The sequence below is a fragment of the Microtus ochrogaster genome, chromosome 15, assembly GCF_000317375.1.
Source record: "Microtus ochrogaster isolate Prairie Vole_2 chromosome 15, MicOch1.0, whole genome shotgun sequence".
Classification (NCBI taxonomy): Eukaryota; Metazoa; Chordata; class Mammalia; order Rodentia; family Cricetidae; genus Microtus; species Microtus ochrogaster.
Window position 1 is genome coordinate 43321282 of NC_022017.1, and position 52380 is coordinate 43373661.

The 52380-nt window shown below is 46.0% G+C and overlaps 1 protein-coding gene across 1 annotated transcript; it reads left to right on the forward strand.

Moving 5' to 3' along the window:
- The first annotated feature begins 11930 nt into the window (after nt 1-11930).
- Nucleotides 11931-42217, forward strand: Anxa13 (annexin A13). The gene is made up of 11 exons (XM_005354618.3): nt 11931-12047; nt 14169-14244; nt 22008-22102; nt 24933-25103; nt 27815-27848; nt 27970-28049; nt 29438-29506; nt 30462-30563; nt 35300-35375; nt 39095-39207; nt 41814-42217. Exons 1-11 carry the CDS (start codon nt 11931-11933, stop codon nt 41931-41933), a joined length of 1053 nt encoding a protein of 350 aa, XP_005354675.1. The 3' UTR covers nt 41934-42217.
- Nucleotides 42218-52380: the final 10163 nt, after the last annotated feature.

Consider the following 52380-nt stretch of genomic DNA (forward strand, 5'->3'; position numbering starts at 1 on the left):
TATTCCTAAAGCTAGCTACCAAGGTCTAGTTTCTTATTTGACACACTTCCTCCTCCTGATGCTGACTACCAAAGTTTGCCTATCGAAGTATTAAAGTTCAGCAATCAAAATCCCCCTTTGGCTTATCAAATCAATATATCCAATCAAAATTAAATACCTCATCCTAACACAGGGTTTCCCCTTTCCCTTTATAAACTGCCATTTCCCTGTGTGCCACATCTGTCTCCTCTCTGAACAGAGGCAGTCCGTTGTCCCTCTGGAGCAAATACCCCTGCCCCTCTCCCTTGGTCCTTTCCCCTTCTCACTAATCCTCTATCTCCTGCCTTCGTCTCTTATTCTCTTCCCTTTGTTTCTCTGGGCAAAAATGAATCTCACTTGTGCTGAGAACTTTGTCTAGGGGTATCTTGTGCCAACTTCATACACACATGTGGCCACAAGTTCTGCAGTATTTAAGCCTGTGTTTGCCACCCAGATAGATGGTCTGCTAGAGCCCTTCACACTTTACTGCCATAGCCCTGGTCAAAGCATAAACCTCTCTCAGGCCCAGGGAAGCTAGTCTCGGCTTTCTCTATGGACCATTCTCACCACGAAGCCTCTAGAGATGCCAGATAACGGCCCTGAACGTGTGCATAGCTCCAAACTTCCTCCTTGCTTTAGGCAATAGGGAACCCGAGTCAAGCTCACTTTATGAGGTGACACATGTGGGCTGCCTTTAGATGGGCCATGCTAAGATGCGGGAAAGAAAGACTGGGAGAGGAACGCTCATCACAAGTGCAGCCCAGGGCAGCAATGGTCCTGGAGACAGTGGAAAGCCTCTACCCCTTCCAGCAACCAAAACAGTGGCACTGGCTTTGAGAGAGTAGGGCAGCTGAGAGGTTCAAATCACTGTGTGGTTTGTTGACTGTGCATGAAGAAAAGGAGAAGCCGACAACTTCGGTGCCTGGCTTGGGGACCCAGATAGACGGCCTTCTGTCTCACAGATGGAAGGCAGCGTGGAGGGTTGCAGAATCAGAGTGAGTTCGATGCTGGTGTCTGTTGAGTTGAAGATGTCTTCCATACACCCAGCATCACCTGCATCAACATCTCAGAAAACAGGGAGCTTGTTGTATTTTAATTCAGCCAAGAAAACATAAGTCCCAGGTTCCAGGAGGAACTCCACCTCAAAAGAACAGTCAAAGGGTGATAGACACACACACACACAGAGAGAGAGAGAGAGAGAGAGAGAGAGAGAGAGAGAGAGAGAGAGAGAGAGAGAGAGAAATAGCCGTATTTTTTGATCTTGTAACTTTGGGTCTTCAGGACCAACCCCTTTACGCGCTCCAGCACATCATAGATGGGGTAGATGATTGGATGGGCCAACTCATAGCTCTGGTTCTGGTTCTGGGTGGTTGCTGGGTTGGTCAGTCCCACAGCTCTCCTTCATTCTCAACACCAGGGTAAGCTCTCCAGTACTGCCCCAGAGAGTTCACCCTATGTCAGAGAATTCTGGCTGGCTTGGGTCATGGTGGAAGGTCTCCATGGCCAAGGCTGAGTTTACCTTTGGGAGTGGGAGCATTGCCTTACCACTGCCGATTTCTTCAAAAGTGTGGTTTTTACTAATACCATGTCTCATGTCCCCACCACTCACACTAACTTTCAGATGCCTAAGAGATAATAAAGACTCAAAAAACAGATAGGGAGTAAAGCAACTCCCTCTTCTCACGATGGGGGATTTGAGTAGTTATAGCGGGGTGTAGAGGGGGAGAGAAAAACACAAAAAGACATTTTAAAGAAAAGAATTACTAGGCCTGAAGCCAATGCACATTCAAAGTCTCTTACTGGGGGAAAGAATAACATTCATTGTTTTGATAGAGACTGAGATAGGAATTTGCTAAAGTGAACTCAGCTGTTTCACCTTGCTTCTTGCTCAGCAAATCAGAACTTGTCCACACCGTTGTTTAGAGCTCTCTCTGTCCAGCATATGTAATACCACAACAGCCTACCTGTTGGCCCCGAATATTTTCTCTCTTCAATCCCAACTGCCAACTTCTCTTTGACTCTTGAGGCTTCTAGAACACGCCAGTTATTTTTTATCTTATAGGAAACAAATCCCAAGTTTTCGCTCTGGGTGAATTGGCTAAAGACAGTCTTTGGCAATATAAGAAGGAAGCGGATCATTCCTTTCTAATGAAAACCATGTTTCATTTGCCATAACCCCTGGAGACATGACTCCTGTCACCATTGAGAAACAGCCTTCGTCCCCCAGCGGCCACCCTACCCTCCAAGCTCCCTTTCCTTGGTGCAGTACAGTGGTAGATAATTAGATATCTGGAAATTTAACACCCTTCCAAGGTCTCCAACTCCCAAAACAATCTGTGGACAATCTTTAGGTAGACGGTCACTTTCCCCACGACACAAATCTCATTTCTAGATGGTTAATGTTGCTCTTCTTCTAGTAGACATGCTAAGTTCTTGGGACCAACACTTTACTAAAAGACCTGAAAATGGGCCAACTGAGAGCTGTCACATAGACATGACATCCTGCCGCACAGACCATGGTGCCCTCGAAACCAGGATGCAGAGAACAGAGGAGGTAACAGCAGGCTTCTTGCTGAGGTCGATTCTCAGCTCCATTTCTCTTCCTAGTTACCCTATCCCATTACTCATCTTTCAGATTTATTCTCAGAAAGACACAGCCTGCTTGTAACCTTTCCTTTGATGGAAGCCCAGTTCTTTGCTCCTACTGCCTGGAGATCTTGCCATAGTCAGTCCCCACTTACCACTAGAAGCTCAGCCTCTCAACACCTACTAAAGTGATGTGTTGACAGCGTCATTACAAGCGCAGGCTGTCTAGACCCTGGTCGTGTAGGACCTTGGTACTATTGACATCTGGGCTCAGATAACACTTGGTCATGAGGGGTTCTCTACAGAGAATGTTTAGCAATCATGGCTTCTCTCCTTGGCTGTAAGAGTAGTCATGCCCTATTTGGGATCATTGTAAATGCTTCCAGGTGGTGCCAATATTGCCCAGAAGGCGAAACCACTCCTGGTGAGTTGAGAGCCAATGCTTTTGTTACACACCTTTGAGAGAGCAGGACACAGGGCACAATCTGTCCCCATAATCCTTCAGTTCTCTAGATCTGCATCAGTGGTCATATCTGTGGCCTTTTGCCTTCACAGCGACCCTAGCCCTTATCACAGGGGCAAAGCTCTCTAAGATTGACCCTTGTCCTCCTGAGGAAGACATGGGCAGTTCTGGGAAGCAGTTGTTCTCCGTCAATGATTTATGGTGGTCAGGGGAGGAAGGCTTCCCCACACAGGTAATGAGGAGGCTGACAGAATGCTAAGCTGAACAGAGCGATGCTGTGGGAAAAGACATTGGTGTAATCCCCCACAAGTTCATTTACATACATCTTCTACTGGGTTGGTGTCCACTAAAGTTTTCCGGGCTTCATCTCCCTATAGCCTCACTCAGCACGACAGAGAAATTGGTCACACATTTGCACTTCCGAATGTCCATTGCTGCCCTCAAGATCGATGGTGCCTGCTACTTGAAGTTGCTGGCTATAGAAGAGTCTTAAGTCAGGCTTTCTTGCTTCTGGCCTATACCACAGTCACCTTTGATAGATAAATGTCATATCAACACACATAACCTAAGAATGCTTGTCTTTCTAGAAAATCCCCTAACTATGCTAATTGCCATTAAAGAGTAAGGCAGGCATGGTAATACACACTTTTAATCCCAGCACGTATGAGACAGAGGAAGGAGGATCTCTGTTGAGTTCCAGGCCAGCCTGGTCTGCAATAGTGAGTTCCAGGACAGCCAACTAAATACAGAAGCCTTGCCTAAAAAAAAAAAAAAATCAATTTAAGAAAGTAGCAACATATAGAATAAATGTAGAAGGGAGTTTATTTCTAATCTAAGAATTTTCATTCATTTTTTTCAATACACAGTCAATCTATAAATAAGACATATCAAGTTCTGATCCAAATTGATGTCTTTTTTTGCATATGTCTCTCTTTGTGTGGTATACATGTGTGTATGCATGTCAACATGTGCATGGACACATGGAGTGTGCATGTGTGTGGGGTCTTGAAGTTGAGATCAGTAGTCTTCTTCAAATGTTCTCCCCATTGCAACAGGGGATTAATTGAACCCAGAGCTTGCCAGCTCCAGCTACTCTACCTATTCAGGTTGCTCCAGGAATCCCTTGCATCCTGCTTCTCCACCCTGGAATTACAGGAAGACCACTACACCCACCATACATTTACATGTGTGCTGGGGGGGGGTCTCAACCCCAGGCCTTGCATTTGTGAGTCAAGAGCTTGAATCACTGAGCTGTCCTTCCAGCCCCCTTTGCCTTCTTTCAACCTCGTTTGTCAAATTATCCCAAAAGCTTACTCACGTAGAGTGATGCCCAATCACTTAACAATCATAGTGTCACTTCAAAACTGCGACTCAGAAAGCAGAATGCACGGCAACCCCTGGCTCTGTGACACTCCCAGCACCCCCGTGTGGACAGAGCTCAGGTTTCTATATGTACGTCCTGGCTCTCTGATTTTCCCCAAGATTAGTAGTTGTGGATACCTATGAGAAAGAGACACTGGGACTAGGGAAAGACCCCCTCTTAGCTGGTGTGATCATGGAGGATCCCCTTGGAAATAAAGCAATAACCACATGGCAGAACACCAAATATTCTTGCAAGATTCAAACTGGGTCTGAATGTGCCCAACAGAATACACAGAAAAACAAGGATTTCTGTTTAGTAGTCTTAGTGTTTGCCATACAAGCACTTACGTGCATTTTGATTTAAAAAAAAAAAATGAAACTTTTGATCAGATTGATTACCCAGAGGAAACCATGACTAAGAAAACAATCAACTTAATGAAACCAACATGTCATGCTTAAAACGCAAATGGCCCCTTGATTGTTTCAAGTTGTCTCTCAATCTCTACTGTCTGTGTCTGAGGCTACGTCATGAGGATATTTTCTGGCTCTGAATTCATGAACTTTAACTGTGCAATAATTCGTGTTCAGACTAACTGGCTCAAAATACAAGTGACTAGCCATTTAGAGGTACGAGGTCATTACAGGGACAGGAATCTAGTCCGTGAGCAAGTGGGTGACTGCCGGTAGGTGACTTCATAACCAGACTGTAGTTTCTTTACCTCGAAAAGGACAGGATTAGACACATTCCTCCAGTGTGTCCCAGAGTTCAGGCTTAAATACAGCCTTCGTGATGTGGGCTGTATACACATGTCACTTGATCTACTAACAAGCCTACTAATGACCGCTTTTAAATCTGTTTGCTTTTTTGCATCGGTGAATGTATCTTAAGCGGAAACTCTAGATTAGCACCATGAGTAGTGAACTAGCATCCGTGTATATCTATAAGAGAAAACAAAAGACGATATCAGATTCTAACTAAACTTGGTGTTGCCTGCTGATGGCTCCGATCCCTCCACCTGCTCTCAGATTTTAAAGCGAGGGAGAAAAATGTAGTTTGCATGAAAGAGAATAGTCATTGACACAGCAAATACCTGAGGCCTCGAGGGCAACTGTGTTAGTACTTACATCCTGTTAGCATACAAAAGTAGCCATGGAGACATAACTGGACAGGCTGAATGTTGTGACTTTAGTTTCCCAAACAGATGATGGGTTGGTGATGGCCCTCGGCCTATGATGCCCATCTGCTGGGTTAGAAGAGTGTGAAACCCTAACGTGACCCGGCAAAGACAACCAGAAGAATTGAGAGAGAACCTAAAAAGGAACCCTTTTTCTTTCTCTTAATACATTATTTTTTTGTTTATTTATTCTCTGTGTGTGTGTGTGTGTGTGTGTGTATACATGCACGATCACATGCTGTGGTATACATACAGAGGTCAGAGGCAAATGTGTAGACTTCAGAATTCAACTTGGAGAAGTCAGTTCTACCACGTGGGTCCCAGGAATCCAACTCAAGCCTTTAGGCTTGATGGCAGTCACAGTCACCCACTGGGTCATTTCTCAGGCCTGGGAATTCCTTTTCTAGTGGGCGTTCTAATGACTTCCAGGTCTTGGTATTTTATGTCACCCACTTGAAAAGACTCTAATTATACTCCACTCTAATAGTCTATGATTTACCTCTTCCCTCTGTGTTTAACATTTTGAATAAGCTACAAAGAGAAACTCTGTCTAAAAAACAAACAAAAAAGAAAAAAGAAAGAAAACAGCAACAACAACAAAAATGGCTCACTAGGCTCCACTGTCAGTCCCAGTCAGGAAATTTCAGTTAGGAATCCACTTGAAATAGCTTTCTTCTTCCTCCCTTGCCTTACCAACATGACCCCTCGGGAAATACACAAAGCAACAGTCACTTTACATGGATTCTATCAGACAGACAAGTGATATTTTGCCTGTTGTCAATATTTGACAGCTTGTCGGGCTGGAACACAGTCACTTCCCACCTACCCCCCCCAAAAAAAAAACACATTAGAAGTGGCCTTCTACTGGCCATGCCTTTCCAATCCTCAGAATACCTTTGCTAAAATAACACACACACACACACACACACACACACACACACACACACACACAGCATGCTGTAGTACTTTTCTGTTCTGGAAGGATAGAGAACTTGAAAGTATAGGGCAAGATGGGAAGAGGAGGAAGAAGTGTTCTCAGAGCTTGTGGAAGGATTGAAAAGCTGATTTCTCCTCTGCCAGCTCTGGGTCATCACGCCAAATGGCCAACATTTAATCTTCCTGAGGCTGTTGGGTAAGGCAAATGTTCATCTCAGTTTCCAAATGAGAAGCAGAACACATGGTCCTGCTTGAGTGGAAAGGAACACTGGGAGACAGTTCTGGCCACAGAGACTCTCCTGCATGTCCAGCCCTCCTAAGAAGAGATGGAGGCTCATACTACCTTGTAAAAAAAGTGGTACCCAGGCTTCAGTTTTCATTTCACTTTCTATTTTTTGCTCCATTAAGCATCTCTTGATCCTACAGCTATCTAGACAAGAGGCTCTTGACTTCTCTGGCCAGGGGACAAAGGTCAAATGATGCTTCCGTGAAAGACAAGCTTTCAAAGAGTCAGACTGCAGTTTCCATTCTTAAAACTAATTTTAACAGGGGCCCAAAGCAGCAGTAATAGGAAGTCAATAGCGAAGTGTCTGGACCCAGAGCGTCGTTCCATCACTTGACCTTGGATGGGTCATGGACCTCTCTGCCTCAGTCTTTGAACTCACACAGCCGTACCACCTGTCTCCACAGCTGTTGCAGGGATTAGAAAAGGGTTTTACGTAAATGACCTAGACCGGGGCCTGCCACGTAACAAGCCATCTGTTTTGGGTTGTCATTCTCAGTGCTAAGTTTTCCTCTCCATGGCTTGTAATCCCTAATGCTAATTAAAAGTATAAAGTGGTTTTGGATTTAACAAAATGTACACTTAGTAATTTTTAGTTCACTGTAGTAAAGGTAGGTTTCACCTGTGTGTGTGTGTGTGTGTGTGTGTGTGTGTGTGTGTGGTGTGAGCACTCGAATGTTTGTCAGTGAAGGTTCAAGTGTACACACATTTGTGTAAAGGTCAAAAGACAACCAGACAGCTTCAAATGCCATTCCTAAGGTGCTATCCATATTGTTTTTAGCTTTTGTTTCTTTAAGACAGGATCTCTCTAAGTAGACCAGGCTAGGCTGGCTGGCCAGTGAGGGCTTGGCTGCCTCCCCAGGCCAAGATTACATGTGTGCAATGCCATACCCAGCCTTTTAAACGATTGAACTCAGATCTGTATCCCCGCAAAGAAAGCACTTTAACAAAGAAGCTATCTCAACAACCTAATTTCCAACTTTGAAGCCTCCAGGCTAAGCATCGTGGGAGGAGCTCACTCAACTCAGTGCAGACTAAGTAAAAACAGAAGGAGATGACCGAAATAACAAGTGCCCACCGCATGCCGACCATTGTGCCAAATGCTCTGTGTCTGTGTCCTCATAGCAGGCCACGGGAGGCAGGACTCTTGCTAATGTTCAGAAGGGAAAGCAGACTTGGAAAAGACAAGACAGGAGACAGCTTTGTGTCTCGGTCAAGAGTAAATATCTTCAAGGGCAGAGAGGGAAACTCAAAGGAGTCCTTTTTCAAGCCAGACCTCGGTTTTCTCAACTTCACAACATTCTGAAAATCAATACAAGGCAATTTTACAACTAAATGTGATTTAACATTTAAAAAAAAAACAACAATTGTGCCATTCGTGACAACTCTCATGAGCTCCGGGAGCATCCTGCTAAGTAAAATAAGTCCGTCAGTGAGAGATCAACACTGCGTCCCTCCGCTGACGGGAGGTACCTACAATAGTGGGACTCATAGGGATGGTGCATGGAGCAGCCCCTAGGAGTCAAGGCAGGGAGGAGACTGTTGATCAGCCACTGTAAAGTCTCAGCCATGCAAAACAAGCCAGTTCTGGGGATGCACCCTGCAGCATCCAGCCGCTAGTCAACAAAATTCTAACACACACTTAAAATGAGTCAGGCGTGTAAATCTAGTGCAAAGTGCTCTCCTCACGCACTCAAGGGAACACAGGAAGTTGGGGAGGTGAGGATGTATGTCAACCCTTGATCATGGGAGAGTTCTGTGGGTTTTTGTGTGTAACTGAAGGCATCCTGTTGTATGCAGTGCATTGTGCCAGGTACCCTTCAATCAAATTGTTAATTCTTTTCAAAAATATTGTTTTGTTTTGTTTTGTTTTTTTAAAAAAATAGTACAAGGTAAGTTCTGTCAGAATAGACAACATTGGTTCCTGGTGCCGTAAATGGTGGCAATGGTAATTGCTGCCTCTAAGAAGAATCTAGGCATGCCCAGGGCCATCCCTAACACAACTCTCTCACTCTGCTCCTGTTTCATATATCCAGAAAACACCGTCTTTTAATCCTGGCCCCTGCTTTCAATATCTTCAGCATCATTTACTTCACTGTGGCCCCAGCAGCAGCACCTGGCGGCTCAGCAGCCCTCTGCCCTCTGTGCTTCCTGAGCCCTCCTGGCTCAGAGCCTGGATACCAGGCAACCATTCTCAAATATTTACTAAGCAGAACACCCCAAACCAGGACCTCCAGAGACCTGTGATGGAAATATTAAATCCCAGGGCCGCTCCTATTACATTGCAACAATGCTTCGGAGCCACAAGTGACCCTTACATCCTTACGTCACCAGGCAGCCCACCTTCTACGTGCCACCAACCAAGTGATGATCGTGCTACCCTGTTAGAGATGTGCCTGCATCTGAACACCACACTACACATGAGCAAGTGCAGGTCTGCTTTAGAGATGAGCCGGCCGCTCTCATTAAAAGGATAATAAAGTATTGTTTCTGAGGAATAAGAAAAGCCAAGCTGAAGAGCCAGGCTTTCTAGTCAGGCTGAATTCGAATCCCATTAACTCAGCCGTGCCCGTTCTCAGTCCCAATTCTCTGCTTAGGTAACAACAGGATTGGAAAATAAGAGTATACTGTTATAAATCTGGGCATTTCCAGGACTCCAGAGGCTGAGGCAGGAGAATTGCTCTGACTTTGCGGCCAGTCTGTCCTAGAGAGTGAATTTTGGGCTAGCCTGAGATAGAGTGAGACTCCGTTTCAAAAAAAAAAAAAAAACCCAACAACAATGACAACAAAAGACTAAAAAGGAATAAATAGTATGTAAGAGCCACGTGAACTAATTAAAATATATCAGAGAAAATTAACCTCTCTGAACAGTGCTTCCCTTTCTCTATCCGTTCTCGCCTTTTTATTCCCCCTTCCTTTTTCTTCCTCCCTCCTGCAAACAAGTGTTCAGGACCAATGGTGGCCCGAGCAGGCGTTTGAATATATATATATATGTCTGTGCACCACGTGTGAGCCTGGCGCCTGCCGAGACCAAAAGAGGTGGCCTGATGCTATGAAACTGGAGGCATAGACCATCCTCAGCTGCCATGTAGGTACTGAGGAACAAATCCAGGTCCTCTGGAGGAGCAGCCAGTGCTCTTAACCACTCAGCCATCTCTCCAGCCCAATAAAAACTTTAAAAGCAAGATAACAAGTGCTCTTTTGTAAATAAAAAAAAAAATCCCCTTCCTTAAATGTTAGATGGTATGATAAAGGCAGCAAAGAGTGTGGTAAGTTAGAATGTTTGCCAGCAGGTAGATTATACAGCTAGTAATGGGTAACATTTCACAATCTAGTTACCTTAACTACTGGGTCTTCAGTGGTCAACTGCAATAAAGTTTGGACATTATGATATAGAGATACATATATAGGTATATATCTATATATATGTACAGAGATGTATATTAAATATACATGAATCAAAATATGCAGAATATGAAACTTATGTACATATATATGTATGTGTGTATAAATACACACACACACACACACACACACACATATATACATTCAACTTTCCAAACTTGTTGGTGAAATATGCAAAACTGAGCCAGGCATTTCAGCATGGTGGTGACACCTATAATCCTAGCACTCGGAAGAAACGGTGGAAGTCTCAAGAGTCAAGGTCATTCTTGGCTACATAGTGAGTTCAGGAACATCCTGGGATACATGAGATCCTGCCTCATAAGCGTGTGTAGTCAATATCTCCACAAACATCCATTTCTGGAATATTGTAGACATCACTACAAGACAGAAAGGCAAGGGATGACTGAAGAAGCCAGAATGGGTTGACATGGATGCTCTGTGAGGGCTGACACGGGGGGGCTCTGTGAGAGCGGGATGCTTCACGTTGGTGTGGAGCAAACATGTGGCACAAAACTGGCATTTTAAATGTAGTCTCATGACAGCCTGGGCCTTTCCAGAGAGACATTGTCTGTTGCAGAGAAGGACACCGACTCCCAGGGAACAGCCAAGGAGCAGAATCACAGAATCACAGTTGAAGCATGATTCCCGTGGCTCAGGCCCAGGCCTTTACACTGATTGTTACTGGCATTCGCTCTCCTGTGTCAGCTCTGCTTCCTGAGTGTCCCTGGGTGCCAGGACCGCTCAAAACAAACGCATCAAGACACAAAGGCTGTCACTCCCCCTCCACGTTCAAAGCAGGCAGGGTGTCTCTGTGCTCATTCAAAACCTGGGAACATGCAAACCTGTGCTGGAGTCCCTGCCACCAGCTCTGTAGCTAACCCAGTTCCTCCCCTACATGAAGTTCTGCCCCGTGGCTTTGGTTCCGAGACTAAACTCTCCTGACTGGCAAACAGGACCAGGACCCAAGTCAACTGCCCATTTAACAATGAACAAAGGCTATGGCATGCCTGCTACCTGTGCATTCCAGAGGAAAGCCTGTCCCAGCTTCTCCAAAGGAGCCCCAGGACATCCCGCAGTCAGCCAAGGAGCCACTGAGGGACATAAATACAGTCATTGTGGAGACAGACCCAGCACAAAGAAGAAAAATCCAAACAGGCTAAGATTCCCTCTTTCTCTCCCTCCTCCCCTCTCTCTGTCTGTCTTCCTCCCTCCTTCCTCCCCCTTTGCCTCTCTCTCGCGCTCGCTCTCTTAAATCATGGCATGACACAACATTAACCCTGCTGCTGCAAAGAACAAGACTTCATTCTTTTCTCAAGTAGGTTGGAAAGGAGAGCCACCATGGCTAACAGTGATTCCTACATGGAGCAGGGCCTGGTCCATGTCCTTCCCTGCAATGATGGTGTTTCAGATACAGAGTTCACTCAACTTCCCTGCAATGATGGTGTTTCAGATACAGAGTCCACTCAACTTCCCTGTCAATGATGGTGTTTCAGATACAGAGTCCACTCATCATTATGTGCCAGGCAAATCCATCACACACACACACACACACACACACACACACACACACACACACACACAGGCATACGCATGCACACATCAAAGAAGAAAAGCAGGGTGGGTTCCATGAGTATGTCTGTGTGGCCTCATGGGGTCCCATGTTCAAAGAACCCCATGTTTGCCCAAGCACTCTGATATCACCATGTTGGAATTCTTCATCAGTTTTGAGCATCTGTTGGGAGTGAGTCATGAAAATAGTGTGGCAAATCTTGCCAGCGAAAGCAGCAGGTACACTTTCTCAAACCCATATGAGAGCAGGGTAAGGAGACTGGGAACGCCAGTTCTCTGCCCAAGCAGAAGGCCTGAGCAGGACGGTGCATGCTGAAACCAGGTGTCCTTGCCTATAATAAACACTATGAGAGTCGTGGTCATTCTTCTGTGTAGATAACAAAAGAAGGTCTATAAACTGGCTGGCATGTAGCCATGTTCTAAAAGTGCCAGTCCATCGTCTCCTGGCTTGTTTCAAACACTTCAATACAGACCATGTCTGGCTGGCAAGATTGTTCAGTGGGTAAAGACACCTGCCACCGAGACCGGCGGCCTGAGTTTGGCCCCAGGACTTTCATGATGGAAGAACATTACAAGTCATCTTCTGACCTCCACACAGACACTCGCGTACACACACCCACAAATACAAACAAAATCAATTAATCAATACATAAATAAATATAAAACTACTTTAAAGAAATTGTTTTTTTTTAAAAAAAAAACAACTGATGAGCCACGCCTTCATAATCCAAAATAAGATGAGGGGGTGGCCCAAGGACCCCTCCTTCGACTCTCAGAACCTAGGATTCTCCATTCATGTCAGACTACAGACTGGGTAAGGACACTTAGGTCACCAGGGCAGAAACCCAACTCATATTTTCTTGGTCAAAGTGTGAAGTCTATAGTTGTCACTAATGGAACAGAAGTCAAGGATCCAGGCACTGCCATGCTGGGGATATGTTCCCCCCTGCCCTTTTCCTTCTCCTCCTTCACCCAGGCTCCTGTCTCCTCGTTAGCTCTTGCTCTCATCTTCTCCCTTCTCCCCCACACTTTCTGTCTGGGGTAGGCAGTGGGCAAAATGGCCACCAAAACAGTTGTAAATTAAGAGTCCCTCAGCTCCACGGGGCCAGTTGAGAGTCTCATTCCTCTCTCTGAATATTAGTCAAGGGGAAGGCTGATTCTGGATGAACTGTAATCTCAGTCCTGAAACAGTCACGACAGCCAGAGTGCCAAGGCAGGTGTCCACATGCTGACCGACAATGACGATGACCAGGCCTCGTGACTGTCAACTCTGTTTGAAACATCGAAAATGGGGGTGGGGCAATCCACCCAAGAAATGGTGATGCTAAGCAGATAAATATCACACCCCCATTGTCCCATGGTCGATTTGCTCTTCTTTTCCTCTGCACAAGGAGCCAAAGTGGAGCGAAGGTGACATGCCCCCTGTCCCCTAAGCCACCTTCACTGAAGGAAACACGTGGGTGCCTCACAGAGTGAGGAAAGGCAAAGGCTGAGAGAGCTCAGGTGTACGCAAGGTTATTAGCACAGAATGGCAACCTCACCCACCTTTACAATTTTAATCGTCATCTGTTTACGTTCATAGTACCTGTCATTTATGCAAATGGTATTTGTTTTCCAGGTTACTGCTCATGAAAATGCCTTTTAAAAATAGCTAAATCAAAACAAAGTCTGTTGATTGAGTGAAGAAAGACCTTCACACTCACAGCCTTGTTATTATTATGCAAATAGTAAGGATATCGGCATAAATAAAAGAATACATCGGTGCCTGCCGTAACTCCAAAGACTGAAATACCAGACAAAGCTCAATATACAAACAGGACTTTTCTCTCCCAAGAGAACTAAAAAAACTAAAATTACTCTCTTGTCGGTTCCCATATAGAGTCTCTGACAAACTTAATGATGTTCTTCCTGTGTGGGTGGCACCAATCCAGGGCAGCAAAAGAATCTGTAATAAGATTTCCTCAGCTTTGGCCAGGAAAGCCTGTTTCCTGGATGTCCTTGGCACATCTGTCACGGAAGACAGATTCTCCAGGGACACTGGCCCGCGGTGTCAGGGTTTGTTTGAGAGAAAAGGACACCCAAAGATGGGCTGATATGAAAATCACTCACCATAGAGTTGGCCAGAGCAATTATTATTGGGCACAGAGGAGACCCTTCTCCCACCATCACCCAAGGGCAGCTGCCCCAAAAAACACTAGCCATCTCTCTGGGGCCAAAGCTTTCCCAAGTTGATTTCACTAACAATCCACTTGTAGAGTTGGCATTTGTCCTTTGTTTGGTTGGCAACGATGTCTTCTAGTTGAACATCAATTCCAGCAAAATTAATTAAAGAATGTCTGCATTGTCCCCTTTTTGATTATTTCCTCTCCAGGCCAAAGAGAAAATCCATCAGGGTTTTGATGCAGACCGAGATGCCAAAACGCTGTACAAAGCCTGCAAAGGAATGGGTATGAAATAATTTTTTTCATTTATTTGTTTTTGAAATTGATTAAACTTGATGTCATGACCAACGATCCCATAGCAACAGGAGGTGACCTACCTGTCATTAGCATTCTAAGCTAATTCAAGTTGATCTCTTCCAATGAGGTCTCAAAGTTATACTAGGGGCTCATTGCTTTTTAGGGTATTGGAAGCTAAATCCTATGATATTTAATTTGACCTTGAAGTCATGGGGAACTTGTTTAGGAGTCAAGCTTATGCTATGTTCATCTTGTCTCATTCACTTTGGCCTTTTCCGTGGGACGTCATGAGTAATCAGATCTGATAAGAGCTGGATTCAGGGCCAGGAAGATGCATCTAGAAGTGACAGCCCTACTGGGCAGTGACAGCTTGGGGAAATCAGAGAAAGCGTAGAGGCGGTGGTTTCCTGCTTACATACAGCTGTGGCTCATCTCTTTTCTCACGTCCGGCAGACAGCATGGAAGACTTAGGGTGTTTACACCTGAGGTTTACTAAATGGAAGGGAACCCTGGGGTACTTTCCAGGCAGCTGAGACTTCCATGATGCTCTTTGGGGAAGGCCAGATGCCTGGCCAGGGGGTGGAGACGGGGGTGTGTTATTGGGTATGGTGATGATGCAGCATGTTCAACATGAACTCTTCCGTTCTCACCTAGAGTTCATGCTAGAACATCTGGGCTGAGCATTTACTGAATGCCAAAATCAGAGTCCTCATGCGATTCAGAATGGAGCCAAAGGGCCTCTTACTGTGTAGAGAGCCTGTGTGAACACTGCCCAGCTCAATGTTACCTGTCCATCATCACCTTGTTTAGCCACCATGCCCAGCTTCACTTTAATTTTTTTAAGAAGCCAAATTTTAAAAGAAAAAAAAATACAAGATGTATTATTTTGATGATTTAGTTCCATTGGTCCCAATTTATATAAAAATATCATTTACCCTAATATTGACAAAATTATGAATGAGGTGTTTTAGATTCTGTTTTGTTTGTTTCTCTCTTTGTTGTTTTGTACTAAGTCTCTGAAATTTGGCATGTACTCTGTACTTATGGAATATTTTGATTTGCATCAATCACCCTTCAAGTACTAAATAGCCATGATTGGTCGATTAGTAGCTGCTGGGTTGAATGGAAGGCCAGAAGCCCCAAATGTAGCAAAGATTACAGGCACTCTCACCTAGGCAAGTCAGAATTATAATAGTCGGTGATAAAATGATCGGCTGGAGTAATGGCCCAGTGGTTAAGATCACCCCCTGCTCTTCCAAAGGTCCTGAGTTCAATTCCCAGAAACCACATGGTGACTCACAACATCTCTTGAGGAAGAGACCTGGTCAATCATCCTCATTAACTTAGACCATGAAACCCAATGGGCAAGTTCAACAGAACCACCATATACAGGCTGCCATTGCATGTTTCAGCATTTCCAGGGCATAAATTTCATTTTTCATTTCATGATAAAATGATAGCTTATTTCTTCAAATGAGGCAAAACTTAGGTTACAGTTTGGGGTCTTTTTGCTCTCCTGGTGTCTTACAATGCCTTAAGTATGTGGACAATCTAGGTCATGGGCAACCCAAAATGGTCCCCAACTTCTTCCTAACACTGGCTCTCCTTTTCTGCCTGGGCTCCAATGCTACCCCTCTCCCAGTTCCTCGGCACCACACCCTCCACCAGGTTCTGCTTAAATTAACCCTTTACGGTGTCATCACCATCACCCGATGCCACCAAAGGGAACGCCTTAATGCCCAGTACATGGACCAGCAGGACCAGTGGCCTTTTAGATAACAAAGTCACCGGAGATGGTCTATGCATGGCTCCTCAGATGTCCAAAGGCATGCTAGTCATCAAGGGGTCTTTGAGAGACATGGGGAAGGAAGGGACTGTCCATTTTGCATCTCCAATAGTTTTCAGTAAGAAGACTGCAGAGCCTGGGACCACACCTTTGGGTAAAACTCGGGTCCACTGAGGTGCACAGAGGTCAAAATACTCAACCACTCCAGAGCATGCATATGGCCTAGAACTCAGGTCCTAACCTTCAGCCCAGCACTCTTCTCTGCACTATCAGTATGTGTTGTGTACAGCACCCCATTGGCCCTCATTACATGGTAAATTAAGCCTCTTCTTAACAGTGTGTTCAGATCCAATTAGGTCAGCCTGTATACTAAGCAGGCCCAACCTGTTCTCCATCACAAAAGGTTGAATGGAGGCCTCTAGAAGGTTTAGGCCCCCAGAATCTGGGAGAATGGCCTTGTCCTTATTTAGAAAAGGGGTCTTCGTAGATGTGATTGAGTTAAGGATGCTAGGAAGAGGGCAACCTAGGTGGGTTCTAAATCCAGTGATGGGCGTCTTTAAGAAAGACAGAAGAGAAAGATGGTGGTAGCCAGGTTGGGGACATGGGAAGACAGATAGAGACTGCTCTCATGTAATCCCAGGTCAAAGAACACCAAGAAGCTGGGAGAACCGGGACTATGACCTATCAGTACAGGGACTTCAGATTTCCAGCATCCAGAACTACAGGGGCGCAAGTCGTGTCGTTTGAAGCCATTGAATTTGTGGTCATTGACACAATAACCTCTAGAAATGAATGTAGGGAACAAATGCCAGCTGGTGGTCCCCTCCGGCAGACAGGATTCAGGCCCACCCATCCCTTCTCTTGCCTTCCCTGTGCTCACCGCCCCCACCCCCGCCCCGTGTGAGAATGTGAAGCCTTTCCTCCTCAAGCTCCAGATCTAGGAACACAGCTTTCTGGGGTCAACCAGGTCAGTGTGGGCTGGAGCTTCTGCTGCTAGTTTAGCCTTGTTTATCTGCCACACGGAACCTCGCGGCCTTCAAACACTGTGGCTCCCTCCTGCCAAAATGCCATACCATCCAGTTACTCTCCAGAAAATTGCTGGGGAAGCATGCCACAGATGCCCCCGGGTGCTTCCAGGCTGGTGATCACTTTGGCTCTGACGAGCGCTGTAATTACTCCCCTGCAGGATCTGAAGTACAGCCAGCACGGAGGGTCTTTGTTTTGTTTTGTGTTTGTTCAGTTTTAAAGCCTTTCCCAGAACCACTGGGCTGGCCTGAGCGCCTCAAACCATTACCAATGTTTACAGGAAATCGTTCAGCAGCCGGGCCTGCTTCTAAGACACACGGACCGTGAAATGAGGAGTGAGGTCACCTTCAGCAAGCTGCTTCTTCTTTGGGTTGTAAAACCAGTTTTTAGGATCAACCTGAGATTTGGTCTCAAACGACTTCAAGAATATCTATGTGTCATTTTCCTGTCCTTCTTCTACTTGCAGGCTGGTGCTAAACCATCCCACAACTACTGTGCTATCTTGTGTTTATGTTTTTGCTGTTTGTTTTGCTTTCCTTTTTTTTTTTTTAACATGGGGTCTTGCATGAACCAGGATGGTCTTGAATTCATTATGTAGCCAAGCTGGTCTCAAACTTGTAATCCCCCCTGCTTCAGCCTCCCTGGTACTTGAATTATAGGGGTATACCAATATGTCAGATCTTTCTTATTTAAAAGAAAGGAAACTCTACAGAATCAAACTTTTTCTGATAAACTCATGTCTCCCTGATTGTCCAGATACAGGTTGCATATGACATCACAGTGGGGAATATTTATTATTGGCCTTTGTTATATATAGTCCATTTTAGTATAACATACAACTCAAACCAATGCAGAGTCAAAGTTCTGTCAAATGGTATGCAAACTTCTCCTGCCATTCATACATACAGATATGCGTTCACTTATTCAGAAAGACATGAAAATACCAAATGGAGGCAGGAAGGCATGGGAGGCTCTAGGATCTAAGCCTGAAATACTGAGGTCCTTAACAAGGACAGGAAGAACCCCCAATGAAAGGAGGGTCCACAGAACTGAAAAGGGACATTCTATGATATTTCAAAGAATATGAAATCTTTTCTGAGGTGAGATTTCTAGCACTCAAACATTTAAAAGTTAGCCACGAAAACGTCGTAGAGTACACAGATTTCCCCTAGTGAAAGCACTGGGGGACACAGAGACAGACAACATGAATAACAGCGTTGGAACCAGACCAGAAAGAGAAGAGAGTGGCAATCAACTCCTGCTATTTTTGCAAGTGAGCTCATCCTAGGATGTTCTCTTTTTGTGGTTGAACCCAACTAGCTGAAATCTTCCCACGATTACAGAGGTGGAAATAATCCTTAAGATGAAATGACTGGCACAAGGACAGTGGCTATCCCAGGGCTCTCTGTCCCCTGGGCTGCATCTCTCTTCTTCTAAGTTCTGGCTGGGTCTTTCCAAAGACAGTCTTAAGCGCTGATGCAAAGCCAAAATGAAGGTAGAACACAGGTGTTTTCCAGGCTCTATTTTCTTCTCTTTCTCATCTCTAACCAGAACCTTTCCACATTCCGTCCACAATCACGGCCTGTTATGCTCCCAGCTCCTCCATCAAAAGATGTCATCTCCGTCTACTGGTCCCCTAGAATCCCAGTCTCTCAGCAATCTTCACCCACCAGTTCATTCATTCAGCTCCACGCAGAGGTTACTGTGCCGGTTCTATTCCCCTTCAACTGAAGGTAGACACCAGCAACTTCAGGTCTCTCAGGGCTTGGGGATGAGGAGAAAGGTCTTGGTTCCTGCTGTAGAATCTGGAGACATTGCTGAGTAAAGTGATTATAGTCATGTCTTAGAATCTCATAACGACTCGCCAAAAATTACACGGTTTAAAGCCATGGAAACACGTTGACGTTACAGTTCTGGAAGTCAGAAGCCCATCATCAAAGGGTCAGTGGCTCACATTATGTTTCTAAGGGCAGTGGCCATTTCAGAAGAGACAACGGACTGAGTGGGAGAAGTGCTAGCCCAAATTCCCAGGAGCTCGGCTTTGCATCACCTTTCTTTGGGTAAATAAGTGCAGGACAGTGCAACGTGCACTTTCACAGAACATGCTAAAACTACCATAATCCACTGTGTAAAGAGACTCAAGCATATGTCAGACTTGCCCACATCCCTGAAGAGTCAATAATCCGTTGTAAGGTGTATATATATATGACCTTTCCCAAAGTTTTGCCAATGCAAATGTTATTGACTTAGTATTTCCTTCTTATTCAATTTATTTTTAACTCTTGTTCTTTCACCAAACACAAGCTCACATTAAAATTAAATCATAATTTCTAAAGGTAAAAATAGTCATAGATCAGCCTTTTTAATTCAGTCTCACATTTCCAGTACTATGGCATAGGAAACACAGGTCAGTGGACCTGGCAGAACCTTCAGCTCCCCCAAGCTCCCATTGTGGCTCAAGCAAGATGGCTGTGACTGCCACGCAGTGGTGCCCATTACAATTAAGTGACCACTGACTTCCCAGGACCCAGACCCCAGTCTCATAGCTTCATATATGTGCAACCCTACAATGGGTCCTAACACTGGCTATGGAAGAACATAGAAAACAGGAATTTGACTCTTCAAGGTTTATGAAAGTAACTGATCTACAGGCAAATATTATTAAGAGAAGCTAAGTGAGCCTCATGATAGTCATCACAGAGATGGGTCTAGAAGATCAGCTTGAGACCAAGTTGCAGGACGTCTTGTTCCATTTGGGGATTCTGATCTAACCCTAGGAGACATGACTACTCATTAATGGTACTTGGATTATGGGGTGAAATGAGCCATACCTTGCAGAGATCAGTGCCTTGCATCAGAGAGACTAAGAGCAGTCAGGATTTGCTGGCAGTGGCATTAAGAAGCAAAGGCAACAGAGGTGAACCCTGTAGGTGACTTTGGTTGAGCTAACTAAAGTGATGTCATGCATGGATATGAAATAATAGGGCAGAGAAGGGACTTAAGGATTTACCAAAGGAATCCAGCTATGCTACAATGCAAGTCGAAATACCTTGAAGAGCATTGACAATGAGGCCGCAGGCAGCTGGAAATAAGAGAGGAACTCAGAGGAAAGAGCTCAGCTCGGGGGTTGGTCTGGAGCTCATCAGCAAAGAGCAGTGGCCATCTGAACAGAGGATCACAACGAAAAAGGCCAATTGGAAACTGAGGTTAGGGGGAAGGGGAAAAAAGGGCCAGGCAGCATGTGACACCAAGAAGAAGGTAGTGGGGTGGGGAGAAACTAACGGGAAGCTAGGGTAAAGTAGTTACAGGGTTTGCAGCTTAGAAGGATGTGTGCAGGAACCAGTGCAATTGCCTTTCTCAGTTTCTTCATCTATCATTATGACCTAGGACTAGGTGGTCTCAGAAGTGCCTCGTAGAGCTCACAACTGCTGAATGTTGTTGCGGGACCCTAGCATACTCTATGATTGGTGAGCGTCCCTAGCAGAGTGGCATGGACCCAAGCCCGCTGTGGATGTGAGGCAGTGCCAGGTCCTTGCGCATTTATATTGCGCTTTGTCTGTGGTATACAATTGTTGCTGTATGCGCTTTGCGCTCTCCCTTCTCATTCTCACCTACCTTTGAACTACATGACACCAGGTTGTAGGTGAGGAACTAGAGGTATCAAAGTCTTTTGTGCATGTGCACACACACACAACACACACACACACGAGTTTGTGGATAAGATCAATATTCTGTCAATTTGGGCTTCAATCTTGTCTATTCAGATAGATAAGAAGATAAGGAACAAACCATACCCTTTATTAGGTTTCTTTTAAAAACTAACTTTATTGAGATAGAATTTATAAACCATCTAATTTCCCCATGGAAAATATACATCCCAGTGTTGTCTTAGGGTTTCTATCGATGTGAAGGGTGTCTATTACCATGACCACGGCAACTCTTACAAAGGAAAACATTTAATTGGGTGGCTTACAGTTCAGAGGTTCAGTCCATTATCATCATGGTGGGGCATGGCAGCATGCAGGTAGACATGGTGCTAGGGAAGGAGATGAGAGTTCTACATCTTGATATGGAGGTAACAGGAGGTAGTTTGTCTCACTGGGTATAGCTTGAGCATAGGAGACCTCAAAGCCCACCCCCACAGTGACATACTTCCTCCAATAAAGTCACACGTCCTCCAACAAGGCCCCACCTCCCATTAGTGGCACCCCCTCTGGGAGCCATTTTCTTTCAAACCGATACAAGTGTTTTCCTGCATTTAGAAATATATGTAGCCCAACCATAGTTAATTGATTTTAGATGAGATTGGGTATGTCCAGGATGGTATGGCCATAGATAACTGATTGATTTTTAGAATACTTTCATCTTTTCATATACCCTGTCCTCTCTGTCAATCCCTAACCCACTTTCTGCCTCTACGGAATCCTTTCTTTATTCCAGGTTTTCACATGAATAGAATCCTACAATTTGTGGTCTTTTGTGATTGGTCCCTTTCACTGAGTCTAACATTTCCAGGGTTCATTCATATTTTTCTGTACTCTAGTCCTTCTTGAGACCCAGTAGCACTCTCCTGTATGGTACCCCATATTTTGTTCAGCCATCTGTCTCCTGATGAACTTTGGGAGCCTTCTACCTTCGGCCGATTTTGACCAACGCTCCTGCTCAGATTTAGTGCAGATGTTTTTCCATTCCCCTGGGAATTAAGTTTGGGAACGTGCCATAGACATTTCTCTTTCTAACCATGCCTCTTACTGCACTGCACACCGGGGAGGTCTCCATGGATATTTGTCTGAGTGGAAAGAATAAGGTTTTTCAGGATCATCTAGCCCCATTCTAGACCCTGGCCCTTTCTAAGTCGGAGTCATGGCTTCTTCGATGACAGCAGCGTTCATCACATTTCGTGATCACTGAGACTTTGTTTCTGTCTCCTGCACTTCAGGAACGGATGAGGCGACCATCATCGAAGTCTTATCCATCAGGACATCGGAGCAGAGGCAACAGATAAAGCAGAAGTACAAGATGAAGTACGGCAAGGTATGCAGGGTTGAGCCGGTTCAGCCTCCTCTGGAGGGACAACGTGGCTAGAGTTAGAATCCAGTCTGAGAAAAATGCATTGGGAACTTTTAATTGGCTAGACAAAGGACTGACATTGCTAGGCCAACTTAATGCCTATAAATCAATACCCTTAAGTCATTGGGGTTTTTTGTTTTTGTTTTTGATGTTTTCTTGAGTTTGGATTGATTTTTCGAGACAGGGTTTCTCTGTAGCTTTAGAGCCTGTCCTGGAACTAACTCTTGTAGCCCAGGCTGGCCTCAGACTCACAGAGATCCGCCTGCCTCTGCCTCTTGAATGCTGGGATTAAAGGCATGCGCCACCACTGCCAGGCAACTCATTGTTTTCTTAATTGACTTCATTTTTTCTATTACATTTACTCATTTTTCATTCAATTTGGACTACTTCCACACAATAATTCATAAGCAGGAGAGTGATTTAAAAACCAGTTCCCACAAGTGGGGCTTAATATAGAAATATTCTTATACTTAGCTGTCCTTGAGTATATTCATATTTCTTCATAAATTATTGGTTCAGAAAACTAAAATTCTTTCTTTTATTTTTGAGATGATATAATTATATCATTCCCCTCTTCCCTTTATTCCCTCCAAATTCTTCCATATAACCCTCATTGCTCTCTTTCAAATTCATGGCCTCTTTCTTCATTGTTGTTCCATACATACATATGTACATACATACATACACACACATATATCTTTATACATGTATATATATGTGTATATTCTTAAATATACAATGCAACCTGTTCAGTCTGTACAATGTTGCTTGTATGTATGTTTCCAGGGTTGACTATCTGGTATTGGATAGCCAATTGATAAACTCCTCCCTGTGGAGGAGAATTTCTCCCGGTACCAGCTTTCACCAGTTGCCTGTGGAGTTAAGGGCCCGTGGTGCCTCCTCCCCCACCTCTGTCCACTTTGGCATGTCTATTGCTCTAGTCCCTGTTCAGCTTGTGTTTAGACAGCCATGTTGATGAGACTCTATGCGGTAGCTTCTGATATTCCTAGGAGACCCAATCTCACAGCACACTCCTGGATTCTCTGGCTCTCACATCTTTCTTTCCCTGAGCCTTAGGGGCAAGAGTTGTATTAGATGTATGCTTTGGGGCTGGGCTCCACAAGTCAGCATTCTGATTGGTCTTGGCTTTCAGTACAGAAAACTTATTAGGAGCTCTCAGTTTCCTTAACTTTTAGCATTTACTTCTTTCTCCCTTTTCCTTTTATTCTTCTTGCTGTTGTTGATGCTGTTATATAATCTTCAAGCGTTCATCAGGTTAAGTTACTAATTTGTCAACATATAAAGGAGTCCAAGTCTTCAGTCAGCGAGGCCAGCGTCTATTCCCAGAAAGACTGGTGCCATAATGGGGCTATTTATTTATATAACAAATGGTCAAAGGCTGTGCTATTGCAGGTGTTGTTGTTTGCATCTCTCTTAATAATCAGGCTTGTTGATGTCACTTTTTATGAAAATGAGTGAGTCTCCAGTTCACCTCATTGGGTAGAAGTAGAATTTTCATCCTTTTCTACGTGCCTGTCTCTAAACAGACATCCTCCAACTTACTTCTATTTATAGCCCAATAAAATAAAAAGTCAGACACAAGACACCTTGAACTCTTGTCCAACACAAAAGTAAACGTGGGTCTAGAGACTTGGCTGAGAAATAAGAGAGCATGTTCTAGCACAAAAGCCAGGAGATTGTCCTGTGCCAAGCATTTGATGATCCCCTGAGAGCTGAGACCACCAAAGAGATGCTTAAAACTTCAGAGGAGGTCAAACACTCATCCCTAAATCTTCACACTTGCTGATCCCCGAGAATAGTGACACCAAGGAACCATGGGCAGTTATTAGAGAAGCTGGGACAAGCATCCGAGCTTCCTGAAGCCTGCTTCTTAGGCATGGATGCATATAAAATACCAGTTGGGCTTTCATGCCTGTGGGACAAAAGACAGAGGAGCTGCGGCCTCTCTGCAGTCCTAAGCATTATCTATCTGAGCTGGGAAAATATATTTCAGATATCTTAGTGGACCCATACTCTACAGTCTTGAGGCAGGCTTGCCTTCACAAGATGCAGTGGTAGGTGAAGTGACAGTAGGAACAGAGGCATGATACAGCAGTCCCCTTTGAACACAGCCGATCCCCTTGTATAAAAGTTTCCAGCTTTTTCTCCCTAACCTGGAGCTCAGAGGTATAATCAGAGAAACAGCTGATTTGTGTTTTCTCAGAAAATTCTTTTCTGGATGTATTAATAATATTCTTGCATAATATATATTATCATGAATACTTTTTGACCGTTGGATGTGGGCACACTGCAGAGTTTTTCATGGATTCTGACTCCCCCATGACCCTATGGCATAGGTCTTGCTACTCTCCCATATAAAAACACTGACCAGTAGTGGAAATTGTTGAGTCTTTTCTAGCTGAATGTTTGGGGCAAATTCTTCATTTTCTGCGGTCTATTGGGTGGAGATAACACAGTTCGTCTGCCAGCTTTGCAGGCCTATGCGGAACTTCGCTGAGAGAAGCTCTCAGAACTCTAAAATGGTCTGTAAATATTCTTGCTGTTGTAATTCATCTTGGGGCGGGCACCTCAGCCCTGAGCAAGATGCCTCTCAGCCAGATTGAGGAGTAGGGGAAAGAGGAATGGGTAATTGTGGTGACCACTATCCTCAAGATCAAGCGGTTCTTACGGTCTAGAGCAGGTGTCCTGGCCCTGAAACTCATATAGTGATGTAGGCAGACGCTCACCTCCTCTTCCCAAGACATGGCACTCATCTGCCGTGTGCTCCCTGCAGGACCTAGAGGACGTGCTCAAGAGCGAACTGAGTGGAAACTTCGAGAAGACAGCCTTGGCTCTTCTGGACCGCCCCAGTGAATATGCCGCTCGGCAGCTGCAGGAAGCCATGAAGGGCGTGGGCACCGATGAGACTGTGCTCATAGAAATCCTCTGCACAAGAAGCAATAAGGTCAGTCTCCCTCGAGCTCTCGGTCCCACCTCCTGCGGGACAGGTCACTCAAGCATCAGGGATGGCTGAGCCCCCTTGGAGGAAGTTCATCCCCCTACATGGTGTCCATAAGTGGACAATAAGCAGAAATACATCTGCTAAGCTCAAGCAGGTGTTGAAAACAAAAAGGAAGGGAGCTGCATAAACAAAACGACAGCCCTACCAGCTGGCCTGCCCTCCCTCCCCCATCACAGCCCACACCTGCTCAGTTGGTGCCCTCCCCACACCTGCTCAGTTGGTGCCCTCCCCACACCTGCTCAGTTGGTGCCCTCCCCACACCTGCTCCTGTCTGACTTTCCTTTTCACTCCCTTATGAGCCGGGTACCGGGAAATGACTGCTCTTACTCACTGCTGGCTGGAGCGTAAGTTGAGACCGCTCTGAGGCTTGACTTGACAGGGATGATGTCAAAGGATTGCTGTCAGCAATCTAGAGAGAAGCTTGCACTGCTGACCCTGCCCGCTGTTTAAAACAGAAGCAAACTGGAAACCACCTAAGCGGCCACCCATGGGAGGCTAGCTAAGTCAACTGGGGGGTCTCCTAGCATGGGACACTTTCTGTCTCTCCCAGAAAAAACATGGACGATCTGCATTAGAGGCTAGCTGGACCTCCAGGACAGTATGGAGCTAGAAAAAAAGCCACAAAACAATCAGCACTGTTTTCCACTGGCTAAAATAAGATGTATACAAAATAGTTCTAGAAATTCTGTTGCTAAGGTTTCTTTCCTCAGGGAGATGGGAACAATGTCTTCCTCTAGGGTCCCAGTGACAAACCAAAGTATGATTCTACAAAATTGGTTCTGGGGAACCAATGAGTTTATTAGGCTTAAGTATAGAGCAGAGAGGGAGGAGTTACAGGCAAGAGTGTGGGTGGCATTAAAACAGCCACACTGGCCGGGCGGTGGTGGCGCACGCCTTTAATCCCAGCACTTGGGAGGCAGAGGCAGGCGGATCTCTGTGAGTTCAAGGCCAGCCTGGTCTACAAACGAGTTCCAGGACAGGCTCCAAAGCTACAGAGAAACCCTGTCTCGAAAAACAAAAAAAAAAAAAAACCCAGGCACACTGCAAGGTCTGCACCCAGTGTGCATGCCCATTCCTCTATGACTGCACAGATGCAGCTCCCTTCCCTAGTTCCTCTCAGCCTATATACCTCTTGCTCCCCCTTGATGTCACCATTACAATTAGGGAAGAATTCCATAGAACTGGTTGGGATGACTGGCTGTATGTTTAGGTAAGGGCTCCACGATCCTCTACATCCCTTCTCCCGTGAGGGAAGGTCAGTAGTCAACAAGCCGGCCTGTGATGGTCTTCTGCAAGTGGGCATAACTGAACCTACAAAGATGGTTGACATTTGGCTTGGAGGATAGTACACTCAGCATAGATACAAGTATGCAAGCAGAGATGGGAACCTGTGAAATACACACTAGACTCTAGCCTTGATTGTACAGGTGGGGATGAGGGAATGAGCCTGGGTTAAGAGATAGGGAATGCTATAGCTTAGATGTAATACTTCTGCCTGCCTAGTACTAACTGGCATGCCGTCCGTGTAGCTATGTTTGGGCTAAGGTGCAATAATTTGATACATATAGACAAAGTATCATGGCCAAGTTTGAATAGCCAGTGAAACCCTGGTTATTCAGTGAATACCTTAAGTATCTATCATCCATTTATGGTAAGAACATTCAAGGTCCTCTCCTCTAGCCGTGTTGTTAGTTATATAGTTGTTAGTTATATCTAGTTGTTAGTTATCTAGTTGTTAGTTATATCTAGCCATTATATATATATATTATATAACTATAAGATATATTCTTGTTAACTCCAATTGTCCTACTGTGCCCACTGGAACAACTCATTCCTGTCTCATGGGTACCAGTTACTTTTCTGTTGTTGTAATAAAAACCAAGAGTAGCTCAGAGTAGGAAGGGGTTATTGTGATCTATGGTTCCAGGGGGATAAAGCCCGTCTCGGCAGGAAGGCATGGCAGCACAAACAGGAAGCTGAGAGATCACATCTTCAACTGCAAACATGAAGCCTTACAGCATGAGGCTATAAACTCTCAAAGCCCCTTCCCAGTGACATACTTCTTCCAGCAAGGCTGTACCTTCCCATAGCCTTCACAAACAAAGCCAGCAACTGTTTAAATGCCTGAGTTAAGGGGGACATTTCTCATTCAAACCACCATACACTGTTACTTAGTACCGTGGACCCCTATCTCTCCGGCCTTTGGTAACCACCATTCTGCTTTCCATACTTTATGAGGTTATCTTTTTCATACCCCATAAATGAGTGATTTCATGGGATGTATGACTTTTTTGTGTCTGGATTATTTCATTCCAGGTACTCCAGAATCAACCATGTGGTCACAGATGACAGAATTTCTTTCTTTTCATGGACAGATGTTATATTGTCTTCATTTGTCTGGTGACAGATCCCCCAAGTTGACTCCATGTCTAAGCAGACTGTATGCATACACTACTTATATGTTTGCAATGTTTACACAGAAAGGGTCACTTTACGCTGGCAGATTCCCCATAGGCCTGTGCCCTGTGTTGTAGGGACAATCATCTCAGTAGAAAGTCACAAAGGCCCCCTGCATCTGGAGATGGGTATCTGCCTCATCTCTGATTCCTACTGGCTCCAAGCTTGGACACTAATTGTTTCTACCATCTTCCTAGGAAATTATTGCCATCAAAGAAGCCTACCAAAGGCGTAAGTAACATTTGTTCTGGCTTCGGATTAAGTTTTGTTTGTTGGGTTGGTTTGTTTTGTTTATAAAATTGCTGGTAACTCAGTCATCCACTTTGCCCTTTCCCTTTTTCTTCCTCAAAAGTGTTTGACAAGAACCTTGAATCTGACGTCAAAGGCGATACAAGCGGAACTCTCAGAAAGATTCTGGTGTCCTTGCTGCAGGTGAAGATAAATAGAATGGGCCTTTAAGATCTTCTGCACCATAGGCCCCGGAGGCTCCAGACAGACAGACGTCATCCAGTTCTCACTGACAGACCTCTGTCCACTCTCCACATTTCACTGCCCCACTTGGGCACACTGACAGCAGAGAACACAGCACACTGACTGAAGAGAACACAACTGGGTAGATTTCAAGCACAGAAGGAAGAGCGGACAGTTGCCTTATGGTTCGGTACCCCAAACATCTCAGCTCAATGCATCATGGCCCATTATCCACCAAGGCCCATTGGCCAAGGTCCAGACATCTGTTAGCAAACACCTTCACGGGTAATCTCACCAGAGGAAAATCAACATGTCAGCCACCCAAGGCTCAGGGAGAATTCACCTCCTTGGAGCCCCCTGTCTGATGGGACTGTTTCCTTTCTGGCTATCACCCAGAGGCCATTAGGAGTTCCTGGAACTTTCTCCAGACTCTTGCTGCATGCCCCTCCACCCCTGCCACCAGCTGCCTGCTTTCTTCAAAGCCAGAAGCAAGAGTTCTTCCTTAAGAACGCTCATCTGGTTAGGCCAGGGGTCATCCAGGATAATTTCCCTTTGGATTCATTTGCCTGATGAGAGATCTGGATTATACCAGCAAAACACTGCCATGCTATCTGACATGATGTCACTATCTGACATGATGTCATCATGAGATACCATCCCATCTGCTTTACTGCTCCATCCATACCCAAGGAAAGGTCACTGGGGTCATTTTAGCACTCTGCTATTTACCAATGTCTTTAGACATCCATAGTCTCCCATGACCAACTTTCAGAGTTCTTTAATATTGGCCACCGACTGATGGCATTTGGTATTTGTCGAAGGAGGATGCTTGCTTCCTGGTGGATACGAGGTTACTATTAGCTTTCACTGAAGACTATGGATTTGGAGAGTGACCATTGGGTATAAGAGAGGAGAGAAAGAAGAGAGGGGGGTGAGAGAAAGAGAGAGAAGAGAGAGAAGAGAGAGACAGAGAAGAGAGAAGAAAGAGAGAGAAGAGAGAGAGAGAGAAGAGAGGAGAGGGAGAGAGAGAGAGAGGTGAGAGAAAGAAGAGAGAGACAGAGAAGAGAGAAGAGAGAGAAGAAAGAGAGAGAGGAGAGAGAAAAGAGAGAGAGGATAGGGAGAGAGAGAGAGAGAGAGAGAGAGAGAGAGAGAGAGAGAGAGAGAGACTGCTTTCAGTATTTTCCAAAAGATGGCAGCAAAGAGCAGGCCATGCCACTCTGTCAGGCTGAGTGACGCTTCAGCACCCACCCCTTCTTTCCCCCAAAGTCACCCCTGTATCACAGGGCTCACTCAGCTTTTCTGTGATCAAGCAGGCACCTGAGCTAATGGCAATACATCTATCTTTGTAGGCCAATCGAGATGAAGAAGGTACTGTGGACAAAGACCTGGCTGGTCAGGATGCCAAAGATTTGTACAATGTAAGTGTTTGCATGCACCTGGCTCCACGCATTCTTTTGGTTTTCACTTATTAGCACTGTTGTAACAGGCATTTCTTTGTTTCCTGCAAATGGGAGTTACTTTGGAATGAAATATGTCTTCTGATAAATTAATATATGCTATAATCTGCAAAAATCATATTATAAAGACTCGTTCCTGTTCTTAAGCTCTGGAGCCAACCACCTCAGATCCATTTTGGAACACAGGATGGAATAAATAACAATACAGGCAGATATGTCGCATATCTGGAGGCTGGAGGCTTCAAGTGTGCCTTCTTTCCAAATGACTTCTATCACATGCAGATTTTGTCCTTCTCTGTAAGTGAGGCCTGCTCACAGTCTTATGGGGGCCTCTTTGCTCTTGCATTCATAAAGGAAAGAATTTGGCTGAACAGCATAGACAGTTTATGCCAAAGTTTATTAATAAAGCGTGTACTCCCAAGAGAGATGGGATTACCCACAAAGTAAATACCCCAAGTGGGGTCTGCTTTGTGGGTTTGAAGGGAGTTTTGTTGAGCATTTACAAGAGGGTGGCACACTCGTGGGGTGAGAGAATAACCTTCCTTTCTTATATCATGATGGACCAGATCTCTACTTTATTTCTTCTCATGAACCCACAAGGTAGAGAGTCCAAACCAGAATGTAAGGGATGCTGTAATAATGCCAGGGGCTCTTGAGGACACAGACCTTGAGTTGGTGTACAAGGGTAGCAATAGGGAGAGCGCCCTGTCACATTGGTCCCTGATACATTGAGAACTGCAGATTCAAGGATGTTTCACCACGTTCTGACAGTCGGGAGACACAGCTGTAGCGTGTGACATGGTAGTCGTGGCAGTTTACGTTATACTTAAGTGCCTGCCTACCCAGTGTCAACAGCAATATATGTTCCGTCTCTTTGCGCGGGTTCTTTTCACATTGTTTGCACTTGGCCCCAAAGGCAGGGGAAGGCCGCTGGGGTACCGATGAGCTTGCCTTCAATGAAGTCCTGGCCAAGAGGAGCTACAAGCAGCTGCGTGCCACCTTCCAAGCCTATCAGATTGTAAGTAGTGAAGCCCTGAGACTCAAGGGTTCCTTCTGACGTGGTCCTGAGCTATGTCTAAAGGAAGCCAAGATCTGGGGTGTAGGACCGAGTGTTGGGGATGGGATCATTTACATCAGTGGTTCTCAATGGTAGGAGAAGGAAGGCCCAGGATACTGCTAAACACATACAGAACAGCTCAGCTGTGCAGAATCGACCAGCCCCAAATGTGGGACTAAGGTTGGAATACTCTGGGTTATGGCAGAGCTAAGCCAGCAGAGAAATGTCATGTTTAGGAGCAAAGCTTCAGACTGTGAGGGTCCAGGATGCAAATCCTGGATCTACGGACAGTGAAAGACTAACCTTCCCCTTCTGCAAGACCCAATCATGGGCTTCATCATCGCTCACAACATTGTAAGCATGGGATCGGATGCAAGCTCAGGACCATATCTGCCATGTGGCAAGCATACAAATGTTTGCTTTTATTTTTATGATTACAATTTACTGTCAGCCTCACAGGACTGATTGCCATATCTCAGAAAAAGGCTCCTGAGAAAAATAAGCATAAAGTTTATGTTTGTAATCTCATGATTGCCATGAGCCAGCAGAATGAGCTGGCTGCTTTGAGGTCCTTAGTGATAAGTCCCTTTCCGAGTGAAAAACCTTTAATTTGCAAAAAAAAAAAAAAAAAAAAAAGCCTACAGGGAGTTTCAGATTTCTTTTGTCTTCTGTTTTGTTTCTGGAGAATGCTTTTACCTCTTCAAAACATTTCTATGCTCTGGGCCTGATTTCAATTCCACAACAATATCAGAACTACCACATGGGCTGAGTGGCTATTTTATGTTGGCCCACAACTGCTGGACAAGGCCAGTCTGCAAAGCAAGGAGCCATCTGTAACTTATCAGGACCACACAGCAAGTCGGTAGCAGAGAGTGGAAGGCCCAGCTGAGCTCTACCTCGGGCCCGGCCGGAGCTGGCTGTTCCTCACTCAAACTAGCCTCGTGTGTGTGCGGCCAGCAGATGAAAAGACAAAGCTTTGGGATTGTGGCCTTACTGTACGTAAGCCTTAAGGGCCCCCTGCTTTCAAATCGTGCCCAGTGTCTCATGATCAAAGGCAGCCGACCCCATCCTCCCCGTTCTCCTGAAGCCTGTGGCTACTAAGCTGGAGGACTTAATATGTATGTGATCTATGTCCTCTATCTGCATCACAGGGGCCAACACAGTTGGAGTTTCTGAGGATGGCTAACATTGGTGATCACTACAGATCACCTCCCCACCCCCCAAATCAGTGACTATCTCAATAAATTACTAAAAATAAGCGACTAGGATCTAGGCCATTACCACAAAATTTGTCCCCAAACAGAGACACACCATAGTCACTTGAGAACCCACTAAAATGACAATTCTCAGCCCTGTCTTTGGTTCTACTGAACCACATTTCCTTAGGTTGGAGTCTTGAACCTGACACATGCTTACGTTTGAGAAGTCAGCTCTGGCTTACTGGGGCTCTGTGCCTTGGTTTCCCCGGTTGTAAAATCGAGTTAATAGTACCAAGAGGATTTAGATCGCATTAGGAAGGATTCAATGAATGAACCAGAGCACATCAGTGCCTGCCCCGTGGTAGGTCTTCAGTAAACATTAGCCACTGTTTGCTGTTTCCCTTAGGGACCAACAGTGACAATGGACAAATTAGGGAATGATCTGATTTCATGATCATGTAGAGAAAAGTAGCTCTAATCCAAAGTGTCACTGGACTGTTGCTGAACGTTGCTGCTGTTTTTCTTTAAGAGCTTACCCTGCTGTTGGAAGCCAGGCCCTCCCTGTAAGGTTTGGATAAGTCGCTAGCCAAAGCACAAAGACACTAGTATGTGACCACTGGAGTTACGTAGTACGTGGTCCTGGAATAGAGGTGGGTTTCATTTTTGGCACGACAGCTCAGGGGTTTGCCCTTTTCCAACCCCCTTTAAGCCCAAGTCTTAGCTTCTGACTCACTCCCCAATTCCAGATCGAGCAACAGAGCCTCTGAAACTGCCAACCATGCACAATGATCATGGCCCTGGCTTTAGTAAGCACAAAAGACTCACACAGTTAGAGAGCCAAAGTGAGTTCTGCAAATGGGGTTCAGTAAGAATGCCACAGCCTCCGTCCTATGCACCTCCCTAGTCAGCATCTTCATATATATACATATATATATAGGGATATATATATATCCCTAGGTCCACACAAGGGGCTTTGGCCCATTCACTGCTGGCATGCTGGCAATTTGGGGGAACACATGTGAGAAGAAGAATGTGTGTCCCCTACTCTTTCTGTAAGTGCCACGCCGGCACTATAGCCCATTTATCTACTGTGAGATTAGTTTGTTCCTAAGATCAGAAAACCTAAATTAATCCAGAGAGCACCTTAAGAATCAGGTATTTAGCCGGGCAGTGGTGGTGCACGCCTTTAATCCCAGTACTCGGGAGACAGAGGCAGGCGGATCTCTGTGAGTTCGAGACCAGCCTGGTCTACAAGAGCTAGTTCCAGGACAGGCCCCAAAGCTACAGAGAAACCTTGTCTCGAAAAACAAAATAAAACAAACAAACAAAAAAGAACCAGGTATAAAGCTTGCAAAGGAGGGTTCCAATAGCATGGGCCAGCATGCTGTCTTCAGACTATGTTCATCCCTACCTAGGCAGGGACAAATGAAGGGTGAGGCCCAAAGAGAAAAGACATCGTGTGACTATCGCCCCCTAGAGGTCAGAGAGTGGCATTGACGCCGAGAACGTAGCTGAGGAGGCCACCTCCGGCCTCCTCAGAACTGCAGGGCTCCTCTTTTGTCCCCTTTGGAGGCTTGAGAGTCTACTGAAAACTGAAAACCACTGTTCAGGCTCAGTTCTAACAATAGAAACCAAAAGTGGCTTACTGTGGGTTTGTTTTTTGTTTTTTAAACCCAGACCTGTGTGAATAAAACATCCTCATGAAATACAATCTCAGTCTGCACAATAAGAGCCCAGTTTCCGGGGAATGATACCCATCCTACAAAGCGCCGACTCTCACATCAAACCCCAGAAAGGTGGCAGCAGCCCGGGGCGGGTGGGGGGGAGGCTTGATCTAATCTGATGTCCTCTACTTAAAAAAAAAAAAAAAAAAAAAAAAAAAACTTCTAGATATGTGGATGGCGAGAAGACCTTTGTTCAATAGCCCCACACACATACACACTTTGTTCTCACATAGCAAAGAATGTTTGGTTTGCTTTTTTTTTTTCCAATAACCCCCCCCCCAAATCTATTAGTGTGTACTCAAATGTCTCGATTATTTTTAGGATCAATTGTGTCCTGTCTTCAAAAGACAATTTCTAAGAAAGAGAAAAAAGCCCTCAAACCCAACAGAGCGTATTCCTTTCTCTTTATTTGCCTTCTCTGAGCTTGGTCCCCACAGTATTTGTGCTAAGGATAGGCACAATTTACTTTAACTTTAGTTTCTGTAAATATTTGGGAAGAAACCTAGTGTGTAATACGGTGCCAAGCGACGTGAGCCAGTAGTGAATGTATAAGAGCATTAGCAACCACCCAGCAGTAAAGGAAAGTGGCATTTTGATGTGGTCAGCACCTGGCTTCCGGCCCATGAAGCCCCGCTCTATGATGAACCATTAGATCAAGTTTCACCATGAACTTCACAGCCTCTCCTTCTTTACCCAGACTGTAAATGGTGGAGTCTTCAGTTCCCAGACAGGTGAGAAGGAGGAGACACAGGCTAGAGTTTCAACCACAGCTTCCCAGGAACTTGAAAAGCGGGAGGGAGCAAACTAATGCTATACAATGTAACGCATTGTATACAATGTAACGCATTGTATACAATGTAACGCATTGTATACAATGTAACGCATTGTATACAATGTAACATGTTGTGTACAATGTAATGCATTGTATACAATGTAACGCATTGTATACAATGTAACAATGTATACAAAATACATGTATACAATGTAACAGTAATGGCACTGTCTGGGGTTAACTCAGCTCCTCAGCACTGAGAGTCCCCTCTTGAATGAGGGCAGGGACAACCATGCCACCTTGCAATGCGAGAGGCAGGATAGGCACCCTCAGGGCACAGCCCTGTTGTCACAGCCTGAGGATATGGCTCAGTAGGTAAGAGCACTGGATGAGTGAGCATGAGAACCTGGGTTTGAGCCTCATCTCAACTCAACGTAAAAAGCCATCAGGAGTGGCCACTAGTGCCTATAACCCAGAGCTATGGTGGGGGTCGAGGGACAGAAGGATCACCTGGGCTTGCTACCTGCTGACCTAACTCTGCAGTCAGTAAGAGACCCTGTGTCAAAGGAACAAGGTGAGGCGAGATAAAGCAGGACACAAGTCATCCTCCACTGCTGACCTCTGCACACACTGTCTGTGAATGGATGCGCTTCTCTCCCCCCCACACATAGACACACACACACAGGCACACACATACGCAAAACAAATTGTTGCAGGTATATATCCATTATTCCTCTACTCCCTAGTATTACAGATGAGAAAATGGAGCTGAGGAAATGGCACTGTCTGGGGTCAACTCGGTCAGCTCCTCAGCACTGAGAGTCCCCTCTTGGATGGGGGCAGGGACAACCATGCCACCTTGCAATTCGGGAGGCAGGACAGGCACCCTCGGGGCACAGCACTGAATCTGGAAGACAGCAGCACTTTTTCTGAAGGAAGCTGAGGGATACTGAAGCCCACAGCAACACTGGAGTAATGGCTGGGTTTCTTTTGTCTTTCCAGCTCATAGGCAAAGACATAGAAGAAGCCATCGAAGAAGAAACATCAGGAGACTTGAAGAAGGCCTACTTAACTATAGGTAAAGTAAAATTAGGAGGTGCTGCCCCAGGGTGGGTTCCCCAGAACTATGCTGAGAAATGGGGTTCTCCTTATAGGAATCATTTCAGAAGCAGCACTGGGAAGGCAGGAGGTGGATGTGATGGGGTTTTGTTCTGTAGGGAGCTCTGAAGGTGGGGTGTCCATAGTGAAGGCAGCAGCCAAGTCTCTGCACTCTGTTAGTGACTGCCCACTAACCAGCCACTGGACACAGGCTGTGCCTCCAGGACCATTCGCAACATTAAGCAGCCAGTTCCCTCACTTGGAAGGGGACTTCTGAGAAAGGACCCAGCTATCAGCAATCAGCTATCAGCAAGCAGCCTTGGCACTGAGTGTCTGGTCCTAAAGAGAGCATCTATGAGGCCCAGCACAGTGTCTCCCGTGGTTGGAACTGAGGGTGTAGGTCCCTGAGAGCATCTGTCAAAGCCTGGGACTGTTGTCTAAGCTCAGGTAGCAGTGTGGTGACAGTTTATGACGTGCCCTGAAAAGCCCCCACAGTTAGGAACTCCGGACAAGTTTCTGCACATGCCTGATGGCCAGAGGGTCTCCTTTTTTTCCCACTGGATTCCCTTCAATGTTCTCAAAGAATGAGGTCTGTTTAGAAACAGAGAGGAGGGAGGCTAGATCTTGGCCATGTCAAGCCAACCCCAGAACCTTCTCTGCAGGTGTTGCCCAAAGGCAGGAAATAGCAAGGAGATGGGCACAGGGCCATGTCTGGCAGGCCCCCTTTTCCTTTCTCCAAGTCCTGGAATGAAGACACTGCCCATTGTCCACATTGCTGTGGTAGCGAGTCCAGGGAACCATCCCAAATGGCACAGGGATGGAGAGACGTGTCCCCCAGAAGAGGAAGAACCAAACTAGCAGCCCTGGAGCCTAAAAAATGTGCTCCCATTGCCAAACTCCTTTGTGGAGTTCGGAGGATTCTTTTTTGTACAAGTTTTGTTTTAAACAGTGTCAGCCATTGACCTTTTCCCATTGTTCATTCTACACTCAAACCAGCCAGCATCGGTCTGGTGTGCAGAACTCTCAATGTTACCCACACTGCTCATGCCCCACGCTGAACACACATGAGCCCTGTGTGAGCAGCTGTCCTTTGGGCTTCATGGAGGCTCTCCCACATGGTTAGAGTGCTCTACATGAGTTCTGAGGGCCCAGACCTTGCCTGAACTTGAGACGTGAGAACCAGAAAAACTCCAGAGTCCAGTCAGAAGGTACAAGTGACAGCATCTTCCTGAGTTGTGCTCAGTGTGGGATCAGGGGCGCGAAAGATGCAGTTCTTGCTCATAAGGAGTTGAATGTCCACAAATGATGCACACAAATATATTAAGCCACAGTGAAAAAGACAGGAAACAGACAATAAGAATGGTAGAGAGGAAGGAAAAAGCCAGGACTCTGGAGTTGGGAGCTGTGTACTACAGGAATTGATAGACTCAAGGTTCCAAAGGTGAAAGCGGTTCGAGAAAGACCTTGTACATCATCCTCACAAAGACTCTTTCCTAGATACCCCACCCCTACTCCATCTACTGTAAAGACATCCCTTAACTACATACAGGGATGCCACATCTATAGGGGCTGAGATCACATGATCACCACAACAAACACTTCTCCAGTGGAGCTCATGGACTGCCTGCCTCAAAATCTCCTTCTAGGAAAGTTTCCAGAACCCACCCCTGGTTTACCACAGAGAAACCAGGAAAGGGATGGTGCTCGGAAAGCCACTTTATAAGCTCCCCGGCGATGGTTTATGCTCAGTTAAGTTTGCAAAGTCCTGCTCTTTGAAGGGAAGAGGATCAAAGTATGGAGAGCCACGGCTCTCATTTCTTCCCACTCGACAGAGATGGGTCTATTACAGATATTTCCTTGCTGTCCTGGTCCAACCTTTCGAGGGATTTCTACTTGTTACTGACAGAGAGATGACCTTTGGACATCCATCCGTGCTGTGTGGCATAGGAAAACCCTATGGATGCCGGCAGCTCTGATAGCCTGGGGACCACAGGGAGCTTCAAGTATGTGCTTGTCAGAGAAGCACAGGGTTTCCCACCCACCTCAAACCAGAAATTTGGGGATTGTTGTTAGGATAAAGAGAGAAAATACCTGGCGCTTTGGTTTTCCACTGAAACTTAGCTAACTGCTGTATGGAGAGAAAAAAAGAACAGCTCCTGACCTAGGTTCTGCTCCTCTTCCTCGCTCAGAAACGCCAACCACACAGAGAGTGAGTAGGAAATGAGCCCTGCCCCAGCACAGGTTAAGGTTCACAGTCCACACTTATAGGGAATGCATTACTATCACTAACACTGAAAAAGTTGCTGTAGTTCTAGCACTATGACTCCCATTTGAGGCAGGAGGATTCTTGAGTTCAAGGCTACCCTGGGCTATAGAATGAAATCTTGTCTCAAAAAAAAAAAAAGTATAAGACAAAATTTAAAGAAACAAAATACTGGCATGCTTTCTAGAAAGCTATCGACAACCTAAGGAGTAAATGGTTCGTTTTTCTTAAGTATTTGCCGTGGTGGATGCCTATGAGCCTGGGAGGATGGGCGAGAAATGCTTCCTTACTGTCTTAGTTAGGGTTTCTATTGCTGTGATGAAACACCAAGGCCAAATCAACTAAGGGAGGGAAGAGTTTATTTGGCTGATACTTCTGTATTGTAGTCCATCATTGGAGTGGGCAGGACAGGAACTCAAGCAGAGCAGGAACCTGGAGGCAGGAGCTTATGCAGAGGCTATGGAGGGTGCTGCTTACTGCCTTGCTCCCACGGCTTCCTCAGCCTGCTTTCCCCACCTATGGGACCTCCAGCCCAGGGATGGCACCACCCACAATGGACTGGGCCCTCCCACTTCAATTACTAATTAAGAAAATGCCCCCTTCAGGCTTGGCTACAAGCCGATCTTATAGAGGCATTTTCTTAATGGAGGGTCCCTCCTCTCAGATGACTCCAGCCTGTGTCAAGTTGACAAAAAAAAACTAGCCAGCACACTTACCTCCAGTATGGAAGTTCACCCTATTGTCTGGCTGATGAGCAAAGAGTAAGCTTCATCAGGTTGTAAACAGAGCAAAGATGGTAGACAAAGGAGGACCAGAAAGGAGTGCACAGCAGAAGCATAAAGAGGGAATCTTTATAGTAGAGACGAGAATCTTTGTCCCACAGACCAGATGAAAGATGCTGGGATCCTACAGGTGATAATACAGAAGACGCCCAAACAAATGCAGTAAGGAAAACAAAGAGCGCAGAGCTTTCTGGACCCAGAAGGCAGGGCGTGGTCCAGCTGAGCAAACCTTCTAGCTCTGAGGTTCTTTTACAGAAGGCTGCTGGTCAAGCTGTGTTTCCCACAGAGGCCTGCTTAGTCCCAGAGGTCCCGCTGGGTAGCACCAGCTGTGTCCGTGATGAGACCCCAGACCTCCACAGTATGAGTGGGAGAGGGGTCCCTCTCCTTCCCCAGAGCTTGCCGAGAATCAAGGCCATCCTCCTCACTCTGCAGTGGATTGGACTCCGTTCTGGCTGGAGAGCCATGCTCCACTGACCTAGGGAACTTTCTAGATCTCATTTCACAGTAGTAGAAAGTCAGATCCTTCCGAAAACCTCTGCCTGTCAAGTCCAGATGGCCAACGGACAGCCTGGACACTCTGTGCTTATGCAGGGTCCCTAGATTGTTCCTCAAACCACGAAAACATTTCACATCCTCCTTCCCCTTCCCTCCCAGTGAGATGTGCCAAGGACCTCGAGGGCTATTTTGCTGACCTACTGTACAAGGCCATGAAGGGTATGGGGACAGATGAGAAGACATTAATTCGCATCATCGTGACCAGGGCTGAGGTAAGATACACTCGATCCCCAAAAGGGAACTTTCCCCAATCAGTCTTTTTCCCCAAATAATGTCATTGGCAATTATTATTATTGTTGTTGTTGTTGTTGTTATTGGACTACATATCAAAAATGTAAGACAAAAAGACAGCCCTTTCCTTCCCAGAATACGCAGAACGCGTTGGACTCTGCTTCAGCCCTCTTCTTTTCATTAAAATACAATAATAAGTGTTGCTTCTATTTTTGTCGTCTGTGGCTCCAGAGAGCTGGTGACGCTGTGTAAAGGGGAACCGGTGGAGTTGTTCCAAGGTAGCACAGCCACGCCCAGCTCTATTTCAGGGAAGACAAACCAGAGGCAGGGAAAGGGGTCATCCTGCAGCAAGACGGAGATAGCACGCAAATGATCTCCTCGGTCGCTTCATTTAACAGAGCACACCTTAGAAGTATGACTTCTCAGAAAACAAACAAACAAACAAAAACATCGAAACCAAACAAACAAAAGACCCAATAGAAAGGCTTCTTGGTCTTTTTCTCAATCCTGACCTCTCCAAGAGCCATGTTAAACAGACTTATGTCTGATTACCATCTCTCCCCACCCAAATCTGACAGCACAGATAAGACTGAGTATCTGTCTATGCACTACCTGCATATTAGTGGTTTACACATAAAAGAACGGGGCTTCTTTTATTCCCCAAGGAGTTTGCTCCCCATCTCAGAGAAGAACAGGAGCATTAGAAAGAGGGGGGGAAATGTGCCCAGGAACTTGGCAGCAGCCACCAGGCGGCACAGAGAACACTTGGGCTGTCAGACCACGGTCAGAAGGGGGTGTGCAAAGAAGGGGAAGTGGCGGGCATTTCACTGCTGTGGAAGAAACCAAAGGAGCTAAGCTGCTGAAAACCACAGACATCTTTTTCAAAAAAATGTTCAGCAGAGAGGGAGAGGTACCAGCCCAAATTCTGATCCATGTCTTTCGACAAACACTTAACATCTGACGTTGTTTTTAAATATAGCCTCACAGCAAGGCAGTTCTTTCCTTTTTATTTCTGTTCCTGGAATTTTTCCTCCCCCTCTTTCTCCTCCTCCTCCTCCATGCCCTCCCTTCCCCCCACCCCCTTACTCCTGTGAACAGCCTCTCTGCTCCTTGGAAGTTTGCTTTCTCTAGCCTGTGTGAGTCTCTCTCCCTCCCTTGGGGAGGGGGGCTTACCTTCTTTGTCCCTCCAGCCCCCAGGGGCACACAGCCCCTAGAGAAGTCTTGAGAGGACCAGGGCTCTACAGGCCCTGAGAGATTGGACCTCACCAGAGGGCTCGCCAGCATTCTAGGTTCCCTTGGATACAGACCATGGGATGTTCAGTTCCAACTCAGAAGAGACCCCTATGTGAGGGTAGGCAATCTCTACCTGTGGTCAGTCCCCTTGGAATGCTTCAGGCCCAGGCACACATATGTCTAGGGGACCCGCTCATCTTCCTCCTGCACTAGAACCAAAGGCCAGCTTCCCCAATCCTGTACCCCATCATCCTCCCCCTCCCCCACGGCTGGGCCTCCAGCCAGGCAGAGGATGCCCGAGCAGGGCAGCAGGGCCACTCACATCTCGTCCTTCCGGATTGAGAGCAGTGTACTCTTCAGACAACCCCTCATTCCCTGACCCTCTCCTATCTTTCCTATCTTTCCTTCTTCTCTCTGTCTCAGCCTGGCCTCTCACCGAAGCAAGGGCAGGGAGCCCGATGGCTGTCTACTGTTTGTAGGCCTGGCTTGTCAGGCAGAGTTCAAACCAGAACCAAAACACAGCAAACAAAACTGTTTCGTTGTAGGACTAGTTTTGTCCCATCTGGAGTCTGGAGTTAATCCCCGCCCCCCGCCCGGACCCCCCACCTTGTGCAACCCTTGCTTTTAAAGCTGAAAGAATCTGAAGCAGAACAGCGAGTCTTTGGAGCAGCCTCCTCCTAATGGTTCTTTAAGCCCAGGATTCTTAAACTTTCCATGAATTAGATTCAAAATAAGCCCTACACATGGTGATTGGTTTGAAATGTGTCCACTGGAACTGTTGTCCTGCCTGATGCCCAGGGAAGCAGAAACAGGGCACTGGATCCCTTTGGAATTGGAGTTATAGGGGGTTGCTGAAAATCGAACCCAGGTCCTCTGGAAAGGCAGTCGGTGCTCTCAACTGCTGAGCCATCTCTCCAGTCCACAATGCTTGACTTCAAATCTCTGTCTGGAAAATCCGCTTACCCTTCTACCAAATCCCGTCAGACTGTCTTGGAAAGCAAATGGGGCTCACCTCCCACCTGCTTGCGTACAGCTCTGCCACCCGTGAATGACTCCTTCTCGAAAACTTACAAAAAATGCAAAAGAAAAAAAAACTTTGTAACACATGAAAATATATGCAATTTAAATTTTAGCTTCCTTACATAAAGTTTTAATGGAATACATGTGCAGCGCTTCTACTTTTAGGAAACTAAAGCAGGCTTCCCTTTTCTTAGCCTCAAGATGTAAATAATGCCAGCTCAGCCCCTACGGGCTGTTTAAAGCTATAATAAATGACTGTGATGCCTTAGGGACAGTGACTGCCTTTTACAGTCAACAAACAGTCACCCACTTGCTGTTGTCATTGTGCCTACAGGTCGACCTTCAGGGGATAAAAGCCAAGTTCCAGGAGAAGTATCAGAAGTCTCTCTCTGACATGGTTCGCTCAGACACCTCTGGGGACTTCCAGAAATTGCTGGTGGCTCTTATGCACTGAGTCAAACCAGAGCAATAGGAGCGCGGGGAGAGGCTACTTTATCGGGACTCCTGAGCATAACAAATCAGGCTTGAAAATGGGGCTTTTCCACGAAAACCCTTCATTTCCTGGATTGCTTCCTCAGCCATGTAAGGTACCCCAAGGCCAAACTGTTGAAATCAATAGCACATCCTCCAAACGCTCAGGTTCATCTTGAATGCCGGCTTAGCAACACCCTAAATTGCCTCTCGACCTTACTTTAGCATTTTAAGTGAATGCTTTCTAAGCACATATGAAATCAGCAGTTGGTGAAAAAGATGAACATTTATAATAAAATGTTTAGAAAATTATATGCCTTCCAGATGCACAGGGCCAAAGCAGAGATTAAATGGCCAGAGCGGAATAAAGACAAGATTAAACAGTTTGTTCGTTTCCCTTCTGTGTGTTCAGTTTCAAAGACTTTCTATTAATCACAGCTATGGTTTGTGCCTCCGTCAGCTGCTTTTCCAAATTGGCTTGATGAACTGGGGTTCTGGCCTGGGGAAATATAGAACTTGTGATATATTTCAAATGTACTGGGGGGATGGCAAAGAGTGACATTTATCAACCGTCACCTGGATGGCAGTCAAGGCCAGCACTGAGGACAGAGAAGACGTGCCTCTGTGAAATGCAATGCGAAGGGAAACTCACTAAGTGTTCCTGGTTCAGCTGGGTTTCCTTGCTTCTCTGGGCATAGGGCTCACCTGAGTCTTCCTTCTGATCTTCAAATACAGGTAGACTAAGCAAAGTGCCAACAGGCTCACAGTCAAAGCCCTGCTTCTCAGGTGGATTGACTCTGCAATAACAAAGTCTCCATTCCCAGATGCTGGACTTATAGCCTCACGGAGCCAAGCAACAACTATCACAATAACTTGGACACCCTGGGCAAGCCGTCATAGCTACCCCGCACTGGATGAGATCTGTGCCTGGCAACTGCTCAGTATCACAATTTCATACCTAATCCATAACCCTATGGCATTAGTAGGACCTCCATATATAAGTTGAAGAAACTGAGGTGTTAGTTCACCTGGCTAAAAACCCATTTGTAAGTAACAGAATTAGAATTCATATCCCAAACTGGATGACCACAAAAACCATGCTATAGACCATGTTTCTGAGGAAAGTAACATGAAGGATGTGTGTGAGAACGAGTCAGCGGTCATTAACCCGCTTATTTTCTGTCTTCCATTCACTGTGGTGGGCTCCACTGACCAGGGTAAGAAAATACGGGGCTGCCCCTTATGTCATATTGAAGCCGGTATTGAAAACAGATGCCCCCAATAGTGCACAGAATGTTGTCAGTTCACCAAGAAAAGCAGATAGTTCAAATGCAGAGACTATATAAGCGTCTACGAAGTGCTCAGACATAAACGGGACATCTGTACCACACATCCTCTTGTCGAGGCTCAAGAACATCCCAGACAAGGAGACAGAAGGGGTGTAGGAGCCACTGTGGTCGAACAGAGTCTTCTGAACATGACATAAAACTACACTCCTGAACTCAGAGCAGCTGTGGTGGCCTGCGCAAGAGCTACACACGACAAAAGCAGACAATATTCCAACACTGGAGGGGGACAGGTCATGAGCCCCATTCCCAGCTGAGGAGCCACTGGCAGCTTCTTCATGGGTGTGGCCCCAAGCAGGCTGAGAGGCCAAGAAGCTTTAGTGGGCAGGGGTCTTTTGGTACATGGATGCTATGAGATTAGTACATGGATGCTATGAAATTGGAACATGGACACTATGAGATTGGTACATGGATGCTATGAGATTGGAACATGGATGCTATGAGATTGGAACTTGGATGCTATGAAATTGGTACATGTCCTTCCTTGCATGCCTTCCCAACACATTTCGCCCACTGTGTTTGAGAGGTGAGACTTCTACATGCTAATATACTATTGCTTATTGTCCCCAACTCACATTCCATGACATGATGTCAGCATCTTGAAGCGGGCTCTGGTATCTACAGTGAGGGATCTGACAGATGCTACAGATCGGGTCCTACTGTTCGGTACTTACAACTGTAGCCCGACACATCTCATACAACAGTGCTCGATACTCAGTCTCTCCATATGCAAATATACAATACACATGTCGGCATAGACAGACCAAAATCCATGTGCGTTTCTGTTAAATGGGTTCATATGATATCCTCAGCTATTATCAGGACCACATGGTTCTTGCTAGGAGGCCAATTGACATCTAAGAACAAGACAATGAGGCGAAACATTAGGAGGGAAACTTCTAGAGTAAATCCTAAGAATCAAGAAAAACCACAGTGTCCAGCAGTTGCCACTGACTGTCTTTCCATTCCACTCAGCAGGATTTTCTTTTTACTTAATTTACAATCTAGAAATCTCAGTTTTACGATCCTGCAGTACTCGGCTGGAACCCGCTAAGTGCCGTGACTTTGCGCCACAGCATGGCCGAATCGTGGAAAGGAAACCAAGAACACATAAGAAGAGTGTGCATGCGTGAGCCAAGAAGTAGGAGATGCCAGACTAGCTGACAACAACCTAGCCACTCAGGACTCCTCATGAGAATAAGAAGCCTCGGTCCTTACAAGACAATCCCCTGTGATCCAATCTCCTTCCACTAGGCAACTTGTAAAAATCCTAACAGTCCATCGGTCCACACCACAGACCACTACTCTAGTGTCTGAACTCTGGAAAAGCACACCAACATCCTGTCTACCTACGTGCATGTGCACTTACAGGGATAACTTAATTTATATAAATAAATCCCATTTGCATAAACTAAATGTATGATGTACTATTATTTGTGGAAGCCAGCAACCTGGTGGAGTTTGTAGGAGAAAGGATGGGCCGTTGCTGAATGTCCCTCAAACTTCCATCCCCCTTATGCCTAAGGGATTGTATCTTAGGCTCTGAAGAGAACATTCCGTGGCTTCTTTGTAACTAAAATAAAGATATGGATACCTTCTGCTTTTAAAGCAACCAACTCCATGAGTTCCAAGCATGCTCAGCCAACACTGACTCCACACAGAAGAAGGAGGGAATCCGAGAGATAAGCGCAAACAGGAGGAATCAGGGGAGCTCAAATTAGGGCTAATCCCTGGAACATTTACGAGGCTTCCGGAGTGAGCTGGGCCTCTTCCCAGCTGGCAGGAACCATCTGTTCCGTGAGCACCTGATTTGTGTGGAGCTATTGATTTATGTGGGACACCTATACAATAAGGTACCGATCACTGTCAACTTCAGTAGGCTTAGGGTCACTTCCCTGTTAGTGATTTTTTTTTTTTTGTGCGACTCAGTAGAATTGATGAGGAGATAGACAGCTCAAGACAAAAGAGACGTGAGACATTTTTGGACTCTGGACTAGAAGACAAGGACTGATTCTGAACCCTTCCCCACAGGGAGGAGTGATGTGGACTAGGGTTATGTGACTCACCAACCCAAGTGGACGGCACTGGTTATCTGAACTCCAAACCTGACCCAAGGATTAATTGTTTTTACTGCCCTGAAAACAATATCGATGTTGTTGTTTTTCAAATCCTACTGAACCAGTTCAAATTGGAACCAGTCTTTTGAAAAGGTTGGGCCGGGGGGGGGGCGGCGGGGAAGAACCATAAAAGCAAAATCATTCCCACACAAGTCTTGCATTCCCGTGTTTGCCCAACACCAGTGTTAACTGAATACATGTATTTCTGTCTAGAGTTCTCCTCATTCAACCCCCTTAACCTATTTGTCCGAACAGCTGTTGAGCTATTCTCTCTGCAAAACCTATTGGTGGGTTCAGGGTTGCTGTTTGGGCTGGCAGCTTTTGGGGTGTGAGTAGGAGGTCCCCTATCTTCTGGAGGATCATGGATTTTGCAATAGCAAACTGTATTTGTGTCCCAATCTATTTATATCTGTTGTGCTTGCCAATGTTGTAAAATAATGTCATTAATTCTTAAATAGGCTGATCAACTATGAAGAGAAAGACCTGCCTCTTTCCTGTGAAAGTCGAATTGAATATGCTGAAGGAGAGAGAAGGAGGAAATGAGAGAGATGACTAAACTCATCATCAACTTGACTAGGTTGAAAATCACCTAGGAAACGCTCTAGACATGTCTGTGTGCAGATTTTCAGAGATGTTTTAACTAGGGAGGGAAGATCTACCCTGGATATGGGCTGCAGCAATCCACAGGCTGGGGACCCAGACTGGATAATAAGAAGGAGCAGACTGAGGGGCAGAATTCTCTCCCTGCTTTCGGACTATGTATAGTACAGACCAGCTACTTCATGCTTCTTCACTCTCCTTCCTCAGCCCTTCACCACCACAATGGAATATGTCCTCAAACTGTGGGCCTGACTAAGCCCTTCCCTTCTTCCTTCCGCTGCTTTTTCTGTCATTACAAGAAAAGTCATAAAAACACCGCATGCCCGTTTGTAGCTCATTCTTCACTAAAAGTTCTCAGTAAATCGATACCCATTTCCATCTCAAACATAAACCTCTGAGTCGCTGCTACAGGCTAAGATACAGAGATCCATCAACCATCACCTGCACTGGAAGGGAGGGTTTCTACTGTGTGCACATCTTTGCCTCCTTCTGAGACATGAATCCCTCTGTGATCACCACCCCAGCCTCTTTTCTGGTCAAAGGTCTCATGACCCTGTCACCATCTACCCCTCTTCCCTCCTAGCCGTGACTGGAGTGAGTCCCTTATGTCTGCACACCTTGCTCTTCTGGGACCCAACTTTCTTATCTGTAACATGGGGACGAACCTTCCAGAAGCTCCCCTACTTAAGAGTCCAAAGCGAAAGAACTTTCATAGATGAGAACAAACCACCTCTGGAGAAAACAGGGCAACTCTGCCGGCTAACGACAGGTATCTTTAAAGGATGAATATTTAATGTCCTTTTGTTGTATGTGAATGTGTGTACATCCATGTATGTGCAGGTATACAGAGGACAACCTCAGTTGTTCTTTAAAGCACCATTGATTTTCAATACATCATTTCTCTTTCTCCTGGAGTTGACCAAATGACTAGGCTGGTATCAGGGATCCTCCTTTATCTAGAATTACAAACGTGCATCACTATGCCTAGAGGGGTGTGTGTGTGTGTGGGAGGGGGGAGGAGAGAGGGAATGAGAGAGAGAGGTAGAGAGAGAGGGAGAGGTAGAGAGAGAGAGAGAATGTGTCCTGATTCTTATATGTGGCTTCTGCTGCCTGCTGCCATATCATTAGAGATTCTATCCCTCTGGAACCACAGCCAAAATTAACTTCTTTTTCTTAAGCTGCTTTTGGTCATAGTTTGGTCACGATTGCAGCAACAGAAAAGTATACAAATGTTACCCAGCATGCCCCTCCAGCCCCTTCTCCATCGCAGACTGACGTCATAGCACTGACCTCCAATCCTAGCAGCCTGATTGGTTGACTTCATCTACTCACCTCTCCCTTACCTCTTCCACTGTCTCCCTGATGCCTAGAACAGTAGCTGAGACATAGCAGTACTCATGGCACACTGGTAGATAAAGGAGTCACCTGCCATATTTGTTTAATAAAAGAATAATTAATTGATTAGCCATCATACTGTACTCCTAAAGCAAGGCCATTCAATGTTATGCCTACAGTCATTTATTTGTATCTTTCAAAACAAGACACAGGAACATGAGTCATAAAAATCACATTCCGAAACAGACGTTGGGGAAAGGGTAAGAAGAGACGTAGCTAATGAGAAAAATGTGTTGGGGCGGGGGCTCTGGGGAGCACCCACTGCCTAATTTACTGACTGCTTGTTTCTTTTGTTTGGCAGGAGGAGTCTGGGCAGAGGCATCCTTTAGTCTCTCTATTGTTCTTCTAATCCGGTTCAGTGGGACCGCTTAGCCATCAGCTGAAATAAAGGTAGTCAGTCACCTAGGTTTTTGGTTCCAGCAGACATTACACAGCAGTTGCCTCAAGATTAACATTTTTTTGTTGGCCAGCAGAGGAAGGAGGAATGGCATCCAGAGAACAGGTTTCCAAGGCAGATTCCAAGAAGAGCAAAGAAGTTTTAACTGCCTCTTCCCAGGATGGATCCCCGACATCTGCCTTCCTCAAGGTCAGTGGATCATCGGGTAGCACCTCTCCTATGTAACTCGTGCCACATCAGTCCCATGGATCCACAACGCTGATGAAGGGACGTCCTATGCACTCTGACAAGGTAGAGGCCACAAAGAACAGTGAGAGTGGAGAGTAGGCATGACCAGCCCATAGGGTTAGCAGAATAGAGGGTAGCTCAGGGCTGCCAACAGCTAGCCCCCAAACTAGCTTCATCAAGATGCCGTGTGGCTGTCACAGGTCCATGGGAGGAGAAGGAAGCGTATGATTGATTCCCAAAACAGGCTGTCAAATCTGGAAATGCATCCAAGAACTTCACTGGCTGTCTTTACCATTGGATAAGGTCTTCATGCCAAACACAAGAAGAAAAGTCAGTTCCCATTCTCATTACAAAAGCACTCCTGGCAGAAGAGGGAAGAGGGGCTTGTTTTGTCTCATAGTTTAGAGGGTCAAGTTCATTAAGGCAGAGAACTGGGAGGAATCTGCCAGTGGCAGTAGGTATCTGCAGTGTGGCTTGTTCACATCTTGGTGGATTGGGGGAAGTAAAGGAGTCAGGCCAGAAGTAAGCTAGGCTACAACTCTCAATATTTGACCCCTGTGACCCATGTCTGCCAGCCATCCCTACTGTATGAGAGACTGTATGGTCTTCCCCAAAAGAGTTCTATCAGATAAGGGCCAATGTTCAAACACCTGAGCCTGTGGAAAGCATCCCAGAAGGCAATGGCTTTTACTTCCTGTCTCAAAGTGACTCAGAAAAGCAATGAATTGTGCCTACAGTAGCCAGGAATGTATATGATACAGAGAAAACAGTTTCCATAGCGACCCATGGCTCCATAGCCACTCCCTGGGATGCTCAGAGAAGGTTGAGGCTTCAACGGCACTCCTAAAGATCAGATTTGGGAGCCGGGCGTTGGTGGCGCACGCCTTTAATCCCAGCACTCGGGAGGCAGAGGCAGGCAGATCTCTGTGAGTTCGAGACCAGCCTGGTCTACAGAACTAGTTCCAGGACAGGCTCCAAAAACCACAGAGAAACCCTGTCTCAAAAAAAAAAAAAAAAAAGATCAGATTTGGGATGTGGTACAACCTGGGAACTGAGTTTCCCATGTAGCCAGAGGAAAACCTGCTGCCCTGTCAACCTCAGGTAGAACCTTGGTTCTGAAACCAAGGCTGCTATTTCCCAAGAAGATTCCCTCCCTAGTCACTACCTCACTCCATCCAAGACTGCTTTAAATCCAAGAAGAGAAGAACTGGTGTCCAGATGTCTACTGCATCAGACATCTCCCCACTTAGGTCTTATTGATACTTTTCGTAATCTTCTATAAAACCATATATCTCTCAGGTTAGGCTTTTGAGGCTTCTGTCTGTCTGCTACATATTCACTCAGCAAATAGTCGTGGTGCCCACTGTGGGCGCTGCTCCCATCTGTTCAGAGCTTTCTTCTATGGAGGGACACAGAGAATAAACAGGAAGGCATCATTCCCCAGTCGTTTGCAAACCCCAAGTGTAATGAAGCAGAAGAGTGACGGGTACAGACAGGCAGGAAGGAGACTCCTGCCGCCTCCAGCTCAGAACGTTGGCTAAAACTACCTGCACAGTCTTTTGGGCTGGGAAGTTGAGAGGTCAGGTGGCTGTGGTTTTGCTTCTTGATCTCTCTGATCTCTCAGCATTTCCCCCAATAACTGACTCTGGGCTTTTATTGATAAGACCTATTAGAACTTGTGCTACACCTACGTTTATTTGGGGACTCGGATGAGAACAACTCTGAGGGGACTCACTTCTGGAGGTGCAGGGCCAGAACAGGCAAGATCTGGAAAGGCATGGACTGGGCCAGCACTTCTGCCTCCTCTTGTGGTCAGAGAAACCTTCACCTGGATTCACCCCAGGTGATAACGGGAGCTGAGGAAGAGCTCCTTGTAATGAAGGGAACTATCAAGTCACATGGCCAGGGGAGTGAAGAAATGTGAGGTGATCTACCTGACTTCCCCAGAGTCCCCAGGGGGACTGGGCACTCCTTCAAGGAAGTTCCCTGTGTGTATCCCTGTACTGCTGGAGGAAAACACAGTCACTACCCACATTTCTGCACCCAGACTTCCGGCGACATAGAATGGGTGTTCCTCCCCTGAAACGCCGTACAAAGATGGAAGACGGGAGCAAGAAGGATGAGACCGGACCGCACTCTGACCCCTACCTCCACGTCAAATCTTTCCCTTTTCCATTAGATAAATAACACTGTCAACCGGGACAAGTTGATCAAATGGGGAAAAACTGATCTGCCCTTGAGTCCTGAGCACGGAGGAGTCCACTTTAGCCTCAGCTAAGAGAAAAATTTTATAGCGCGAGCCTCCAGACTGTCTCCTGCCCTCCCTTCAGCTCCTCTGGATCCCCGGCCTCCGCCTTTCAGATTGGCTCACCACAGGTGTCATTCATTGTCCAGTCCACGCCTATCTATCCCCACCCACCCCAGAAGCCTTCCGTGACCAGCCGGCTCCTCACTCTGCCCACTCCAATCCCCTTGCCTCGTCTGTGAACTACAGTGGGCATCGGCTCGTAAGACATAATTGCCGCTGGTTTCCCCTCTGTGGCAAAGCCCTGAGTTTGTTGTGAATCACCACACCCTTGGCTTTACGGGCTTGTTGTTTCACCTGGGCACTGGTCTCCAGATTGCTGGTCCTTCAGGACCCGAGTTCCTGCTCCTTCGGAAGCTCCGACACTGAACAGGGCAAGCATTCATTCCCAGCCCCCAACAGAGCTATTTACAGGAGGGCTTGACCAGGCTCTCAGCAAGAAAGAGCTTATTTAAATGAAAGACCTCATTAGCAAACTCTGCCTCAAAACCACCTGGCCTATCATTATCTCCACTTTAGAGATGAGGAAACCAAGTCTGAGAAAGATCCTGCCTCTTGACATGTCACACAGCTAAGATTTACATCCACACATGTCTGGGATCAGGATTTGCGGGGATAACAGAAGGGTGGGGTGGGGAGCAGCGCCTAGGGAGAGAAAGAATGACCTGAAAAGTCAGGAGGGAAAGATCGAAATCAGACCGTCTGGGCACCTTGCATGGTGAGCTGGAGGGAGGGAGGGGGTTCTCAAAGGCCCTCAGAGAACCCCAGGCGCATCTGTGAAGCCAAGTCTTGGTTTTGCTTGGCTTACCTGTCCAAGGATTTCCATTTCAGACCCCAACACGCTCTTCTGACCAGCAAAGAACCTGCCTGGAATGTTCTTTCTAGGGATAATTCACATTTTAATAATGCCTCCTGCAACAGTCCGTTTTTCTTTATCCCTGAAACTCTCCTCCATTGTTGGGTAAGTCATTGTCTGAACTAACTCAGGGAAGAGATGGTTCCCAAGGGAGGCTGTGTGGCCTGCCAAAAATGGGATCTTTGTTTCTCCAACCTAATCCATAGCCAGTAAACACAGTATGGGGTAGTCTGTGACATCGCATGGGACAGAAGGATTCTGGTAGAATCATTGACAGTGGTGCCCCAACTTTCTGAAATAGCCGTCCTGTGACCGCCATTACTGGAGAACTCTCTGACAACTGAAAAGCTCACACTCATTCCATAATGTCCTACCTCAGCCACCACAAACGGAGCATATTCCTTACTGTCACTTGGGTTGGGTTAAAGGAAATTCTGGACATGAGCAATATATACCAGTATCACAGGTGGCAGAGCCAAGTCCTGGTTGCGGTACCTATCACCAGCATGCACTGTCTACGAGCAACTGGGTGAGATGGAGACTTTAAAAAGCAGACTCTCCGACGTCCAGGTCATGTCTGAGAATCCCTGCCTGTACTAGCCTGTCCCCGAGAGTGAAAACACAGGAAGGTGTTTCCTGCTTCCTTATCCAAAGCCCTGGGGCCTTTGGCAAGTTTTCCTCAGAATGGAGGTTACCAAATCAACTCTGTTTGGCTTTGCCCACTCTTCCTACCTTTTGATTACTCAGGTGTGAGAGAAAGTAAAGAGACGACAAGGAAAGCCTTTACCATCCCAGGTAGGTCCAGGGGACTCAGCCTCAAGAACTGGTGTTCTAGTAAAAAGTTACATATATTTTCATAATAGTTTCCATTGTCCATACAAAGTTATTTACGAGACTGGTGAGTACTCCACACCCTGGAGACTGTCCCCACACCCCAGAGACAGGATCTGGAAGTCATGGAATACTGACAAAGACGTTGCAGTAGCTTGAGAAAACTATTGGGTAACCCTGTCAGGCTTTGCTTTAAAGAAAAGAGGAATTTTTGTGTCTCTAAAAGTCAGTACAAGGAGAGTTCGTTTCTTCTATGTGTGTACCCCTTGGGTCAAAAACAAAATGACCACAGCAGTCTTAAAACTGTCCAGTTCTTAGTCTTTGGAAGAAGTTAGACTGTAGTCTCACTGTCTCT

Coding starts and splice junctions, on each gene's coding strand:
- Anxa13 (XM_005354618.3), top strand. CDS start 11,931: ATGTTGGAATTCTTCATCAGTTTTGAGCATCTGTTGGGAGTGAGTCAT. Junction 27,849..27,969: donor CAAAGAAGCCTACCAAAGGC/GTAAGTAACATT, acceptor CTTCCTCAAAAG/TGTTTGACAAGAACCTTGAA. Junction 30,564..35,299: donor CCTTCCAAGCCTATCAGATT/GTAAGTAGTGAA, acceptor TTGTCTTTCCAG/CTCATAGGCAAAGACATAGA.